The following is a 72,089-nucleotide window of genomic DNA, read 5'->3' as shown; positions in this document are numbered from 1 at the left end:
ACTGGCAACAATCCAGATCATGTTTCAGTCATCTGGCATTCAGGACCTTTAAATTTTATAGTGTAATACACTATTTGTTGACATGAGAAATAAGGCATGGTATTTAAAATATCATTCCTAGAAACCAGTAGTTATCCATGTCTTTACCCACAATAGGAGATTCATACATATTTATCCTTATCAGGGCTGCATTAGGCTTATATAAATTAAGTACTACATTAGAAATTCAAAAGAATTTGTAGATTTTTTGATGCTAAATAAACTTGTCAGTTTTATGTAGGGCAAAAAGAAAATTAAATTGGGAGTATAGGATTGGGAAAAAAATCTTATGAAAAGATGTTTTTGAAGACACTTATGTTTTGAAAATCATCTACCAAGACAAATAAAATCATTGCTCTAATGAATTAGCAAAGCAAGTGATACCATTGTTATGACCTATAGTGGTGAGCTGTAATCTATTTGTAAATATCCAGGATTATTTTAAACATGGTTCTTTTTCATTTATCTCTACTTTTGTGACACTAACAGTAGGCTATCTATTTAAAGCCTACTTGTCTACAGAGGCAGGGAACTATGGTTGTAAAATATAACATATATCATCAGATTAATTTTGCTGATTTTTTTTTGGGGGGGGTAATGATATGTAATAAGAGATGGAAAAAAGGGGAGGGAAGGATATATTTGGAAATGCAGATGATATTGAAAACATCAATAAATATATGTATATATATTTTAAAATCTACTATTAAGTGAATCTTTAACAATTTTTTTTATTAAACTGAACCTATTATCATAAATTCAAAACAAAAATTTAATGAAACAGAAATAACATCTCATTATATGAAATTAAATCAGGTATTACTCTTGGAATGCAATCCCAAATGGAAGTCCATCCTTCCGCATGCATCTCCAGAGGAATATAAGTCTCATTTCCAATTAACAAGATATGCCAGACACACAAATAATGTTTAAGACAGTAGATGTTAAATGCTAAATGAATGCTACTGATAATAACTGCTTATGCAATTTGGAGGAATATGGCCCAGAGTTAGTCAGGGAATGTTAGGAAGACAGAAAATGAACTGAGCCATGAAATGGATAGGATTTAGATACCTATTTAGAGCTTTTGGAAAATGACAACCTTTAGTAGTTTTGAGTGAACTTTATTTAAAAAGATATTTAAATTTTTAAATTTAAATTTAAAAAGATATTCAAATCTATTTATTTAATTATTTAAATTTAAAGATATTTAAATATTTAAAAAGATAACTTGGTATTTTTGCTAAGAGAATTATTTTATTGTTCCCTGGTTCTAAAAGTCTGAGTCTGACCCCTGTTACTATTTATGCCTTACTCATCCTTAAAACTAAACATGTTCTAATTTTAGTTATCTCTCTTGGATAGTAATGCAGTTGATGCTGTGGTTAGTTTTGTCTGAAAAAACTCTATATAGTAATTACATTTTATTATTCCTGTGAATCTATTCTCTCTCTCTCTCTACTTTGGCTAATAGGATAGGCAGTAATATGGAGCCTTGCTACCCATATTCTTCTTATTCCTTTATATTTCTATCTATAATAACAACTGTTATTGAGTGAGTGATTAAAAGAACGATCTTGGCATATGCTGTCTAAATCATTTTTTTTTTTTGACTGCAAACAAAGTATTCAAGGGAGGTAAAGGAAAAACAAAGATTGGAATATGATTATTTCAAGGTTTATGGTTTGGGATTTTTTTCTTAATATTTTATTTTTTCCAATTACATGTAAAAACACTTTTAAACACTGACTTTAAAAGTTTTTGAGTTTCAAATTCCCTCCCTCCTTCTCATCCTAAAAGGGCAAGCAATTGGATATAGATTATACTTGTGCACTCATGCAAAACATATTTTCATATTAGTTATGTTGTGAAAGAAAACAAATTAAAAAAAACCATAAAAATAAAAAATTGTATGCTTCAATCTATATTCAGTTATTTCTCTGTGTTATCCCTTCAAATTCTAGAATATTATATTCTTTGTAAGTAAATTTCATTTTTATGGAATTTTATGGAAGACTAAGATAATTGCATTTAACTATTCTGATTAAAGAAATAGATTCATCCTTCATCTTTTTTTTCTGGTTTTTTTTTTCCTTCTCTTTTCCTTCCTGCTACTCCATTTTAGTTATTTGCTTATTAGTATCTTTCCTAGGCTAAAATGAAAAGATATGGGAAACAAAACACAAACTAGTCAAATCTGCAGTTTAGTAACAATTATGAAATATGAAAAATGTTTCTTTTAGAATAAACAGAAGATGAAAACAATAAGTTAAAATTTGGTTTGGGGCTAAAATATATTACAATTTTTGCCTTGGGTTTAAAGCCGGCAGGGACCTCAGACATTATTTACTGCAACTTATTCTTTTTCCAGTAGAACAAAGCGAAATCTAGAAAAGTAAGTTGCTTTGCCCGAAATCAAAGGATCAGAGCACAGAAGTGAATCTAGGTTCTCTGACTCCAAATGGACCATTCTTTCCATTGAATCCCCCAATTTGTGATATAGATACAGGAACGCAAGACTATCTACAGGACATTAAAATCCAAAGTGAAAACTGTGTTTGGATATCTTGTGCCACATATACTAAATTTCAAATAAAACAGTTTTCAGATCAACTGGATTTGGCCTGTATTGACCAATCTCTGTCTAAAACAAAAGCTATCTGCTCCAAAGTGAAGAATTCATTCCAGTAACAAAGACAAATCTGCTAGCATTTAAAATATACAAATTTTAGGTGATTAGTATATTTCATAATTACAAGGGAGTATTCTGAAGAGGAAGAATCAGAAAATCTTTTAGGGACCTTCAAAATAATTTTAAGTGCCTTAATTTACAGATTAAGAAACAGTTGAAGAGTCAAAACCTTGCCCAAAATTCAGATTCAGAACTAAAATCTAAATTGGGAGATTAGCAGGATGAGGCAGGAAAAAACTCTTGGCTCTGGGGCCGGAAGACTGGGATTCAAATCAAGCTTCTGATATTTATTATCTATGTGGCCTTGAGCAAATTAATCTGAGGATCAGTTTCTTGCTGTGAAATAAGGACATTAAGAGAAGGTCTCTGAAGTCCCTTTCAATTTCAATGACTAAGAATTAGAGGTTGATGTCACACAGAGAGACATATATAGAGACAGAAACAGAGAAGACAGGCACAGAGACACACAGACACAGGCACAGGCACAGAGATAGAGATATAGAAACAGAGACAGATGCAGAGAAAGACGACACAGAGACAGAGAGAGATAGACACTCTCTCTCTTTGGTCAATCCGAGCCTTGTACTTGAAGCAAGCTCAGTCTGCTAATAGTGCCATCCCATGTAGAAGCAGAGCAAGCACGCTTTTAGAAATGTAACAACATGAACAGAGAGGGACCCTGCTGGCCAGCTCGGAGCAGGTGTAAGCATTCCGTGATTTCCTGAACCTCTTATGTGAGACTGTGGTTACAGACCAGTCCTCCTTGGAGGTGCCCCTCCCCCCATTAGTCTGTTCTGTGAGTATGTGGCTTCTCAGGCATAAAGACCAAATCTGCTTACAAAGTGGAATACAAAAAAGCATTGTACATGAAACAATCAGTATCTATTTCATAACATTTGATTTTTTAAAAGTATAAAATATATTATACATTACTTCTAAAACTGTCCTACTGGTATGGACTAACTTCTGAATTTCATTATTTTTTGTGCATTTTGCATGATTTTTCAATGATACTCTCTCATCACCTTCTAACCCTCATTATTTCTCCTCCTAATTAAAAACCAATGGAAAAACATTATTATAAGTTTGGTCAAGCAAAATGAATCTACAGTATTCACGTCCAAAAAATGCATCTCTCTGTCTCTGTCTCCAGCTGTCTTCTGAGATCACTTTGAGTTTATCACCTCTCAGTCATAAGGTGGATAACATACTTCATAAGTACTCTGGAGGAATTGGTCATTACTTTGAGTATTGTTCAAGAACTTGCAAGGTTGTTTTCCTTTTTGCAATGCTGTCCTCCTAGTTCTGCAAATTACATTAACTAGTTCCGCTAACTGCTAGGTTATATAACCCAAGATTCTTTAAAATCATCTTTTATTATTTCGTAAGGAAAAAAAGTATTGTTACATTAGTATGCTTTAGTTTCATTAGCAATTTCCCAATTAATGGTGTTAGAAATAATATTTGACACTGAAAATCAGATATAGAGGAAAATTTATTAAAGAAAAATCTTAAGGAATTGTCTTGATGTTTCCGGCCAAAAGCTAAGAGGGAGGCCCAAGCACAAAAATGGTCGAAATTTTGTACTTGCTAGTGTGGCGCAGCTCCTCCCTTCAGAGAACAGATTGATCCATTTCTTCCTGGTTACAGTCTTTCTGATGTGCCCACTACATGTTACCCTCCACTCCTTCCTCCCCCCATATACCCCATGTTCAAAAATGGCAGAAAACTCTTTGTAGGAGTGCTTGTTTAATATTCAGTTAGCCTATTAAACAGGACAGTAGTGATTTGGTTACATCCTGTCATTGACCCCAACTAGGTTATGCCGGATTGGCTATTATCTTAAGTCTGTGGTTTCTCCAAACCACAAGGCTCTTTCTGATTGGCTGAACCCACTTGTGCCTTCCTGGCTCCCCAATTCATTGTTTACTCAAGGCTCCTATTGATCACTTAATTGTTCTGTGGGATCTTAAAACTTTCTTAACCTCTCTCATCCTGAAAACCTCTTGGGCTGTGGTACCCACTATCCCACACTACCTCAAAGCTTGCAACACTGGAAAACCAAGTTTTCAGCTTTTTTCACAATGGGTTCTCCATTGTATTCTGGTTCTTTTTTTTTTTTTTTTCCCTTTTAATCCCCAGTTAAGGATCAGGAAGTTTATTTTGTTGTGACTATTCTCTCTTTGGCATTATTCTCTCTCTTAGTCTTCTTTCCCATTTCCACTTATTTCCTGATTGAATTTAATGTATTTTTATACAGGACACAGTATATATCTTCTCAAACCTTTTTTTGGTTAAAAGTATTGGTGAGGGACAGCTAGGTGGTGCAGTGGATAGAACACCAGCTCTGAAGTCAAAAGGATCTGAGTTCAGTTCTCAGACACTTGACACTTCCTGGCTGTGTGACCCTGAGCAAGTCCCTTAACCCCAATTACCTCTGGAAAAAAAAAAAAGAATATTGGTGAGCTTTACCGAAGAAATGAAATCTTTGAAAAACCATTACAGGGCAAACAGAAATCTGTATGAGATAGCAATGAATATTAGAACAAAATCAAAACATTGAAAAAATTAAAGATGTAAGATATGATATATAAAAATCCAATTCACCTGAAAAATATCAAAGATAATTTAATAACTGCTAGATTCCTAAAACCCCCCCACACAAAAAAGAATATCTGAGTGATATACTTAAAGAAATCATAAAGAAAACCACTTGTATCTATTAGAACCAAAGGGCAAAGATAAAAAGAATCTATTGATCAACTCTTGAAAAAATAAAAGTTCCTAGAATGTCACAGTCAAAATGTACAATTTTCACATTAAAAAAATAATGCAAATAACCAGAAAGGAGTTCAAGTACCAAATACTCAAAGTCAAGATCTTTAAGAGGTGAGATTTGGTAGCTGTGTAATAAATGAAAGGAGAGTTTGGAATACTGTATTCGTTTTTTTATGGATAATTTTCTTTTTTCTTTTTTTTCTTTTTGCTTTTATATTCGCTCTCTCTCTTTTTTTAAAATATATATTTTATTTTATTTTATAATAACTTTATATTGACAAAATTCATGCTAGGGTAATTTTTTACAACATTATCCCTTGCACTCACTTCTGTTCTGATTTTTCCCCTCCCTCCCTCCACCTCCTCCCCTAGATGGCAAGCAGTCCTTTATATGTTAGATATGTTGCAGTATATCCTAGATACAATATATGTTTGCAGAACTGAACAGTTCTCTTGTTGCACAGGGAGAACTGGATTCAGAAGGTTTCATGGATAATTTTCAATATTCACCTTGCAAAATCTTGTGCTCCAAATTTTTTCCCTTCCTTCCACCCATCTCCTCTCCTAGATGGCAAGTAATCCAATGTATGTTCTTCTATACATATTTCTATAATCATCATGCTGCACAAGAAAAATTAGATCAAAAAAGAAAAAAATAAGAAAACAAAATGCAAGCAAACAACAAAAAGAGTGAAAATGCTATGTTGTGATCCACATTCAGTTCCCACAGTGCCCTCTGGTTATAGATTGTTTTCTTCATCACAAGACCATTGGAACTGGTCTGAATCATCTCACTGTTGAAGGGAGCCACGTCTGTCAGAACTGATCATCATATAATCTTGTTGTTGCTGTGTATAATGATCTCTAGGTCCTGCTCACTTCACTTAGCATTGATGTAAACTGTGTCCCCTTTAATCTTTGAGGGAAGGGTAGTCCAGAGACTCAAATCCTCCAGGCCTCTGAGAGAGAACCCATCCTCCTGTTCATAGGGAAAACTCCCAGATAGTAATCTCCTAGTCAACTGGAAATCTTGGCCAGGGGCATGATCACCACCCTCTACTGAAAGGTCCTCCAGCTCCCAGCCAAAACAAATCAGATGTAACTGAAGGCCTGTCAATCCATCTCTGTTAATTCCTAATAAGGAATGCACTGAATTGCTTTTCAATGGCAACCCATCTTAGCCAAAGTCCTAACAGGATTTTGCCCACTGATGAAGATAGTTTCTCTTCTCAGCATAATAAACCCATTCTTGCCACAAATCTTAAGCATATATTCACTGGGGTTTGTGAAAAAGGTCTGCCACCGGCTAAAGGAGATCCCATTGCTATCTGAGGATCTCTTAACCCTCATTTCTCTCACCTCAACAGCATCACTTGATGTAAGTCTCTCCAGGCCTCTCTGAAATCACCCTGCTGATTGTTAATTAACAGAACAATAATATTCCATAACTAGAATACAAAACTCTAAAGGCAAAAGATAGGATCTCATAACCAAGAGCAACTTGCCCTGTATAGTTAAATGTATTCCCTAGGGGGGATAATGGATTTTGAATACAAAGGAAATTTTCCAAGAATTTCTGATGAAATAAATGATCCGATCTGAATAGAATATTTGATAAACAAATATATAAGCCAATAGCAAACATATGTAATTGTTTTGGTCATTTTTTGGGGTCCTATCAGTCCGTATATAAATGAGAAAAGCCTTTTCCATAAGGGCACAGGGATAAAGGAAAGATGCTCCTTATCACTAATACAATTTAACATAGTCCTATTACTACCAGCTATTCCAATGAGAAAGAGAAATTGAAAGCAAATGAAATACAAAATGACCAATTTTTGTAGATGATATGCTGTGTACACAGAGAATCCTAGTGTCAATTAAAATTAATTAAAATAATTGAAAAATTCAGCAAAGTTGTAGGATAAAATGTTTAATCCTTTATTACTCATGACTCCATTTAGGGTTTCCTTGCTTTAGATACTGGAGTTGTTTTGATGGGGTAGAGAGATTACAAAAAGATTGAATCCTCCCAATTATACTTTAGGCTTCTCCCCACATGATTCATCAAATGTTGGGGAAAGGGTGTTTGAATCCTAAAAGTATATTGGGGTTTTAGGCCAGTGTTGAGAGGTATCTTAAAATAATTTGTAGACTTAGACCATCTCCAAATCAAAAGACAAAGATTTTATTATTATGCCATTGACTAATGGGTCAAATTCCAAAGAGGAATTTTAGGGGAAAGAGGCGAGTGAAATTCCCTGTCAAAACTCACAATTAACCAGGGAGAAGATGCCATAAAATACGCAAAGTTGTGCTTCTAGTGAATCCACAAAAACTAGAATCAGAACATTTTTAACAATAACATCATAAAGACACCACTAAAAGATTTAAGAATTTTGATTAAAGCAATGACTGATGACATCTCCAGAGTACCTATTACAAAGCATTTTACCCACTTCCTTAGAGAGAGGTGATTATTCATGATATATAGACATACAAATTTTTGAACATGGTTACTGAACATGGATGTGTTTTACTTAACTATGCTTATTAAGGACAAGAGTCGCCTACCTCCCCTTCCACCACCAATTTATTTTTAACTGGGGGAGAGGGAGAAGGGGAAGTGGAGGGAGATTGTAGAGGAAAAATCCTTAGCAACATTTGCCCCCCCACCAAAAAAAAAACCCAAAACAATGGAATATACATATATATTTTAATGTTCAGAAGAGAACAGAAGTTTAGAAGGAAACAGATAAGTAAGATAATTTTGGAATTAATAAGTTAAATTAATTGTATATTTTCTTTCTTTTTTTTTAATAGCTTTTTATTTTAAAAATATATTCAGATAGTTTTCAACATTCACCCTTCTTGTTTCAAATTTTTCTTCCTCCCTTCACCTAAATAGCAAATCTACTTTTTCTTTTTAAATAAGCAATAAGTATGAAATTTAAATTTGTGATTTTGTGTACAGTCTTCTTTTTGTGCTATTTAAATTCATAATAAAAATAATTGTAAAAAACAAAAACCTCATTTCTTCTAAGGGGAACCTTTAGAGAACCTTGTGTGTTGGGAGATTATATTCAGAGGTTACAAAGCTACATATATGAACTTATATTTATGAATTAAATCCTATTTTGAAAAAATACAAAAGGAGTTCACTATTTAGATATAACATGAGTTAGCAGCAAGAATTATTTGCAAACTGACTCCTGTATAATTTATCTTTGGAATTTTGGACAATAGATTTACTCTGCCATCTCCAGAGAGGACTGTGGATCACAACACAGGATTTTCACCTTTGTTGTTGTTTGTTTGCTTTTTTTTCCCTTCATTTTTTCCCTTTTTGATACGATTTTTCTTGTGCAGCATGATAAATGTGGAAATATGTTTAGGATTGCTCATGTGTAACGTATAGTGGATTACTTACTTGCTGTCTAGGGAATGGGGGAGAAGGGAGGGAGAAAAATTTAGAACACAATGTTTACAAGTGTAAATGTTAAATTATCTTTGCATGTATTTTAAAAAAAGAATATATTATTAATTTAAAAAGTAAAAAAAAAATTTCCTTAAAAAAAAAAAAAACAGATTTGCTCTGAGGTAGACTTATAGTGCCTCATTTCTTTTTATTTATTTATTTATTTTAATTATAGCTTTTTATTTACAAGATATATGCATGGGTAATTTTTCAGTATTGACAATTGCAAAACCTTTTGTTCCAATTTTTCTTCTCCTTCTACTCACCTCACCCCGCCAAGATGGCAGGCAGACCAATACATGTTAAATATATTAAAGTGTATGTTAAATACAATATATGTATACATATTCATACAGTTATTTTGCTGCATAAGAAGAATCGGACTTTGAAATAATGTACACTTAACCTGTGAAAGAAATCAAAAATGTAGGTGGACAAAAATAGAGGGATTGGAAAGGCTATGAGGTGGTTCACTATAGTGCCTCATGTAAAAGGATCCCACTTACAAATCATCATTATTATTTATGAGCTGTGTGACATTGGACAAGTCTTTGGACTTCAGTTTCTTTATCTGTAAAATTGACTAATATTCTCCTTTTATACCTAGATGTGATCTTAGACATATTATTTTCTTTGTATGGGAATTTTCTCAGCTATAGAAATAAAGGTATAGGATAGGGAAGGTCTAAGGTCCTGTCCTATATCTAAATTTAATATGTGTAAAAAACAATTATAATCAGAAAGTTCTATTTGATCATTAACTATTATTATTAAATATAATTCTCTTTTAAGTGAATAGCCCTTTAAATTATTAGTAAGGCAATTAAATATTCTTCAGGTCCTTTTTACAATGTTAGAAATTAAGAAACACTGATTTAGCAACTATAAAAGCATTAAACATACTTTCCCCCTTTTGACATGGATTCTGTAAAATTCCACAAATAAATGACTAGACTCCAATATCAAAAACCCCTTTGCTGTTATTACTACAAGATTTCAGTTCCTGTACATTCTAAGAAAAATCACATTTTCATTTCCTATATTTTATTTATATTAGAAAGATACTTCAATATTAATTCAAATATTCCTCTGTTAAATGCAAAAATGTTAATGCAATATTAAGGATGAAATTTAAATCAAAGCAAGAAATATAATATGAAAGTTCCCATGGCAACTGTAACTACCCTCTTTGCTTCTGCATTGTAATAGGGTTATTCGGTACAGGTTCACATAAAATATTATTTGGCAATCATTTACTCAATAAATATAGGCTTTAACTTCATGAAATTAATAGAATGTTCAGAGATACTGTGTATTAAGGTGGTGCTGTCCACATGATCATACCATTTTTCAGATTTCTGCTTTTAAAAAAAAATCTTTTTGTATGAAAATTATGAATGTTCCTGAGATTCTGAAAAATGTCTCAGTTCTTGCTCAATTAAGTCAGATTTATCAAATTTTGAATTTCTAAAAAATTGGCTAGGTGATAAAGTAGATAGAATACTGGGCCTGGAATTGAGAAAACTTGGTTTTAAATTTGGCTTCAGATATTTTTAGTAAGTCCCTTAAATTCTCGTTGCCTCAACTTCCTCATCTATAAAATAGGGAGAATAAATAGTACCTGTCTTCCACAGAGATATTATCTATAAAGTGTGACTACTTTAAAGCACTATATAAATGCTAGATGTTATTTTTTTTTTATTTTAAATATTCATATGGGTGAGGCTATCAGGTATAAGGAAAGATAGCTGGTGATAAAGGAACTTTAGCAATTTTCTAAAAGTTATATACATTTGGGGTCATGAGATCACAGTATTTAAAAGTAGAAGTAACCTCTGTGCCAATTAAACTGGCTTAGCTCAGACACTATTACTAAAGCCTGTTCATGATCCCCACATTGTTGGTTCTTTCCACCTTGGGCCTTCCAAATAATTTTGTATTTATTTTATACATATTATAATATTGACATATCTCAGTAGATGTTTTCCTTCAATGAAAGTAAGCTTCCTGAAGGCAGGCTGTTTCTTTTTCATTTTTGTATTTCCAGTATCTGGCACACAGTGAGAACTTAATGTGCTTTGTTATTAATGAGTCACAGTATATATAAATCAAGTTAATGGTAGAGCTGATCTAGAACCCATGTATTCTGCTTCAAGGAATTGCAGCATTTTTGAAGTGAATCAAATTATTCCAACCTATACTTTATCAATTATTTCCTCTAAATCTTACAGTTAAATAGCAGCTCAGAGGATGTGTACTCCAGCCTGTACTTGACCAATTATTCCCTATAAAATACCCAATACAAGATCATTCAATTTCCTCTTGATAACTTGCAGTGATGGAGAAACCTATTACTCCTGAGGCAGCCTGTTCCTACTTTTGGACAGCTCCAATGTTTAAGAATCTGAGTGGCAGAGGACAGAGACCCAGGCCTGAAATCAGGAAGACTCATCTTTAATTCTATTTGCCTCACTTCCACATGTATAAAAGGATCTGAAGAAGGAAATGGCAAATTATTCTAGTATCTTTGCCAGCAAAACCCCAAATGGGGTTGAATGAGATAAAATGAGATCTTTCAAGACAGTTGTGAAAATAGAGTAAGGCTTCCATCTATTTCAAAGTTTGAGTAGGCCTGAAGGACTTTAAGTCAAGGGCATACTTAAAGTATCTCCTCCCTGCTATCTTAAGGACATACTTAAAGTCTCTTCCTGCTATCCCCTCCCTGTTAGCCCCCTAAGGGCATACTTAAGTCCCCTTCTTGTTATCCTCCCTATTTCAGCCAAATATGGGCAACTATGTACTTGTTGGTCAAGTTCAATTTCTTGGATAGTTGCCGCGTTTAGAATGTAAGATCCTCAGCCAATAAGTATGAGGGTCAGTGGTGGGAGGGGGAATTTGCGTTAGGGATAAAAGCGCCGACCCTACCCCCTACGGTGCCTCCTCCCTTCAATTGTCTGCTCCATTGGTGGGACTTCCCGTCTCGAGAACGTAAATAAACTTTGCTTTGCTTCTAGACATCTATCCAGTTGTTTTATTAATGGTTTCTGACCCACACAGGGTCATGAATAATCAGATACTACTGAAAAATGATCCCATGATAACTGTGTCATCTGTAAAACTTACCTCTCAGAGTTATTGTGAGGATAAAGTGAGATAATTTATCACAGTGCATGGTACATAAGTGCTATATAAATGTTAGCTGTTACATTGTCTTCCGGTCTGCACGAACCCTTTAGATCTCTTCAGTGGTGGTGGCCAAAATGTCAGAAAAGGGGACAAGTTTGATAACAAGTGAAAAGTTTTTTTTTTTTTTTCAGTTTACAAACAATGTTATGGTGGTATAAGAAATAACTCAATTGGATTTAGGAGGGATGAAATTGAAAGTCTTTAATTATACTACCGTAGAAGTGAATTTCCTATACAACAAGAAAGCTTAGGCTTAATATTTGCATATCAAAATGCAAGACCTTGCCCTGAAGCCCTATTCGCTGAGTATCAGAAGTCACAATCTATCAGGAGTGCTTAATCTCTCCCCTCTCCCCTATAAATGTGAGTCTTCACTTCTGATTACATCATTACTCCTTGCTTGGTGTTCATATTATTCCCCTGAGAAATCTCTACTACTGATCCCTTACCTCACATTTCTTCCAAATCTTCACCTTTAATTATATTTTACAATGTGTTCCTTCTTCTGAATCCCCCACCCCTGATTATATCTTCCTTTTATTAATTTGGTTTCCTTCTTCCCTATCCTAACCTCTATTTCTTGGGTTTCAATTTTTATTTTCCTAATTTAAGTTTCATTTCTCTGATTTTCTTAACTTTGTAGAAACTAACCGCACATCTCATTCTCACAGCAGGGAAAGCATTGCTTTTGGATTTGATAGACCTGCATAATGTTGAGAATATAGGAGACAGTACCACCAGTCAGAGCAAGTTCACTACTGGATTGGAATGTAGGATAGTCTGCTTGCTGTTAGAGAGTGGTCCTCCAAGCAGTGGGTGAAAATTGCAGAGACAGATTTAGGCTTAATGTAAGAGAAAACTTCCTAATTGTGGGGGTGGGGTGGGGGTGGTAGTAGTTCACCGGTTTCTACTGTGTCCACTCTTCATAACCCTATTTGGGGTTTTCTTGGCAAAAATACTGGAGTAGTTTTCCATTTCTTTCTCCAAGTTATTTTACAGATAAGGAAGTGAGGCAGCCAGGGTTAAGTGACTTACTTATGGTCACAAAGCCAGTGGGTGTCTGAGTCTTCCTGACTCTAGGCTTGGAGCTCTATTCTCGGGGCCACCCAGCTTCCCCAATCCCTTTCACCCAACCTCTCTCCACCCGCCCTAAGTTGTCCCAAGTAGGATGAGTAAAATGAGATCAAGAGGGGTTAAGTGACTTGCTTAGGGTCACACAGCTAACTTTCATTCAGGTCTTCTTGACTCCAGGCCCAGCACTTTATGCATCTCACTGCCTCCCTGTTTCATGGGTAGCCATGACCAAAGAATTCATGGCCTCGCCCCATTCCAAGCTATCAGAATCAGATACCGTTTTATTCAGATGCCTCTCTCCATCTCCGGGGCTTCTCCCCCCATGCCTCCCTCACCCTGTCAGAACCGGATTTTCAGTCCTGTTCCCGCTCTCAGCACTCTGACTCTGCCCCGTCTCAGTCTATCTCCTGAGTCTGAAGCCCCGTATATATAGGTATTTGAGAACTCACATTGTTTACTGGATTCTTGGAGATGATAGTCTCATTCGGCCCTGGGACCAAAGCATGAATCCATTTGGTCCCAGTAAATCTCTCCCTTTTAATAATTACTAAATACTCTATAATCTCTATCTTGCCTCAGTTTCTCCGGCATTACAGTTAGTGTTTCACAGTTCAGTAAAATATAGTTGTCATGAAACTCTGAGATACCACTACACACCTGTCAGATTGGCTAAGATGACTGGAAAAGATAATGACGAATGTTGGCGGGGATTCGGGGGCTTAGAAACTGAAGTACTAAGCTTTACTTACTTTTAAAATGCGGGAAAACTGGGACACTGATGCATTGTTGATGGAGTTGTGAACGAATCCAACCATTCTGGAGAGCAATCTGGAATTATGCCCAAAAAGTTATCAAACTGTACATACCCTTTGATCCAGCAGTGTTTCTACTGGGCTTATATCCCAAAGAGATCTTAAAGGAGTGAAATGCAAAAATATTTATAGTAGTCCTTTTTGTAATGGTGAGGAACTAGAAACTGAGTAGATGCCCATCAGTTGGAGAATGGCTAAATAAGTTATGGTATGAATGTTATGGAATATTATTGTTCTGTAAGAAACGACCAGCAGGATGATTTCAGAGAGGCCTGGAGAGACTTACAAAAACTGATGCTAAGTGAAATGAGCAGAACCAGGAGATCATTGTACATGGCAACAACAAGATTATGTGATGATCAATTCTGATGGATATGATTCTTTTCAACAATGAGATGATTCAGTCCAATTTTAATGATCTTGTGATGATGACAACCATCTGCACCCCGAGGAATGTGAGAACTGAATTTGGACATAGCAGTTTTACTCTTTTTGTTATTTACTTAAATTTTGTTTTCTTACTTATTTTCTTTCCTTTTTGATCTGATTTTTCTTATGTAGCAAGTATAAACATGTTTACATGTATTGGATTTAACATATATCTTAACATATATAACCCAGATTGCTTGCCACCTAGGGGAGGGGATGGGGGAAGGAGGGGAAAATTTGGAACACAAGGCTATGCAAGGGTCAATATTGAAAAATTATCCGTGCATATGTTTTGAAAATAAGAAGCTTTTAAAAAAAAGTTTTTAGTTTTGCAAAGAAAGGGAGTCAAATGGAAGTGGGACCTTTGATCCAATTAAAACCCCCCACCAATTCATCTTATTATCATCTAACAGATTTGGAATCACTCCTACCAACAGGCTTTGGAATTATTTATCCCTTCCCATCCCCCCAGGTAAGAGAACAAAAAAAACAAAAACAAATTTTTTTTAAATGAAGAGAGTCAGTATAGACCTCTGGGCTAAGTTACACCCTGAGCCCCTCCCAGGAGTGGGGGCAGATGTGGTCTATTCCCTTGACTTCCCTCAGCAAAATGTCCTAGGTCTTATCTCAGCTGGAATCTCCAATAAAGCTACTTAAGTTCACTATCTTGACTATCAGATGTTTGAGGAAGATAATGTACTGAGATTAATGAACCAAATAGTTTAGAAAGGAAGGCTGAGGTCCACCTAGGTCAAAGGAAAAGGAAAAATACATCACTTTGGGGAAGGTCATTTTCATGTACATGTAGCTCTATATCTGAGTGTAAAAGTGCAAAAGTTAAGTATTTGTTTATGATCTAAAATGGCTAATAGTACTGCTAAAGGACAAATGAACCTAAAACAAACAAAAAGAGCTAACCCCACCCCAAACCCTTTATTTTTAAAATTAAAAGAATTAATGAAAATCATTTTTACTCAGTAGAGAATATGATTTGCATGTTAAAATGTAGGTAGACATTATATTTGAGATATTACCCCTTCTACAAAGCATATTTCTTTTTTAAGTATTGATGTATAATTAATAAAATATTCATGACTTGTTGATAGCACAATGTGATTGGAAAACTAAATTTTAGGACTCACCCAGAAGCCTATTTATTTACAGATAAGAGTAAAACTGAAGGAGTCAATTAGGACAATTCACTATTTGGCTTTTATTAGGTTAAACTCAACAGAGCATACAAAACTTAATAAAATGGGAAATGGATCTATCCAAATTCATTAAAACAAAAATTTCAAATTGGCTACTTTCTAATATGTTCAATGTTTTGCTTAGCTTGCTTATTAATCTAAGTCAAGGAATAACATGACATTTATAATCCACTTCATCTTTCCAAGTTTCTTGACACCCTGGCAAGACTACAAATGGGCCACATTTCTTAGGTGTGCTATGACATCATCTTTCATCTTAAAGACAGACATAAGCAAGAGTGATTACTAACTCATGTAAAACTATAACTAGAAAGATCAATGCATGACCAGCATTCTTTCTGTACTAGCTCTCCCTCCCCCCAATAGAATGCTGCTGACAAGAAATGACTTAAATAATATAGTAGCTGCCTGGACATCATCTCACTGTAAGACATTCTCTTGGCACACGCAACTTGGTAATAGTTGGACTAAAAAAAGGATTGTTTCTTCCTCCCCCCAAAAGATGGCAAACTAGTTGGGTTAATAAGACTTCATGGCAAAAGGTCCTTTTTCAATTAATCAATTAGCATTTGCCAAGTATGTATGTGCCAGGCACTGTGCCAAGCTCGGGGTTAAAATCAAAAGTCAGAAACAGTCCCTGCTCCCACCATGTCATAGTCTAATGAGGAGACAACTGACAAACAGGCTATATACAGGATATTGTATAGATACATAACAATTTATACAAGATTAATAAGAACTAAGATTAAGAAGGACGGGAAGGACTTCTTGCAAAAAGGAGTGACTTTATTTAAATCTTGAAGAAAGCCAAGGACGCCAGAAGACTGAATTGAGGAGAGCTCTAGGTACAAAGAATGGCCACTGAAAATTCCAAGTGTTTACTAAGTACTAGCTAACAAGAGAATCTGATGAGCTCAGAAAGCTCAATGTTATGTTTTTTTCAGCCATAAAGTTCATTTTCTTTAAATTGAAGCTTAGTGCTTCAGTTTCTAAGGGATTTTCTGTCACGTTCCTTTTGGACATGTTGTTTACCTTGATGTCTTTTATCTGAATCACTATCAACTCACAATTAATGTGCTGTCTATATCGCATGGACAATGTAAGAAACAAACTATCTTAAAAGATTTTACATTCTTGCAAGAATGGGTGCCTAGATTAGTAGAAACACCTTTAAAACTCCAAAGGCAGCATTTTTATTTCCTATCCTGAAATCCAAATCCCTCCCCTGATATCCCATTTATTGGATGTTACGTGACATAAATCTCCACCCCTGGTAAAATAGCCAGTCTCTGCCCCAGAGGAGCTTCTATTCTTCTGGGGGGAAGGTAACCTCCCTTGGTTATTCTCTGATGTTCTTGTGGGTTTCAGTTTTCTAATTTAAGTTTCATTTCTCCAATTTGATCTTCATAATTGTGGAAAACAAACAAATGCCCATCCATTTCTCAGACAGTATTCAAAGATGATATTGAAACAGGTGGATGGTACAGGAAATTGTTTTGTTCTTTGTTCTCGAAGAGAACATGACATCAGGGAGGTGTTGCCATGACACACAAGTGAGCTAGATTTCAGTAAGGGAGGGCTAGGCAAGCTCACCTGCCTCACTTTCCTTCCAGAGTCAGCTGATCCTGTGGCCAAATAGAGATCAGGACACTGGGAGATGGTCCTGGATGCAATGGCAGACCGTGGCCTTTGTAAGCTAAAACCTTCAACAGGTCTCAGTTTGACTGAGGCTGCCCTTTAGTGATTAAGTCTAAGTAGCAATTGAAGCAAAGAATTTCCTTTTTCACCTAGTCAGAGAGTAAGCCTTGGAGAAGGGAAGTTCTGAGTTAAATTTAACCTCCACTGCTTATTAGTAGGATGATGACCTGGGCAAGTCATTTAGACTGTGCCTCAGTTTCTTCATCTCTGAAATTTGGACAATAATACAGGATCGTTAAAGGATAAAATAAGATATTTGTAAAGTGCTTTGCAAACCTTAAAGCAATATGTAAATGATAATTATTATTATCATTAATAACAATAAAGCAAAGCTCAGATAGTACTTTTTCTAAGAGACCTTTTAAAAAATTAATAGTATTTCCCCCCCCCAAATATATGCATATAGTTTTCAGCATTCACCTTTACAAAATCTTGGGTTCTGAATTTTTTCCCCTTTCTTTCCTTTTTCCTCCTCCCTGAAGTAGCAAGCAATTTTTAATAGGGTCAAAATGTACAATCCTATTAAACATATCTCCATATTCATCATGTTGCACCAAAAAATCAAAAGGGAAAAAAATATGAGAAAGGAAAAAAAAACAAGCAAAAAACAACAAAAAAGTGTGCTTTGATTCACATTCAGTCTCTATAGTTCTCTCTCTGGATGTGGCACTTTCTACTACAAGTTAAGAGATCTTTCTTGATCTCTCCCTTCATGGCTCTCTTCCTCTGAAAATCATTTTATGTGGACTTTGGTAACTTGTTATACTTGTTGTTCTAGCTCCCCTTCCCCCCAATAGAATGTAATCTTCTTGAAGGGAAGCACTTTCCCTTTTGTCTTTGTGCCATAGTGCCTTTAATTTAATTTTAATTGAAAATATTTTGTTCAGGGACCTACTGTACTTCTCATAGCATCACATTTTATAATTTCAGATTACTTTAACCACAATGCCACTGGCATTGTGAGTGGACTGATTTCTTTGGATCCAGTTTCTTCATTTGTACAATTAAGAAATACGGCTAGGTTATCTCTAAGGTCCCTTCTAGTGAAAAATCCTATGGCCTTTTGATATAAAGTAAAGCTTCTTAAACTGTGGGTAGGAGTTGCAAAAAAATTGTCAATAGTAAAAGGTTCCTGAATGCTCTATATCTGTAGTATCAAATAAAATAAAAAATTTTTACATAAAGAATTACATCTTGAAGACTATTTGATACTACGGGTATTCATATATTCATAGTATCAAATAGTCTTGGTGATTTCCCAATTGCTGTTGTGATTTTTCACTCTCTTTCCTATTTCACTCATTTAGATTACTGGAATTTTTGTCATGTCACAAGAAATTCCTAAAATTTCACTCAATTTGAAAGCTTAATTCCTTTCCTTGTCCATTTGTCTGGGTCTAACAGAACATCTAAGAGAATCTTAGGCTAATAATTCATAAAAACCTAATGTCATACTTCAGCAGCCACAAGTCTTTAATGCTAGTCTGATAATTCCTGAAGTTCAAAGTTGAAAAAAGGAACTAGCATCTCATTTTGTCAATTCATTCTATTCAATATTTAGTAGAACTGGTTTTCCTACAATAAATGCTTCCTATTTAGATCTTACTTTAGTTCAAGGCATAGATTTTTTCCAAAGAATAATTTAAAAGGAAATAAATACCAGAACATCCTGTTGTATATGTGTATATGTGTGTGTTGTGTGTGTATGTGTGTTTTAAAGATGCTTTTGAATCTAATATTTCAAATCAAGGTTACAAACGATTCAATGGAAATTAATATTTTTTTAACATGCAATTTTACAGTAATATACCAGATTCCAGTGCATATGAAGCAGCTGGTGCAAATAGATTAGTAACATAACCTTGAACTGATTTAAAAAAAAAAAGTAATACAGAAATGAAAAAAAAAAAAAAAACTCTTCATTTCAAAAGAGCAAATCAGTAATCCAACTGCAGCTTTAAAAAAATTCCTTTGGGGAATTCTATTTCTTTTTCATTAGGCAAATCTGATTGCAAATGAAAATTATCATCTTTTTAATATGAAATACCTTATATATGAGGCAAGAGCATTTGATCTATCTGACCCTCTACTTTTACTTATTAGCCACGTGACTTTGGGTAAATCCTTTTACCTTTCTGGGCCTCAATTTTCTCATCTGTAAAATGAGGAGGTCAGGCTCTAAGGTCTGATCAAATATTAAAAATCTAAATTAAACTAAATATGGTACAGTGGAAAGAACCCTGGATTTGGAAGAAGAGGCTTTGAATTCAATTCCATTTCTGATATTACCTGTTTTACCTTAGGTAATAATATGAATACTTATAGATGTTTATTATGTGCTAGGCACTGTGCTAAGGACTTTGCAATTGTCTTATTTGATCTTCACAAAAATCCTAGAAATTAGTTGCTATTATCATCCCTATTTTACAGATGAGGAAACTGAGGCAGAGATTAAATGACCTTTTCCAAGTCACACAGCTAGCTAGCATCTGTGAGAGTACTGGAGCATCTGTGGGAGTCAGTTCATCCTGGCTCCATGTCCTACACCCACCATTGTGCCATCCTTTTTGATTATTTTTCAGTATAATCTCAATATATAACTTGTTTGCATGTTGTCTTCTCACCATCCCCCCCTAATTAGAAGCTGGGACTGGAAAGAAGGTAGGGAAGCCAGGAGATGGAGGAAGGGAGCAATTCAGATTTAGAGGATGGTCAAGGAAATGCCTGGAGAGTAGAAATAGAATATCACCAATTTCGAGTATAATTATAAGAATAAGATGTAAGAAGACTGGAAAGGAGGGGAACGAAGGTTATGCAGAGTTCTGAATGCCAAACAAAAGATTTTATATCTGCTTCTGAAGGCGACAGGGAGCCACTGGGATTACTGAGTAAAGGATGAGGTTTTCAAACATGTACTTTTAAGATTATCACTTTGACAGGTGAGAGGAGAATAGACTGGAGTGGGAAAAGACTTGTGGGTAGGGAGACCAATCAGCAGGTTGTTGCAAAGGCTCAGATAAGTGGGGATGAGGGATCACCACTTGATGGTGTCAGTATAAGAAAAGGGGGCAATATGTGAGAGTTAAGTAAATTTGACAAGTCTTGGCAACAGATTGGACATGAGGGATGAGAGAGGAGCAGGGATGACATCAGGTTGGGTGCCTCAATGACTGGGAAGATGGTGATATGTTCAACAGCATGAGGAAATTAGGGAGAGTGAAAGGTTGGAAAAAAGATCAGAAATTTAGTTTTGTATATGTTATATCTGACTCTTCATGACCTCTTTTCTTGGAAAAGATATTGAGTAGCTAGCCATTTTATAATTCAGCTCCTTTTTCAAATGAATAGTGAAAAACAGGGTAAAGTGACTTAGGGTTACATAGCTTCTAATTGTTGAAGGACAGTTCTGAACTAAGGAATATGAGTTTTCCTGATTCCAAGCCTGGCACTCTATCCACTCATACTTGGTTGTCCTTTAAGAAATCTACTGTGTAATGGGCTGAGGCTTGAGTTGATGCACTGAGGTCCCAAGCACATGAAGCTAAATAGTAATTGGACCATACTCTATTAATATATAAGCTTGGAGAAAGAATGGCCCCGCTCACTCTTTGTGCAAGTCCTGATGTGTTGTATAGGAAATGACGATTTTGGTGGGTGGAGGCAGGGGAGTGGAAAAGGAAGGGGAAGGGGTATCTTTTGGGATTGCTATTGCGACGGTTTGCTCAGCTCAGATCTCTCTCTGTTAGCTGGCTTCCTGTTGCAGCTGCCCATATTGCTATAGCAATCTTTCTTGCCCATATTGCTATCGCAATCTTTATTCACCTCTTCACTTCAATAAATATTGAAGATTTTTCCCTTAACCTGAATTCCTGACTCCAACTGATTTTAAATACGCGGTCATTACACTACTGGATATTTGTTTTGAGATGTCTAATAGGCACTTGGAAATGTAATTCTGGGCATAATAAGCAGGGATTTGATGAATAGATTTGTGAATTATCAGCATAGAAATGATAATCGGATCCACAGAAGCTGATAAGAACACCAATTTAAATAGTTAATAGTCAAAAACATTTTTTAAGCAGGTACTCTGTGCCAGGTCTTGTACCAAGTATTGAGAAAAAGAGAGTTTCTATCCTCAATGACAAGTAGAGTATTGGCTGTTTATGGAATTGAAATCTAGAATAGCAACTGGTAGGAAATGGAAAGGTTGCTAGAATATAAAAAGAGATGTTGGGAGGAGGTTTTTGCTCTGCCCTCCTGCCCTCCAATCTGAAGAAAGAAAGAAGGAATAGAGAAAGATTGAGTACCAAAGCTAAAGCAGTTTCCATGATGATGAGGTTTTTGGTGATGAGCATCCATATTGGAGGAATTAAAACAAGCAATGAAATTGATACATATAAAAAAATTGATACATGAGTTCCCAAGCTCATTTTGTGTTTAAAAGCCCTGAGGCACAGCAAATATTTTCCTGTTTTACAGATGAGACAGAACTGTATCTAGAGATTAGATCTTCTTTACTCCCAGTTACTACCAACTATTCTTTCTGTTATGCCATATGGATAATCCTTTCTTGAATATCTTGTTTCGAAAGATTTCAGATTGTATCCGAGTAGCTAGTACTTGCTTCCCTGATGGTCTCTAAGAATTGTTGCTTTCAAAAGTTTCACTACTTACCACTCAATTAGGCTAAAAGATATCTACAGATATAGATACTACAAAAAAAGTATCTACAGATCTTATAAGACAAGTGATATGTGTGTGTGTGTGTATGTATGTATACACATAGCACATGTATACAAATATATATCAACACATGTATATATATGTATATATATAATATATATAAACACATGTATATATGTATATATAATATATATATATAAACACATGTATATATGTACACACAAATACATGATTTACAAAACACTTTATAAATCTTATTTTATCCTCACAACTTTTCTGGAAAAAATGCTAATTGTTATTATTCCCATTTTATAGATGAATAAACCAAAGTTTAAATGACTTGGTCACTGAAAGATATTGTCTAAAGCCAGATGTGAACTAACTCATTTTTTCTTTCATCATACTGACCTAAATGACAAATAACAACTCATCTCCCATGAACAATGAAATTTCCTCCAATTATTATTTATTTATATACAATGTTTTATATCTTCAAAGTGCACTATCGGGGTTAATTCATACATTTTATAGATATCTTGGACTATCTTCTGCATGATTTCATTAGTGCTATGCAGAAATAATGATGACTTTTATAATTTTATAGCCTGTTAACTTTAATGATGCTATTGTTTCAATTAGTTTCTTTACTGATACTCTGGAGTTTTCAAAGAAAACTATAATATTGTTTAAGAGGGATTTTTTTTTTGGCCAATGTTTGTAACTTTAATTTCTTTTACCCTTCAAGAACTGCAGCAAGAAACAAGCATATGGCTGGAGTAAAAGCAGCAACCCAGTTAAGCTCTCCCAACATTTCCTTCCAAACAATTTTAAAATAACTCCTCAAATAAAGTTTTGGAACAACAAAGTCAAAAAGAGATCAGAATGAGGCATTTTTACAGAATAAAAGAGCACAGTCAGCAGGAAGAGGTATATGACCCTAGGGTGGGCACCCACTCAGCAGCACCAGCAGTGGACCTTGGAGATAGCTGCAACAATGGCAGAAGATCACTGCACAGTACCAGCAAGTTGTAATGAAGGTCAACTGTGAAAGACTGGCTCCTCTGAACAATACAATGATGCTATCCATCTTCAGAGGGAAAACTGATAAACTCTGAGAGCAAAGTGAGGAAAATTTTTTTCACTTTTGTTGTTTTATGGCTAACATGGAAATATGTGCATGATTTATTACATGTATAATTGATATCATTTGCATGCCTTCTCAGTGGGTAGAGGAAATGTGAAAGGGAGAGAATTTGGAACTCAATATTTTTTTTTAAAAAGTACTAAACATAAACAATAAATTTATTAAAGGGGAAATAAAAGAAATCTCATCTTACTTCATCCTTGTGCTCATTTCAAGAATCTTGTATTTCATTTTTGTAGATACTGACTCTTGCTTTTAGATGCTTTTTGATCATATTAAAGAAGTGATTTTCCATGCTAATCCATTTTAGGTTAATGTATTGAGTGCTATATTTTGTCAAAGACTTTTTCTTACATGTACTGATACGAGTATGTGGTTTTAAAAAAGGGTTATGCTAGTTATTTACCTAATTGCGAACTATTCCTCTTATGTCATATTTACTGTGGGGAGAAAATAGGCATATGATTATAGCTTTCCTGATACCATGACAATATTTTATTTTTGCATGGATATTCCTTAGGGACATAATTTTTTAGTGATCATTCTCTGCTTTAATCCCTATTTGGTTTAGTAACAAATCCATTATTTCTCTCATAAAGTTTTTTTGTCTTCCTTCTAAATTATTGGGAATGATTTTCACAACCAGGATTAAATGATGTTTAAACATCTGACAGAATTAAGATAACCAAGCATATCACTTATTAAGCAAGGTTTGGGCAGGGCAGGCTTACCTTATGTTATTCAAATCACATTGTTTTCTTAAACCAGAGTTGGTTCTTTTCAATTAGTACAATTTTCAATTACAGAAAATTTTTGATTAAACATGTCTCATTTCCTCAATGAGTCACATAACAAACATTTATTATGATTTCAAGTCTTCAATAGGTGTATTGATACTAGTAGTTATACAACTGATGATAATTTGTAAGTGAACAGAAAAGTTCATCTTATCACTAATTCTTGAAGAATAAGACATAAATTTGTGGTACAATGCCACATAATAGTAGCTGCTTAATAAAACTGATTTATCTATCTAAACAATGCCTTTTATTCTAGATGGCAAAAATGGAAAAATCCTATGACATGTTCAAAGTCAAAAATATAACAATACAAATTCCAAAGGTAAAATAAAACCCTTAGGTCTAATCTTATTGCTAAGGGATAGTCCAAGTATGTTTCAAATCACAATTCCCTCCGTGTTTCTGATCCCATATGAACTACAACAAGTGGTTCAGTTATCCTAAAAAGAGCACCAGAGCTCAGGTTAATCTGATTAGTTTACAGTTTATGAAAAGGCCAGTAGAATATGCTCTTTTAGAATTAGGTCAATAGTTATATTGTTAACCTGTGAACAGCAGTAACAAGATAAAAAGTAAATATCACTTGGGGTACCTTTTATAACTATGGTTATAGTATATGTACTTAAAAAAGAAATTACACAGTATAGTAAGGACCTGAATCTACTTTCTATCTATCTGCTTTTACTTTACCTTTCTTTACTTACTTAAAATAGATATTTTAAGCACCTCTTTATCTGTATGGTATTCTAAGCAATTGCAAAGCAAGTAGGTAGCTGATTAATAACATTTGTTATATAACAATGTTATTTAAAGTATACATATACAAATGGTTTCATTTCAAAATTTTATAAATTTATACTTTTCTAAAAGAATACAGTAAATTGGGATTGCAACTGAGTTTAAGATTATGATTACTTAAACATCCAAAGATATGATACAAAATTATAAAATCTTTTATTTAAACTGAAATACATTTCTTTTGCATAGATTTTAATCAACATCAAAGCACTGATATTGTTATTTAGCCCATGATAACCTAAGAACATAAAATGTATTTCCTTGTACCTGAAATTCATGCTTAAGAAATACTGCAATTTATACAGAAAAATTGATGTTAACTTTTTAGTCTTTCAAATTCAGAAATGTTGATAGATATATCATCAAAGGGAAGACATTTTTAAATACCTCAACTCAACACCTGCATGTAGATTATTTCTGATATAGATTAACAAAAATGAATTCCACTTTCTCTAATACTAAATAAACGCTTTATTACATTGTTGCTTTTTAGATGACATGACACTATTGAAAACATTTGGTTGTTGCTTTCAGAATTATCAAGTCTGGAAAAAAATATTCTATGGTTTACCATTTGTTGCCATGACTTACAAAGATAGGGTCTATAGTCTATATCTACTTCTTCACAAGAAAGTTTTAAGGAAGATGATCTTTCTGTTGAATTTGAACTTTTTTGCATTATAGTTTGTGTTGTTGCAAAGACAACCAAGTGATATTCTTTTACAAGCTTCTCCATGAATTTTGAACATTTTTTCAGAGTAATTTCTTGTAAATGAAGGCTTTCTCCTCCATTGACCCGGTCTATCCAATAGAAGGCTGATAAACTATCTAAAATGAAAAGGCAGAGGGATGGGTGGCTACAAAACATAGTTTCCAATGAGTAAAGGGTGATAAGTAATTGATTACTGCTACTGCAATTTACGAGAAAAAATCTTCCAAGACAGTGTTTTATTATATCTTCTGTGCTTTGGGACAGTCTATGTTCAAGAATTGTAACTAGCCGAAGCATATCAAAGTGGTAATCTGTGTCAATAAATAAGACTTCGACTTCTAATCCACCTTCTGATTTTGGAAGGATACATCTTGCAGTCAGATGATAGAGCATTTCTGTTTTTCCTGTTCCTTCTGGACCATGGAATTCAAATATGTCACCTGTAAAAAATGAAGGAATGCTAATTGGAATATAGTAATCAGAGCTGTAGTTCTGAATGATGATGAAAAAATTCAGACAATGGTTAAAATATACTTTTTTGCTTCATTTTTTTTTAAAGAAGGCTTCTTGTACCATAAAAAAACACCTCACATTTTGTCAAAATTATAAGTGAAACTTATCAGCAAATATTAAAAAAGGTAATAAATAACAACCAAATGAGAACAAATCAGTTATCAATTATCCTCAAGCAGATTAAAAGCATTTTAGTTTATCCTTAGTCAATTTTATTTTAAAATTCTTTGCTGAAAACACCGTACAATTTATTTAAATGTTTTTGTGTTGATTCTTAATCTTGCTCTTTCTTCCTTGGCCTCCTGGAGTCTTTTCAAAGGTAAGCCTTCTTTGAAAAGCATGAGTTCAGATTAAATCAATACCTTCTTCAATTTAAGAGGTGAAGGCAACTATCTAGATTCAAGCTGTTTTGTACTGAAAAACTTATATGGCAAAACTGAATGGCTTGTCAGCTCTTCTTGCACAAATTATTTTATTTGCAGTACCAAACTGATCCAAATACAGACTAGTTCAGTAAAATCAAGAAAATTTGAAAGAAACAAGTGTATAGGGATACATAAAAAATAACTACAAAATTAAAATATTAAAATACACATCTACTAAACTACTCTTTTTTCTATTTCTTTGCATTTAAATAATTCACATATATTTAGTGTCTCTGGTCTGTGTTATTGTCCTTTTTATTGCTCTCTTATTAAAATGAAAATTACATGTTGTTCTCAGGTCTTAGACAAGCCAGATTGAAAAATGACAGCATGTACTCAAGACATATAACACATTATTAATTCCTAAAATATAAGACACCATCATATAAATGCAAGTTTTCAGAATCAACGCAACAAATATACATTTTTGAGACTGTTACTTTTTTGAATATTTATATCTCTGTTCCATTCTGCAAGCATAAAAAAATTAAGAATTGACAGAATTTCAATTTAGGTTACCATTTTGATAACTTCCTAGTTAATACTTTAAAAAAAATGAAGAAATTTTCACGCATAATAGCTAAACAAGTACTTCCTGAAAGGACCCCAAGCCTCTTTGCTAATTCCTCTAAAAGGTAAGAATTAGAGAGTTCATTCAACAAAGCTTTATTAAGCAGTTAGACTGTGCTAGGTACTGCCAAATACTATGAAAAATAAAGACAGAAACAAAAACAGCCCCTGCCCTCTGGAAGCTTATGTGCTATTACTTATTTAACTTCTAGGAAGGGGGAGGAAGTTACATTGAATATATTCAATACATTGAAATATAATGATGACAACTTTAACACGATAGTGATTAGTAGCTCCATTACTAAGATAGCCTTCAACTTTACAAAGTATTGGATTAAAAGAATAAAGAAAACCTGGGTTCTAATCTTGGCTGTATCACTTCTAGGTGATCATATCAAAGTCAATAAACTATGATCTTTACTTTCACATGGAAAGATGCTGGAGCTGACTAGATGGTTTCTAATGCTGTTTTATTATAGACTGGGAAGATACTAAAGGATTTATGTAAAAAAAATTTTTGGTCAAATGCAACTAATATCAAAACTACAAAAGTTTATTATTTTTTAAAAACAATTTTTGTTCATTTGAAGTGTCTACTGTTAAACATGGTTAGCTATTCCTCTATGTGGAAGTAAAAAAGCAAGCATTTTTTTAGTGCCTCTATGTTAGTGCCTCCATGTTTAGTGCCTAGCATTTTACAAATGTTATCTCATTTGATTCTCACAACAACCCTGGAAAGTAAACACTATCATTACTCCATTTTACAGCTGAAGAAATTGAGGCAGACAGAAGTTATTTCTGCATTATTTCTTATCAAGAGACTTCTTTTGACCAAACAGTCCAGAGTATAGTTCACTCAAACAACAATAAACACATAAGAAATTGCAGAATTAGAAGGCATATCACATGTGGGTGATGTTTTCATCCTGATTCACCTGAAACAAGTTTCCCCTCCCCATTTTTTCAATTATACAAACATAATAGAGATAAATAGTGTAAACCTGAAGTTTTTAAACAACTAAAATTGAAAGCTACAATATCATGGATTTTCATGAACAAGTCCAAGAGATCCTTGCGGGGGGGGGGGGGGGGGGGGGGGGGGGGGGGGGGGGGAAGTTGTAATGGGGATTGAGCATCCAAGGCAAATCCATTCACTCTGATGTCTACAAACTTCTCACATGATATGTATATTAAGATGAGGTGGATAACCACTAGGAACTGGTTAAAATTAAACATGAATGAAAAATTGGTTTATTATTGGCCTAAAATTTAATACTATATGCTCCCCCCCCCCCAAAAAAAAAACCCAGGTACTTATCTAAATAGTATATATAGTATGTATAAAATAATCTATGTTCCTTTATATTCATTCTCTGTAGTATTTTAAACTCATATATATTTTGTACCAACAACTATTTTTAATAATTGGGAAGCATGAAGAAACAGGAAAATGAAAAAGTTGTAAAAGTTTTAAAAAGCAAGACTTTTAAGACAAAACAAATATCCATAAGTTGAATCTGAAGAGTAAATCCCAACTACAGAAGAAATATAAATATGAAAAGAGCTATTTTCATATGCAGTTTACTTCATGAGACCCTGATACAGTATTTCTCACCACTCCCAAATGTACATAAATTATATGAGGAATGATTGACAAAGAGCTAATTTAGAAACATTTTTAGCAGAAAATGTGAACTAAAAGAATACCCTTCCAAACAGAGACTTATCTGAGTAAATTTGAGTATGAAAATTACTGTGAAAATCTTACAAGGTAAGATTACATCAAATATTATTCCCCGTTACACAAACATTTATTGATTACAAATAATTACATACTTGTAATTATATTTTTAAAATTCTCAAGTGTTTTAAGTGTATATTTGTATTAAATTTAACATATCTTTATTATGAATTTATTAATCACTAACATCATAATGGAAGCTAATAAGAACACATTATTACACATTTATCTTAAACACTTAAATGTCTTAAACACTTCATGTTTAAAACATTTAAGTAATTTCAAAGTATACTTTAAAAATTTTTTTTACAGATAACATGTTCTTATATCAATCATATTTTTAAACCACTCTCTCCCTCCCAAAGAACCATCACTAATAATAAACAATGACAAAGAGAAAAGTTTAGCAAAACTGACCAACATGGAAAAAGTCTGACATTATCTATAATATTCCCTTACCAGAGCCTTTTTCTATAAAGAAGATAGGGAGGTATCTCTCATATATACATATATGAGGGGATGCCCACATTTGATCATTATGATTTCATGATATTTGGGTTTTAAAAAAATAAACTTTTATTGGTATCTTTTGTTTGTACATTGTCTAAATTTTTTCTTGACAGTTCTTTTACACTCCCTTTCTAGAAAGTCATTTTATGTAACAATGTTTTTTAAAAAAAGAGAAAGGAAAAAAAAATCAGCAAAATCTATTAATACATTGGAAAAGTTTTAAAATATAGAAAATGTTCCATATTCATGCACTTTCTACCTGGGCAAAGGAGTTAGGGGAGGCACTTTCACATGTTATTTGGGACAATGCTATTTCTTTGTAATTCTGCAGCATTCATTTTCAATTAAACTGTAGTTAATGTTCTTTGCACTTAAAGTGTCAGATATTCTGTAAATTGTCTTCTGGGATCCACTTTATTCTATATTAGTTTATATAAATTTTCTATGCTTCTCTGTATTCATTGTATTTGTCATTTCTTATGGCACATTAATATTTCATTAAAACCATATACCATCATTTGTAGGCATCTACTTCATTTCCTGTTCTTTGTTACCTCAAAAGTTCAGTGTTCAGTGCCCAGTTTCAATTGTTGCTGTTCTTTCTTTTTATGTCAGTACTATTACTATATATATATATATATATATATATATACACATACATATACATATACACACACACACTATTTTTCCTGTTCTGCTAATTTCATTTTGATAAAGTACATATACAATAAATCTTTCAATACATCTTTAGTTGGAGGTAGTACAAATTACGTGTGGTCTTGAGACTACATGATTTCAGCCCCCTCTCACTTGATGTAATCACAGAAAATGAGTTAATGTTTTAAAAGGTGTTATCATCCTGCTGTCTTTTCCCAGAAATATGAACATCTTTCCCCATTGAATTGAAATAATAATTAAAACTGGCCAAACTCCTAAAGACCTTTAAATAGCTAAGCTTAGAATAAGATGATGATGTGGTCTGAGAGTGAAGCAGTTTCAGATTGGAATACATTTGTTAAAAGTGACTATTGTATTCTAAGGATATGAACAGACAATTTTCAGATGAAGAAATTAAAATCATTTCTAGTCATATGAAAAGGTGCTCCAAATCACTATTGATAAGAGAAATGCAAATTAAGACAACTCTGAGGTACCACTACATGTCTAAGTAAAGGGACAGGTCAATTCTCTGAGACCCTCTGCAGCTGTGGATCATAACATCTGAAGGAGTAGCAAAGCGGCCTTTACTTATGCAGATGTTCCTTGTGGATTGGGAATAAATAAATTGGAGGCAGAGGGAAGAGGAAAGAGGTCAGAGAACAGCAACTGCCTCTCAGTCTCCTTGTATCATCATCATCCTCTCACATGAAGAGATCTATTCTACAGGTCTGAGTTAGACCTCCAGCAGCCACTGCCAGGTGATTCCCATATCACCAAAAATACACACCTGTCAGATTGGCCAAAATGACAGGAAAGGACAATAATGAATGTTGGAGGGGATGTGGAAAAACTGGGACACTGATACATTGTTAGTGGAGTTGTAAACAGATCTAGCCATTCTGGAGAGCAATATGCAACTATTCTCAAATGGCTATCAAACTGTGCATCCCTTTGATCCAGCAGTGTTACTACTTGGTTTATATCCCAAAGAGATCTTAAAAAAAGGGGAAAGGGACCCACATGTGCAAAAATATTTGTGGCAGCCCTTTTTTTAGTGGCAAGAAACTGAAAACTGAGTGGATGCCCATCATTTGGAGAATGGCTGAATAAGTTGTAGTATATGAAGGTTAGGGAATATTATTGTTCTGTAAGGATGATTTCAGAGAGGGCTAGAGAGACTTACATGAACTAATGCTAAGTGAAGTAAGGAGAACCAAGAGATCATTGTACATGGCAACATCAATATATACGATGATCAATTCAGATGGATGTGGCCCTTTTCAACAGTGAAGTGATTCAGGCCAGTTCTAATGATCTTGTGATGATGAGAGTCATCTACACCCAGAGAGAGGACTGTGGTGACTGAGTGTGGCTCATAACATAGCTTTCTCACTCTTTGTTGTTTGCTTGCCTTTTGTTTTCTTTCTCATTTTTTTTTTTTCCTTTTTGATTTGATTTTTCTTGTCAGCAAGATAAGGAGAGAAGAGGTGGGGAAAACTGGAACACAGGGTTTTGCAAGGGTTAATGTTTTTTTTTTTTTTTAATAACTTTTTATTGATAGAACACATGCCAGGGTAATTTTTTACAGCATTATCCCTTGCATTCACTTCTGTTCCGATTTTTCCCCTCCCTCCCTCCACCCCTTCCCCCAGATGGCAAGAGTCCTTTACATGTTGAATGGGTTGCAGTATATCCTAGATACAATATATGTGTGCAGAACCGAACAGTTTTCTTGTTGCACAGGGAGAATTGAATTCAGAAGGTATAAATAACCCGGGAAGAAAAACAAAAATGCAAGCAGTTTATATTCATTTCCCAGTGTTCTTTCTCTGGGTGTAGCTGCTTCTGTTCATCTTTGATCAATTAAGGCTCTCTTTATCGAAGAGATCCACTTCCATCAGAATACATCCTCAAACAGTATCGTTGTTGAGGTATATAATGATCTCCTGGTTCTGCTCATTTCCCTCAGCATCAGTTCATGTAAGTCTCGCCAGTCCTCTCTGTATTCATCCTGCTGGTCATTCCTTACAGAACAATAATATTCCATAACATTCATATACCACAATTTACTCAACCATTCTCCAATTGATGAACATCCTTTCATTTTCCAGCTTCTAGCCACTACAAACAGGGCTGCCACAAACATTTTGGCACATACAGGTCCCTTTCCTTTCTTTAGTATCTCTTTGGGGTATAAGCCCAGTAGAAACACTGCTGGATCAAAGGGTATGCACAGTTTGATAACTTTTTGAGCATAGTTCCAAATTGCTCTCCAGAATGGCTGGATGTGTTCACAATTCCACCAACAATGTATCAGTGTCCCTGTTTTCCCACATCCCCTCCAACATTCCCCATTATCTTTCCCTGTCATTCTAGCCAATCTGACAGGTGTGTAGTGGTATCTCAGAGTTGTCTTAATTTGCATTTCTCTGATTAATAATGATTTGGAGCATATTTTCATATGTCTATAAATAGTTTCAATTTCTTTATCTGAAAATTGTCTGTTCATATCCTTTGACCATTTATCAATTGGAGAATTGCAAGGGTTAATGTTAAAAAATTATCCATACATATCTTTTGAAAATTAAAAAGCTTTATTTTTTTTTTTTAAAAAGTGATCATTGTGCTTAAACAAAAGCTGAGTTAGGAGTTTCTTTCTTCCCCTTCCATTATAAATAAATGGCTCTTTAAGTCTTTGTACATAGTCAGACAGCTAGTAATTAATTATTCAAGCCAGGAGTAAAAAATAGATTTTTCTAAATTTCAAGTTTAATGTTCTTTCTTCTACACCATATTCTTTCTCAGTTCATAGTAGGAAGGTATTGTGAACATGCTATCTTACTACCTCCCTAGTAAAACTTTATGGTTTAGATTATAAATTATCCTTTCAATGTCTAGGACTCATGGGAAAAACTGTCCTTACTAGGCCATTCACATATATAGGTAACACATGAATTGAGAGTTTTAAAAAATGAGGAGAGTCTACATACCTCCTTTTTTGGATTTTCAAAACTGCTAACCATTATCTTCAACATAATATTTTCAAAAATTTTTTGCAACTATAGTACTTCTTTTCAATTAAATTAACTTGCCTAGTATTCATATAAAATTAAGGCTAGGCTCTATGGAGGATACATAAAGGTATGGGTTCATGACCTGAAGCATTTTATTAATCTAGCTGAGGAGATAATCCTGATATACATAAAAAAAGATCAAAGTATAAAAAAGAACACAACAGTTTTCAATAAACAGCTATACTGAATGTAATCAAATCCCAAGTGCAAAGTCCTAGGAATGCAAAAATAAAAATGAGGGATTTTCTCTACTTTCCACAGAGAGGTGGGTCGGGGATGGCTTCACCGAAAAAGAACTTAAGCTGAGCATTGAAGGAAGGTGAGGATTCTGAAAGGCAGAAAATGAGGAGGGTATACATTTCAGGTAGGACTGATGACTTACACAAAGATAAGGTATGGTATGATGAATTCAGGAGGATTTTCCTGGAACACAGAATGCATGTAGAAGAATATTATCAAATAAACCTGGAGAAGTAAATTTTAAGCAAAACATGGAGAGTAGCTGGACCTTGAAAGACTAGCATAATTTGGATGGAGTGAGTGGCTATAGAGGAAAACAATCTGGGCAGGTGGTACCACAAAAATACTAAGGTGGAAATGAATATGCTATTTGCAAAATGAAGGAGACTAATTTCTTATCCAAAACATAAGATAAAATGTTGCAATTTTAATATCTTATCATAATCCATTAGCTTGTATGTCCAATTTTACTAAAAACAGAATCAATTATATTTCCTCATAGCAATAAAACCACAAAACTGGCCCTGTCCTTATGGGCATACTGTTTTCCTTTATAGATTATAAACTCAGGGGCAACTCTGTGATGCTATAGATAAAACAGTGCCTCCAGAGTCAGGAGGTCTTGAGTTCACATCCAACCTGAGCTGCTAGCTATGTGTCAAGGACATATATCACCAGAAAAGGAAGACGATTTGATTATGTAGTGAGAAAAAGATGAAAAGATGGACAACCTGACTGCTACAATGGTATTTTTGAGATGCTAAAAGAAGAAGAGGAAAGAATCTAGCATACAGCATACTGACTATGTTCTAAATGGAAGTCTGCAGACAGAGAAGAAGCAGGAGTTGCAATATGTATGGATGAGAGAAACGCACACAAATGAGAGCACCACTCCAACTAAATAAAAACCCTCCCTCATCAAGGAAACATTTATATTAAAAAAGTCAGATCTTAAGTGCAAATAAAATTAAACATCACGATGATGAAATTAATGACTGATTTTTGCTGTTTAGCTTTAATATTTATAACATCTCACATCTTTCAGTTCAATTTAAAAAATACAGAAATGTAAGAGAAATAATTATCAAGATTATAATCCTTTGAATAACAATATATCAAATCAAAATAATTCCTTGTAAGAGTTTCGAGAAAATTAAAAAGATAAAATATTTATATACAGAACAAAACATAAAGAATCAGAATGTTAACATTTCCATATGAAAAGCATTATTAGAAAATGTCTGCTCTTAATTTTTAAAAAAATCACATTTCTTATATTTAGATAATCCATTACTTCATATACTTATACACATATTTTGCTTTAAATGGGGAACTTTTAAAGAAATTTATTATTTTTCTAAGTTCAAAAAAATCACATTTTTGTGATTTGGTCTTGGTAAAATCTATTATCTATTGATCAGATATCTTTGTAGTTCAAACACCTATTTTGGCATCTAAAGTTACCTACAATAGGATACCAGTTTACCTTTTTTTTTTTTTGTAGTAAATTTATTTATTTTTAATACACATTGCTTAATGGATCATGTTGGAAGAAAACAGAGTAAAAGGGAAAAACCATGGGAGAGATATAAAAAAGAAGTGAACAGAGCATGTGTTGATTTATACTCAGTCTCCTAGATGCAGATGGCATTTTCTGTCCCAAGTCTATTGGGATTGCTTTGGATCACTAAACCACTGAGAAGAAATAAGTCTTTCATAGATGATAATTGCATATTCTTGCTGTTATTGTGTACAATGTATTCCTGATTCTGCTTGTTTTACTCAGCTTTAGATCATGTAAATCTTTCCAGGCTTTTCTAAAAATCAGCTTGTTCATCATTTTTGAAAAAACAATAATCTATTAACTTCATACATCACAATTTGTTCAACCATTTCCCAAGTAATGGGCATCCATTCTTTTTCCAATCCTTTGTCACCATAAAAAGAGCAGCTACAAACATTTTTGCACATGTGGGTCCTTTTTCCTCCTTTATGATTTCCCTGGTATACAGACCCTGAAGTGACACTGGTAAATTAAAGGGTATGCACAGTTTTCTAGCCCTTTTGGGAAACTAATAGTTCCAAATTGCTCTCCAGAATGGTTGGATAAGTTCACAACTCCATTAACAATGCATTATGGTTCCAGTTTTCCCACATCCTTTCCAATGTTTATCATCTTTTCCTGTCATCTTAGCCAGTCTGAGAGGTGTAAGGTAATAGTTCAGAATTGACTTAATTTGCATTTCTCTAATCAATAGTGATTTAGAGCATTTTTTCATATAACTATAAATGGCTTTAATTTTGTCATCTGAAAATTGTGTTCATATCCTTGGATCATTTATCAATTGAGGAATGACTTTGTAATCTCATACATTTCGCACAGTTCTTCATATATTTTAGAAATGAGACTTTTATCAGAAACATTGGCTGTAAAGATTTTTCCCCAACTTTGTACTTCCTTTTTAATTTTGTTTCTGTTGGTTTTGTTTGTGCAAAACCTTTTTAATTTAATGTAATCAATGTTGTCCATTTTGACTTTCATTAACATAATACTTTTCAATAGTTATGCATGAATAGAGCTAGCTTAAATCTTATTTCCTCTCCTTACATAGAAATCATCACTCTTTTGAACTCCTAAAGTTGTGTCAGTCATTTGGCATTTATTAAACACAGCCTTGTGATATCATTTATCATATCTATCTATATCATATATATGTATATATATATATTTCCAATTATTAAAATCTGATTTTATTTGTGTGAGAAGTGTTTTGTAGTTTTGTTCATATAGTGCTTGGGTTTGTCTTGGTAGGTAGACCCTCAAGTATTTTATTTTGTCTCCAGTAATTTTAAATGGATTTTTTTATTGAAGTTTTTTGTTTTCAAAACATAGGCAAAGGATAATTTTTCAACACTGACCCTTGAAAAACCTTATGTTTCAATTTTTTCCCCATTTCCCCATCCCCTAGATGGCATGTAATCCAATATGTGTTAAACATGGTAAAAATATATGTTAAATCCAATATAGGCAAACATATTTATACAATCATCTTGCTGCACAAGAAAAATCAGATCAAAAAATTTTTTTAAAAATGAGAAAAAATTAAATTCAACCAAACCACAACAAAAAGAGTGAAAATGCTATGTTGTGATCCACCATCAGTTCCCACAGTCCTCTCTCTGGGTGTAGATGGCTCTCATCATCACAAGATCATTAGAACTGGATTGAATCATCTCATTGTTGAAAAGAGCCACATCCATTAGAATGGATCTTCGTATAATCTTATTGTTGTTGTGTACAACAATCTCCTGGTTTTCCTTACTTAGCATCAGTTCCCGTAAGTCTCTCCAGATCTCTCTGAATTTATCCTCCTGATTGTTCTCATAGAAGAATAATATTACATAACATTCACATTCCATAACTTATTCAGCCATTCTCCAACTGATAGGCATTCAGTTGGAATTTCTTTTTCTATCTCTTGCTAATGGGCTTTGCCAGTAATATATAGAAATTCTGGTGATTTGTGTGAGTTTACTTGAAACCCTGCAACTTTGCTAAAGCTGTGAATTGTTTTTAGTAGGTTTTTTTAGATGATTTTTTAGGATTCTCTAAGTATATCATCGTATCATCTGCAAAGAGTGATAGTTTTATTTCCTCATTGCCTATTCTAATTCCTTTAATGTCTGTTTCTTTTTTTGTTGCTAAAGCCAACATTTCTAGTTGTTGAATAATAGTGGCGATAATGGGCATCCTTGTTTCACCCAGTTTACTTTTCTATTTTTTTAAATTACATCTGTCCATGACATCTGCACTTCAGCCAAAACTAGACTACGGATCATCCTTTTTCTCCAATACTTTTACTTGCCCTCCTCCCCTGTATACCTCCTTTAAAATTTAATTAAAGTGCTAGTTCTTTGAAGAAGCCTTTCCTTATATCCTCTCTAAATATGTTGTGACATTTCCTCTCTCATTGTCTCTCACCTCAACACAGGTTTACTGACTAGATTTCTTTCTTAAGAACCAAGCCTTAAACCAAAGCCACTCTGAATCTCATTGATTGGCCAGCAAAAGGTCCCAGGCCAAGCCCTAATGGATCAGAGTTTGGGTCCAGATACAGTGAATGGAAATCTGTTTTGGCCAGAAACCCTGGGAGTATTCCCCTCCCAGATTTATTTATGTATATATATTTTTTTCTGACCAGGTAAAAGAGGCCATTTTTTGCCTCAATTGCTACCTATCCTTAATCAGTGAATGGGTGTAGCCTCAGCCAAAAACCTCAGCTTAAAAAAGGTCAAATTCTCCCACTACACCCAGAGCCCTCTCCATCGTCCTGATCTACATCTTTCCACTGGCCCCAGATGGCTCTGGAGGGAAAGTGAGGCAGGTGACTGCACAGCTCTTCCTCACTTCAATCCAATTCACTTGTGTGTCATAGCATCACCTCCCTGATGTCATGGTCCTCTTTGAGAATGAGGGATAAACAACAATAAGAACCCTAAAATAACAGATCTTATAAAGTACTTGGTTTGCTGCTCTCTTATATACTCACTTATATGGCATTTTGTATTATACTTGACTACACGTTATACTCCCTTATTAGACTATAATGCTTCATGATTGTAGAAGCATCTTATCCAAACTTGGCATTTATTTCCTAGCACAATGCCCTGCTATTTCATAATTCTTCTCAAAGGTAAGAGTTATTGACATTTCCTTACTAGCATCTGGACAATATTTCTTCCTTTTCTCCAAGTAACTACTAGCAACTATTTAAACAAATGATTTTCATTTATTCAATATGATTCAGATGCTATTTATTCATGTGTAATATGCTTATCACACTGAGACTGTCAAATTGGGAGAGGTCATGAACCCCCCTTTAGAATGTTTTTAAATGCATAAAATAAGTGGAAGCATAAAGCTAGCCAACACTTACCAACTGGCTTGATCTTAAAATAGGGATAGAATTTTAACAGGCGGAGAGTATGTTTTAAATTCCTGTTGATTTTTTTTCCCCACACTAGTATGTATAAAGGTATATACATTATTTATAATTAGCACCAAATCAATAGCATAAAAACCAACTATGTTTTTATTCATACTGTTTCTGTACTTTTTGAATATACCCTGATGCACAAGGAGCTAGTAAAGCATGCCTTAAAAAAATATTAATATGGAATTAACTTTCTAGATAATTAAACTCTGTCCCCCTTAAAAATTACCTTTGAGAAATAAAGGGGTTTAGACCAGCTCGCTTCCAGGATTCCTTTTAGTTCTAAATTCGACAGAGAAAGATAATGATAAATGTTGGAGAGGGATATGAAAAAGCTGGGACACCAAAATATTATTGGTGGAATTGTGAACTGCTTCTGGAGGGTAATATGGAACTATGCCCAAAGGGCTATCAAACTGCAAACCTTTTGATCCAGCAATGACCCTACTGGATCTGTATCCCAAAGAAATCATTAAAAAAAGAAAAAGTACCCACATGTGCAAAAATGTTTGTAGCATCCCTTTTTGTAGAGGCTAGAAACTGGAAACCTGAGTGGATGCAGATCATTTGGGGAATGGCTGAATAAGTTATGGGACATATAAATGTTATAGAATATTATTGTCCTATAATAAACAATCAGCAGGCTGATTTTAGGAAAGTCTGGAGAGATTTAGATGACCTAAAACAAAGCGAAGTGAATAGAACCAAAAGAACATTGTACACAGCAACAAGACTGTGTCATGATAATCAACTGTGATGGACTTGGCTCTTTTCAATAATGAGGTGATTCAGGCCAATTTCAAAATACTTGTGATGAAGAGAGCCATCTGCATCCAGAGAGAGGACCATGGGGACTGAATGTGGATCATAACACAGGATTTTCACCTTTTGCTGTTGTTGTTTTCTTGCTTTTTTTCTTTCTCATTTTCCCCCTTTGATTGAATTTTTCTTGTGCAGTTATGACTTATATGGAAATGTTTAGAAAGAATTGCATGTTTGACTTATATTGCATTGTTTGCTGTCTAGGGAAGGGGAAGTAGGGAAGAAGAAAAATTTGGAGCATAGGGTTTTGCAAGAGTAAATGTTGAATATTATCTTTGCATGTATTTTGAAAAATAAAAAACAATCACCAAAATATAAATAAATTCTGTGATAGAAATCTTCCTAAAATGCATTACACAATTTGTTTCCTCATTAAGATAGAATCTCATCTTTTCTTGATGATCTAGGATATTGTATTGAAATATTATATGTTAATTTTCTCAATGTCTGGTGAACTCCACAAAATTGTTTTCCAATACATTAAATAGTCCCAAAATGCTGTACTTTTGGGGCTTGTTTCCACTTTTTTTTGATCATTTCTTTCACTAAGAAGAGGTTTCAATTGTTTCATTAGATCATCTGGGAAGTCAGCTATTCAAGTCTGTTAGAATAATCTCTAAAACAAGAATAATTTGAGTTCCTACTTATTAAGTAGGAACTCAACACCAGTAAACTGGCCACTTGGTAATGAATTCTTTGGTTATGACAATCTATGAAACAAGCAAATAAACTCCATGTGGAAATTTTTACTAGCTTTCCTCTAAGGTAAATGCATTACTTTGGTTCATACATCATTATGGCTAAGAATATGACATACAGTCAAGTATAATACAAAATACTTTGTAAGCAAAATGTAAGCACAGTGGTATAAGAGATGACTGGATAGAATCAGTTTCATGAAAGAGACAGTATTTGAATTGAATTTTTATGCAGGAATTCAAAAGGAAGGCAGTCTAGATCTTGATTTTTCCTACAAATACATAAAATTCCCAAATAAAAGACTCCTAGATACTGTATGTATTTTATCTTATCTATTCACACAGTTTGATTTGTGATGGAGCAGAGACATTTGGATCCAGAGAGAGGACTACGGGGACAAATTCTGAGGGCAAATAAGTCTTTTAAACTAAATTAATACAAATATGCAACCTAAGCAAAGGTATTTCTTACAAAGTTTTCCTGGAATAGGAAATAGTAAATGGTAATGTTTCCTCCATTAGATCACAGTTTATTTACAAATGATGAGTTACCGAGATATTTTACCTCCCCCATTCCAAAGGAAAAGTTGGTTTGGGGAAGGGGTGATATTAGTAAATTATATGTATATGTATATGATATAGTAAAGTATATGACATTTATTAAATGTCAAAGTAGCAATTTATCAAAATACAAATCAAATATCAAATACAATCAAAATTATTAAATGAAAAGTATGCCCCAGAAAAAAATAAAATTAACATTATCTATCCACAAAAACTGGAAAAACAGATTACTAAACTATAATAAAAAGTCAGGCAAAAAATACTAATTTAAATGTATTCTATGTTTGATACACTGTAGTAAGTGCTAAATTGGGCTAAGTATTGGTTATAATAAAGAATTTAGCCTATTATCATTATCTTAGTCTTTCCTTTTTATCTTCCAACCTGCTACTTGCTAGATATTTATGTGCTTTAAAATTTATAACTTTTGACATCTTCATAAATGAAAGTACAAAAATAACATAAGGGATACATTTTCAAAAATATCTACCTCCCCCCACAATTTAAAAATTATTGTTTTTTTACCATGGATAGGAGAGCCTTCATCAGCAAACAAAAATGGTTCTATATCTTTCAGGGAACTTCTACCTTCAAGTCGAGCAAGTAGCTTTCAAAAAAAAAGTGAGAAAAAAAGCTCATTAGCTATAAATAATGACCATTAAATAACTACATTTATGAGTACTGAATGACTGTTAGCAATCCCTTTTTTACACTTTGGACTGGGACAAAATGCTATAGATACTAAAAGTATAAAACAAGGTAAAATGGTAAGGTAATTTAGGAGATTGTTTGTCATGCCAAAACATTAATAATAAAAACTGACCACCAGGAGGGAGAAAAAGATTATGAACTTCTACATTTCAGACAATTAAGAGGAATCTAACCATTAGTTTGGCCATGAAGCAGATGCATATTTAAAGGTGTGAAACATTTTATAACTCTAATAAAGTTTTATTATGAGGTCTCATTATGGAACAGAGTAAAGTTGAAAAGTTTCTGAGTATAAATCTGGTGATGGATTCTCTTATCTCTTTTTTCCAGGACCAGCCTGGCCAAGCCTGGGAGACTCCCTATCCAGAAGATTAGGCACAATGTGATTATTTTTTTTTTAAGGATAGAGGAAACCCAACAATTCTACTGTAGGGGTTGCAATTTGTATTATAAAAGTAAGGACTCACCAGTAAAATCACAGATAGGTGAACCATTTAAGAAAATTAGATAATTTAATATTCTGTAGGTGACTGTATACATACACAGAGTATTAAAGGAGATTTTAAAAATCACATTAGTATTTATTAACCTAAATGAGTACTCTACTTCAAAGTACTTAGCTTGAGAGGTTATATACTTGTTACAATAATTCTTCTATCATTCAAAACATTTTTAGAAACCTCTTTAAAAATTATCTTCAGAAAACAAATTCATCAATCTCATCATTATTGTATAGTAACATGGAGTGCAGTAACAAGGGATTTATGTGGCAAAAAAAAAAAACAAACCAAAAAACCAAAAAAAAAAAAACAAAATCAACCTTATTCTCCTATGCCCAAAGGGGCTATAAAACTCTACTTATCCATCCCTTGATCTAATAGTGTTCTTTACTGGGTCTGTATCCCAAAGAGATTATAAAAAAAGGAAAAGACTCAACATGTATAAAAATATTCAAAGAAGGTCTTTTTGTAGTGACAAGGAACTGGAAATTACAGTGGATGCCCATCAAATGGGGAATGGCTGAATAAGTTATGGTAAAGGAATAAGATGAATTGTTATTGTTCTATAAGAACTGATGAGCAGGCTGATTTCAGAAAAGCTTGAAAATCTATGTGAATTGATGCTGAGCGAAGTAAGCAGAACCAGAACATTGTATATAATTGATGATCAATTAAGATAGACTTAGCTCTTCTCAGTAATACAGTGATTTAAGACAATTCCAATAGAATTTGAGATGGAAAATGCTATCTACATCCAGAAAGAGAACTGTGAAGATGTAGTATGGATCAAAGCATTCTATTTTCACCTGTTTTTGTTGTTTGCTTTTTTCTTTCTCCTGTTTTTTTCCCTTTTATTCTGATTTTTCTTTCTTTTTTCTTTTCTTTTTCTTTCTTTCTTTCTTTCTTTCTTTTTTTTTTTAAATACAGTAAAGGAGGCTTTGTCTTGAGGTGTCACATTTAAAGGGCTCTCCTAGTATACAGAGATTCTCCTTAGCAGTAGGCCCTTCTTCCTTCTTCCATGTTACTTTTGCTATACTATTTTTTTTCCCACATGTACAATTGTTCTAAAAGGTTCTAACATGCTGGAAAACCCTCAGGTATGGTCCTGGCAACAAACTAAAACTATAAAAAATACTTCTAAAAGATGAGGCAACAATTTTACATTGGTAAATGAATGAATCTTATGTATAGATAAACTGAGTTGGTAGCCTAGATACCCTGATAAAAGAAGCTGCAAGAAAGGAAGGATCACAGAGCTTTAGATTTTCTCTTAGACCAAGAGATGTTATACACCTGACCTGGGAACAGTTAAGTTCCCATCTGAACAGCCATCTGAAGATCTATAAGTTCAGGATGCTAAAGGATAACACCTTCCTTGAGGTGAAAGTATCCTAGTACTATAAGATTTGTTTTTCTATGTGAAAATAAGCTTATTTTCTTTTATTTTGCTCCAAACTTTCCAAGAAGTATTTCATCTGCTGGTCCAGGAACTCCCTAATCAGCAAGTACAGGTTCTCTCAATCTGTTTCAAGCCTAGAAGTGTTTTGTGGTCAGATTAGTTTAGAAAAATTCTGAAACAGGTTAAAGTTAACCTGTAGCATAGAAAAATTTTATTCCCTCTTCCCCCTATGTTGATTCCTTTTGCTCGGTATCCTCTCCTCCCTTGTGACTTGCCTCTTAGCTGGAATCCTTATATCTAGAAACTTGGACAATATCACTGTAGAAATGTATACTCTCCTGAATGATCAGGACTTTCCTAACAGGACTTCAGAAATGAGAAACCAATCAGAGAGGATGGGGTGGAGGTGAGGGGACTTCTTTTCTCTCCCTCCAAAAAAAAACAAAACAAAAAATGAACTGCTACTTATTCTCAGCTGAGCTAAGAGGTGCTCTGGATGGAGCATGGGTCTTCATCTAAATCACCTCCCTCCCTCCCTCTCTTTTTCTCTTTCTCTCTCCACCCCCCCCCCCCCTTTCCCTGCCTACCTTCCTTCCTTCCTTCTTTTTTGTTTTGATTAAAGCCTTTTCTTTTCAAAACATATGCTTGGGTAATTTTCAACATTCACCCCTGCAAAATCTTGTGTTATAAATTTTTCTCTCCCTTTCCCCAACTCTCTCACCTAGATGGCAAGTATTTCAATTTATGTTATTATGTTACACAAGAAAAATCAGATCACAAAAGGAAAAAATGAGAAAGAAAACAAAATGCAAGCAAACAACAACAAAAAGAATAAAAATACTATGTTGTGATTCACATTCAGTTCCCAAAGTACTCTCTTTGGGTGCAGATGGATCTCTCAGTCACAAGACCATTGAAACTGGCCTATGATTCCTTCTTTCTGCCATGGCCTTTAGCCTATCATGTCCAAAGTTCCTCTCCAGTATTCACAGCTGTAACTCTTTCTGTTAGATCCCCTCAGTCCAGCTTGGAAAGCTCTGGTTTATCAGGGTAGTGAGGAATTCACCAAACAGTCCTAGTGTAAGGGGATTGTCTTAATATCTTCCCCTTTTTAATTTCTGTTTCTTGACCTCCTGGTTTTCTCCAGTTAAATCGATTGGCCTTTTAGTTTTTAGGCCAAATAAAAGGATCCATTATTTTCAGATCTGTCTGGCTAAAGAAATTCTTTAAATCTCAGCAATGAAATTTGAGAATATTTTTTGCACAAAATAGACAATAAATAAATGTCTATAAAAGTAAATAATTTATTACAGTAGAAATTTTTTTTAATGAAATACAATATCACAGTTAATAGGAACTTAGCCTTTACTATAGGCAATTTTTGCTACCAGGGATAAAAATAAATTTAAGGCATTCATTTATCAAATATTAATAATTTAGAATATCACCCCATATATACCTCCCTCAGGTTTGTTTAGATATTCAAATTGGATATATAAAGCACTTTACAACTCTTAAAGTTCTCTATAAATATTATTTATTTAGTAGTAATAATTGATAGTAATATTATTACTATTAATCAGTCAACAAAGATTTATTAATCAGTTACTACATGTCACTGTGTTAAGTGTTGGGGGAACAAAGACAAAATTGAAACATTCCTTGCCCTCAAGGATCTTACATTCTAAAAGACATGACACCACATATGTCTAAATATATAGAGAATATATACAAAATGAATACAAGACAGTTTGGGGGGGGGGGAAGAGAACACTGGCAGCTAGGTGTAGGAGTATGGAATAGATTAGGAAAGCAAGCCAACAAGTATTCATTAAGTACTAGTGCTAGGAACTATGTTAAACTCTGGGAATACAAATATAATACTAAAAAGACAGTCCTTCTCCTCAAGCAGCTGACATTCTAAACAGAACAGAGCTGAAAAATAGGGGTAAGGGGTAAGATATGGCATGGGAAAAGAGAAAGAAGGGCAAGAGGAAGAAGATGGTAAAGTCCAGAAAATCAAGAATGGAGCCAAGAGTTATAGCTGGCCTGGACACTTCCTCAGACTAGATATGTGATCTTAATTGAGTCATTTAATTTCTATATGCCTCAAGAAACTCCTTTGAGTTACAGAAACTTAATCTGTGAGCTACTTTAGTGAAATGAGTTCTCAAAATACTTACTATGGAACTTGTGTTAACATACCTGCTTATAAGGGAAACAATGATAAAACATTATACAGTTGCCCCCTGTGAACTGTATTGTATTGTATTGTACTGTAAGAGGGATAAGACATAAAGAAATACAATATCAGGTAGGGCATGATAAGAGCAAAGGAGAAATCCAGTCAAAGAGCTCTAGGAAAATTTATTTGGGGAGAGGAATTTTTTTTTTAAGCTGGAAGAGGATGAGGAGAGATGAGGGAGAGCAGCACCTAAGTGAGTTTTTCAGCAAGAGACAGACTGTGAAAGGCACAAAACAAAATGTGTTTCAGGCAGGTGTAGAACAGTTTGTGCAAATGTATGAAGTTAGGAGATAGAATAATGATTTTCAGGAAATATATATACATATATATATTATATAACATGAAGGGAAATAATATGAAGTAAAATTTGAAAAGTAGGTTGGAGACAAATTATATCAGGATATAAATGCCAAGAGAAGGGGGAAAGGTTTAATATAAGAATCAATAGAGAGTCATAGAAGATTTTGGGCGTAAGGCTGACATGGTCAGACTTATGCCTCAAGAAGATAATTTTGGCAGCTGTGAGAAAGATGGCCTGGAAAGGGAAGAAATGAGAAGGACCTGAACTAAACAGTATGAAGAAAGAAAGGCTATGAGAGAAATTGTGAAAATCAAATTGCTAATTTGTAGAGTTTTAAGGAAAGGAAAGAGTTAAAGTTGATTTTAAAAATTTCTCTTGGGTTTCTAGGATGAACTAAAGAAAACAGAATTTGCGAAGTGAAGATGAGTGATGGGGGTTGGAAGGGAAGATGAATTCAATTTTAGAGTTTGAGTCTCAGCAAGACATTTAGGTGGAAATGTCCTATGGGCAACTAGAGATGTAGGACTGGAGATGAGGGCTAGATAAACAGATTTGTGATTAATCTGCAAAAAGGTGCATCAAACTCAAGCAAATCGGTAGGTTCACCAAAGGAGAGATTGAAGGGAGAGGAAGATCCATAATAGATCATCTAGGAATACCCAAATTGGGTATGAGAAGAGGACAATGAACCACTAACAGAGAATAAGGAGCACACAGGAAAACTATGAGCAAGCAATATCACAAAAACCAAGGAAGGAGCTATCCAGAAAGATGGTGTGGGAGTATGATATATAGTGACAAATACCACAGATGATCAAGGAGGATTAGTACTGAGAAAAGGTTATAATATTTGGAAATTAAAAAGTCAGATGTAAATGTCATTAGAGAGATGGCAAATTAAAATTTTTGAATTTTTACCTCATACCTAGAAAAGTGGCAGAGTAAGAGTTAGTATCAGAAAGATTTTTATAAAGATGGGCCAACTAATACACTATGGATGGAGCTGTGAACTATCATTTTGGAAAACAATTTATAATTATGAAAAGAATGTAAATAAAATATTCATACTCTTTGAGATAGAGATTCCACTGCTAGGAATATACCCCAAGGATAGCAGTGACAAAGAGAAAGACTCCATTATACTTAAAAAGTAGCACATTTTCAATGGGGAAGAACTAGAAACAAATTAGGGAATGACTAAACAAATTGTGATGCATGAATGTAAAGGGATATTACTGAGCTATGAGGCAATTAGTTTTGTCTGATCAAGCATATTTGTTAAAAGCTCTTCCTTTTTAACAGATAGGAAGGTAAGGAGGTAAAGAAAAGAACAACCATATATACATAATCAAAAGTGAATGTTGTGAAATACTAAACCACAAGCATGCTTTGAAAGAAAAGACAGAGACACTCTCAACTTATCCCTTTGCAGAGTCAGGTAAGGAGATAGGAAGAAAAGAAAATACATTTGTGTTAATTTGCATAAGTAAAAAAAGTTTAAACAAATTAATAAGGGGCACCTAGACGGTACAGTATTGGCTATAGCACTGGTCCCATAGCCAGGAAGTCCTGAATTCAAATTCGGCCTCAGACACATAATATTTACTGTGTGATCTTGGGCAAGTGACTCAACCCTAATTGCCTCACCAAAAAAAAAAATTAATTAATTAATTTAATTTAAAAATTACAATAAGCAAGGTTGGATGGATTTAAAGAAGAAATATGAGAGGGGATCAATCTCTTCTTTTCAGAGGAGGGTAATTATGGGTGTGAAATAATGTTTATAAATATCAATACTTATTTGAAGTATTGGTTAGTTTTCTGAACTAATTTTCTCTTTTTTATTCTTTTTATGAAGGTTAACTTTCTGGGAAAAGGGTTGAAAAATGACAACTAGATGATAAAACAATATCAATAAAAACAGTTAAAAAATAAGCGAATAAATAACTTGTTCCAGCACCCATTCTAATTGAACTCTTTCAAAAGATACAAGAATGAGCTGAACTGTAAGTCACAGCTCAGATAATGCATTAAGATTTTCAAAGTTCTTTATATAGTTACCTCATATTTGTTCCTTGAAATGATCCTGTGAAGAAAAGTGGGAATTATGATTCCCACTTTATAGATAAGAAAACTGAGGTTTGCTGTGCATAGTTACAGCATTATGGTAATGATGATCAAGATTTAGTATTCTGATTAAGACAATCATCTAAGCCAATTGCAAAAAACCCATGATAAAAAATGCTATTCTTCTCTAGAGACAGTACTGATGAACTCTGAATATAGATTGCTATATACTTCTGTTACTTTATTTTTAATATTTTACTTAAATACTTAACAAAGTAAATAAAATAACTTAAAGACTGATGTTTAGAGAGATTAATGGACTTTCTAGATTCATCTAGTTGTAATGTGTATGAAAGAAGATTCAAACCTAGACTATCCCCAAAACAATAAACAAACATATAGTTAAAATTTGCATCACATTAATGAAAGGACATTTTAAAATTGAAGAATGATCTTATAGGAGTTATGTATGGAAATGACCAAAGGGAAGTTGCTACTTTTATAAAAGTTGAGAAAGTCTCATGAAATAATTGAAGAGAAGGCAGAAAAGAAAAAAAAAAGTATGTAACTGGTAGAATTAGAAAAAATAGACATTATTAAGACTGAGGTACTGGATGTTGGAAATGGGATAACTGAAGATATTTGGTAAATGGGATAAGGGGAAAGATCATAGCTTAGGGATTTTGTTATAGAAAGAAGTTCAAGTTCTCTGAGCCTTTTAATAGGGGAAGGCTAAGTGGAGTGGCAATAAATTAGGAAGTAAATGTAGGCAATGGTTAATGAGAGCTGACTAACTTTTGGCTGCTCTAATAATAGTTCCCTACCTTTTAAGGCATGATCTATACATCTGAATTTAGGTTTCCTTTGCTGCTTTAAAGAATATTTGCCTTCAGGGTACTGAATTAGGACCATCTGTTCAAAACAGCTTTTGTCTAAATAAGATGGAAAAGTCAATCAATACTCTCTGACTACTCTGCTAAACTACATTGTTTCTATGCATATACTCTGAGGACAGTTCATGGAACATTTAATATTTTTAAATGTTCATATCATACCCTAGAAAAGGAAAAAATAAAAGTAACATATGTATCAGTTTATAAAACTGAGATAACTTAAAGCTGCAAAATTTTCTAATAGAAATTTTCATTGGTATTTCAAAAAAACGCAACACTTTTTTTTTTTAGTTTGAAAAATCCCTTTTAAAAAATCAACTTCTAATAAAATGGATTCATTTAAAAGACCCAAATAGAAAATTGTTACACTATACTGGATTACTTGCCATGTAGGGAGAAAGTGGAGGGAAGGGAAAAAAATTTGGAACACAAAGTTTTGCAAAGGTCAATGTTGAAAAATTATCCATGCATATGTTTTGAAAATAAAAAGCTTTAATAATAAAAAAAGATGAAAAGATAGAAAATTGTTAAACATTTTATATATAGTTAGTAATTTGCAAGCTACTAGAGGAAGGAAAAAATAATATGAAGCTTTCCATAAAGCTAGTTTCTAGGTAGTAAAAAAAAGAAGTAATTATCAACAGTGAATTTTAATAATCAGAAGTATAATATTTTCTGAGAGCAATATCTGAGCTGACAATTAAAAATAAATTGTATTCATTAGTTTTTTCTGACTTATCCCTTCAGGTTTATACAAGGTATATATATTTTTAAAAAAACTATGTACATTACTCCTATAATGTATTGGGCACAGTTAACTGCTAAATATTAAAGACACAAGAGCACCTAAAAAAAGTGAGATATGAACCATAGCCACTACAGGTCCTTGGACAAGTCATATTGTCTCTGGGTTTCAGTTTTCTCTTCTGTGAAATAAGGAGTTGGACCAGATCTTAGAGTGTTTCTTTCTTTCTTTCTTTCTTTCTTTACTTGCTTATTTATTCATCCATTTATATATTTATTTATTTATTTATTTTTATTATAGTTTTTTATTTACAAAGCATATGCATGGGTAATTTTTCCAACATTGACTCTTGCACAACCTTTTGTTCCAATTTTTCCCTTGCTTCTCCCCATCCCTCCTCCAGATGATAGGTAGACCAATACATCCATGTTAAATATGTTCAAGTATATGTTAAATAGAATATATGTGTACATATCCATACAGTTATTTTGCTGCACAAGAAGAATCGGACTTTGAAATAGTGTACAATTAACCCGTGAAGGAAATCAAAAATGCAGGCAGATAAAAATAGAGGGATTGGGAATTCTATGTAGTGGTTCACACTCATTTCCCAGAGTTCTTTCGCTGGGTGTAACTGGCTCTATTCATTACTGCTCCATTGGAACTGATTTGGTTCATCTCATTGTTGAAGAGGGCCAAGTCCATCAGAATTGATCATCATACAGTATTGTTGTTGAAGTGTATAATGATCTCCTGGCCCTGCTCATTTCACTCAGCATCAGTTCATGTAAGTCTCTCCAGGCCTCTCAGAAATCCTCCCTTTGGTCATTTCTTACAGAACAATAATATTCCATAACATTCATATACCACAATTTATTCAGCCATTCTCCAACTGATGGGCATCCACTCAATTTCTAGTTTCTGGCCACTACAAAAAGGGCTGCCACAAACATTTTTGCACACATGGGTCCCTTTCCCTCTTTTAAGATTTCTTTGGGATATAAGCCCAGTAGAAACACTGCTGGATCAAAGGGTATGCACATTTTGATAACTTTTTGAGCATAGTTCCAAATTGCTCTCCAGAATGGCTGGATGTATTCACAATTTCACCAACAATGCATCAGTGTCCCGGTTTTCCCACATCCCTTCCAACATTCAGTATTATCTTTTCCTGTCACTCTAGCCAATCTGACAGGTGTGTAGTGGTATCTCAGAATTGTCTTAATTTGCATTTCTCTGATTAATAATTGTGGTGTTCTCTTCTTTAAAATATAATGGTTCTCTGGGAGCAGGTTTCTTGGGGAGGTTTTCTGGAGGCAGCCTTGGTTTCAGTTCCGAGTAATAGTCACTTCAAATGCAGCCAGGAGTTAAAATCCAATCTTTTATTGTCTCTTCCAAAATAGCCCGGTTAGTTTTCCTTGGTTCCAAGAGCTCTTGTTGCTTATCTGCCAACTGCAGCCTCTCTCTGAATCTTGGTTCTCCTCTTCCGAATCCTTCATTCTGCCTGACTGCAGTCTCTAACTTGTCAATCTCCCGAACTAAACTCACTTGAGCTTTCTTAGGTTCCGAGAGCTCTCGTTGCTAGTCTTTTGCCTCTGCCAGCTTCTGCTTCTAGCTCAACTCTGACTCCTGGCAATCTTCCAAACTGACTGACTGACTGAAGCTGTAAGAGCTTCTTATATATGATCTCTTAAAGATGTGAACCCAAAGGTTGACTCCTCCTCTCAGAGAGTGGGATTGTGGGTTTCTGACTTGTGAATCTCCCGAACTTGTGAACTCCAATGTGTGAGCTAATGTGTGAATTCTCAAAGGTGTGAGCTCTAATGTGTGAATTCTCCCAAAGGTGTAAATCCTAAGCACACAAGCATTGTTTCCATCAACTCTAATGAGTTAACACCTTGTTTCAAGTTCTGGCCCATAACAAATAATGACTTGGAGCATGTTTTCATATGGCTAGAAATAGTTTCAATTTCTTCGTCTGAGAATTGTCTGTTCATATCCTTTGACCATTTATCAATTGGAGAATGGCTTGATTTCTTATAAATTTGAGTCAATTCTCTATATATTTTAGAAATGAGTTTGAATGTAAAAATGTTTTCCCAGTTTATTGTTTCCCTTCTAATCTTGTCTGCATTAGTTTTGTTTGTACAAAAGCTTTTCAATTTGATATAATCAAAATTTTCTATTTTGTGATCAATAATGATCTCTAATTCTTCTTTGGTCACAAATTCCTTCCTCCTCCACAACTCTGAGAGATAAACCATCCTATGTTCTTCTAATTTATTTATAATCTCATTCTTTATGCCTAGATCATGAGCCCATTTTGACCTTATCTTGGTGTACAATGTTTAGTGTGGGTCAATGACTAGTTTCTGCCATACTAATTTCCAATTTTCCCAGTAGTTTTTGTCAAACAGTGAATTCTTATAGCAAAAGTTGGGATCTTGGAGTTTGTCAAACACTAGATTGCTATAGTTATTGACTATTTTGTCCTGTGAACCTAACTTATTCCACTGATCAACTAGTCTATTTCTTAGCCAATACCAAATGGTTTTGGTGACTGCTGCTTTATAATATAATTTTAGATCTGGTATAGCTAGGCAACCTTCATTTGATTTTTTTTCATTAGTTCCCTTGAAAGTCTTGACCTTTTGTTCTTCCAGATGAATTTTGTTGTTATTATTTCTGATCCTAGAGTATTTCTAAAACTCAACTGTAAAATGCTGTTTCTAGAACTATAACATCAAAAATAATAGAAGTGTGCAGTAACAGGGTTTTTTTGGTGTGTACCTCAATCATATATATGAAGATTAGCAAAGAAAAATGATATAGAAAAGTTTTATTTTTTTCCTTTCTTTAAAATGCTAAGTGAAACAAAAGAAGACAAACAATAATTTGATCTTATAACAAGAGTGCACCATTGATTTATTAATCTTAACTTTCAGCCTTTTTTTCTGCTTGATTGCCTAGATTTAAAGCCTATGTGTGGTTAACTTAACCCCAGTAACAAAAGTCAACCTTTTTTCTTAGGAAAAAAAAGACAATTATTCAATTAATTAAGCATTCATGAATTGTCTAATATCATCCTGTCAAAGATATTCTACTATCATTGAAGAGAATTGGCACAGATAATTCAAGTGTCACTTAACTAACCTTATGTACTTATTTAAATATATTTATATGCTTTATGTATATATTGTGCTAAACATTGCGGATACAAGTTTAAAATCTGGTAGGAATAGTAAAAACTAGTACATTAAATAATATGTAAGGTAGGCTAAATAGAGAATTTTAAACATGTTAGAATAAGTACATAGAAGATTCAAGCTGAGAAATAAGTGACTAAAGGAAGAATAGTTAACTTCTGACTGTGGGGCTAGGGGAAGGAAAAAGCCTATTCGTGGTGGTTTCATGGCAGAAGTAACACTTGAATTCAGCCATTCAGCCATTTTAAAAAAACTGTTGAAGCTATAATATAACCTAATTCTAGGCAAGAAGGTTAAGGTTGTGGTAGTTTAGAAGTAGAGAAAAGAAAAGAAAAGCTTATGGTCTACTACATCTATGGTCCTATGTCCTAAGTCCTAGGAATTGGGAATTTGCATAAGACACTATTTTTGATCCTAAAAATGCTTGAGGATATGCCAGTGGTGGGCAATTTACCTGAGACAATCAATAATTTTGGTATGGTTCCATTTTGAGACAGCAATGTTCAAATATATGTATTTCTACTAACTAAAACTATAGTGACTCAGAATGCTTGGTTTTAACCAGATTTAACTAAATTGAATTGGTTTCCCTACTTTTGTTAGTAAATCCTCAAGCAAATGTACACTGGATTTTGTACCATATATGCATTCCCTTGTTCTTTTTTGTTATTAATTCTGTAATTTTAAAGAAGGTATAGGACTCCAAGAAAATGTGCAAAAATTTTAACTCTTCAAAAATTGTAACTTATACAATTTTTTTAAAAAGTGTAATTTATTTACTATTAGAGACATTACAATAGCTATGGATGTGGGGAAAGTGAAGCATCTCAAGAATGATTAAAATGAAACTATCAGTCATATTAGAACAAAGAGAGGTTCACTAAAAGGAAAATTTAATTAAAAATGAAAAAAAAAAATCAAGAATTGACAACTACACAGGAAAATCAGTATAATTAATTCTTGAAAACAAGCAAACACTTTCAGAGGAAAATGACAGCTGCAGAAATTGTACTGGTTTCTCTATGGTATGGCAGAGATGCTTGTGCAGAAACTGAATCGCTACCTTGTGGCAGAAGGGGGTTGGTTACTGATTTAAAGCCAAATATCTTGGAAAATGAAATCAACTGGGCCTTAGAAAGTATTGCTAAAACAAGGCTAGTGGAAGTGACTGAACCCCAGTCAAGTTATTTAAAATTCTAAAAGATGATGCTGTTAAAGAATTCCATTCTACAAACTAGACAGTTTGGAAAACTCAACAGTGACTGCTAGATTGGAAAAGATCAGTTCATGTCCTGAAGCTAAAGAGCAATATTTAGGGATGATCAAATTAGTGAACTGCACTCATTTCATAAGTCAGCAGGGTTATGTTTAAGATTCAGCAAGTCAGTCTTCAGCAATAAGTAAACTGAGAATTACAGGAAAATACTGGTTTTCAAAGAGGCAGAGGAAGTAGCGACCAAATTGCCATCATTTGCTGTATAGTGGAGAAAGCAGGGGAGTTCCAGAAAAACATCTATTTCTATTTCATCAACTATACTAAAGCCTTTGAATATATGGATCACAAAAAAAAAATATGGCTAAATCCCCCAAAAGGAACCTGTATGTGGGTCAAGAAGCAACACTCAAACTCAAATATGGAATAACCAACTGGTAAAGGTTGGAAAAGAAAAGTATGGCAAAGTTTTATATTGTTACCTTAACTTATATGCAGAGTATATCTTGCAAAATGGTGAGCTGGATATCAAAAGGCAGAATTAAGACTGCTGGGAGAAACAGTCACAATCTCAATATGTAGATGATACCACAATTAAGAAGCCTCTTGAAGAAAGTGAAAGAGAGTATAAAAGGTGGTCTGAAGCTTAACATAAAAAACAAAAAAACAAAACAAAACAAAAAAAACTAAGATCTTAACAACTAGTCCCATCATGGCAAATAAATCAGAGAGAGAAAAAATGGAAGGAATGTCAGATTTTATATTCTTGGGCTCAAAGATCTTTGCAGACAGCATTAAATTAAATGGAATTAAAAGATGCTTGCTCCTTGGAAAAAAGCTATAGCAAATCTGGACAGCATAAAAAGCAGAGATGTTACTTTGCTAACACAGGTTCATACAGTCAAACTAAGAAATGTAGAAATATATGGCTGTGAAAGTTAAACTAGAAGGAAAGGAGTGCTGCAGAATACTTTCAAACTGTCTTGCTGAAGAAGATTTTTGAGAGTCCTTTGAATAATAAGATCAAATGAGTTAAGAGTTAAAGAAATTAACTCAGGCTATTCATTGGAAGGTCAAATAATCAAACTGAAGCTTAAATACTTTCCCATGGGAAGGTAGAACTAATTAGAAAAAGACCCTGAGGCAGGGGAAAAACAGAACTTAATACATGTTGACATTTTCAGAAGATATCTTTTAAAATGACAAACTTTCATATATGTGAAATGTATTATTCTAACTATTTACTAATTTTTTTTTTTTTTTTTTTTTTGCAAAAGACTTATTTCAAGAGAAGTAAGGTAGCTAAGTGGTACAGTGGATAGAAAGCTGGGCCTAAAGTCAGGTAGACTTAAATTCAAATCTGGTCTCAAGATACCTTAATTGATGTTGGGCAAGTCATTTAAGTCATCTGCCTTAGTTTCCTCATATGTAAAATGGGAATAATAACAGCAATAATAATAGCAACTACTATTATGTCATTAATGATCTTCATTAAGAAGATCAACAAAGTGCTTTGCAAATCTTAAAGTACTATAAGTCAAAGTTATGATCGTTATTATTATAGTATAGTATAGACTAAGAGAACATCACATTTGAAGTTGCAGGATCAATATTAGCATCTTAGATTTTTCAAATGACTGTGTGATATTGCACCATATGCACTTTCTCTGAACCTCAGTTTTCTGATCTATAAAAGTAAGGGACTGATCTTTATAACAGTCTCCAAACTCTTTTGATCATTTATCTCTATCAGTGAAAAATTTTTGAACATTACATGTTCCCAATAATTGTTTATTTGCTTATTTATAAATTATATACATGTATTACTATATTGAATATATCATAAAACTTACATGAAAAAAATAAATGTTTAAAAGTTGAGATAGAGTTGAAATAAAATTTAATTTCAGGATCAACAGGGAGTCACTGGCATTTATTGAGTAGGGGAGTGCCATAACACTTTAGGAAAATCACTTTTGATAACAGTGTAGAAAATAGATTAGAGAGGGGATAACATAGAATGAGGAAACTGGAGGAAACGATTGCAATATTCTGTAAGTGGTGAGGAAAATCTGAACTAGAGGGGTGCTTGTGTGATTAGAGAAGTAGAATGAGAGATGTGGAAGAAAAAAATGATAAGATTTGGCAATTGTCTGGATATATAGATTGAGAGATAATGATGAATTGAAGAGATTAAAGTTACAGATCTTGGTTATTGGGCTGCAATTCACCAATGTCTGTCTTTGAATGTAGAGCCAACCCTCCAAAATGCATCCATCTGGTGTAGGCATCTAGGGTGAAGAGATGGTTATGCTTAGCTGGGAGAATAGTCAAGAATCTTCCCAATGGAAACTGAGGTATCAGACTGAAGTTAGGTCCTAACTTCCCTCAAGAATTTATCCCTAAATAATAAAGTGGAAGGTATGATTTTGGTGGAGACAAGTCTTATCAATCACCTATTTAGGGGAGGGTCAACAAGCTAACCAACCACACAAACCCTGAGGTTAGGTCACAGCTTACATTCTGAACAATAATGGCCTAGATAACCTTTAGGGTTCCTTACTGATCTAGGTAATAAATGCCAATGTGCTATCTTTACTATGAATGTGTCAAATATTACTTATTACCTCCTGATAGGGTTTAAAACAAGTAATAAATAACTTCTTTGCTATTCTTTATCACTCAGACTGAAAAGAGAATTAAAAATATGGAAAAAGTTATTTAAAAGTAAATTTGTAAATTTTGTTAATTTTTAGCTCATTAAAATTTAAAATCCATAAAACACTACTATGCAATAGAAATTGAGAGGTATGAGAACGGGGAGGTGAAATTTTTACGGGGATCAGGTTTCTTGGGGCCTTCTGAGAGCAGCCTTAGTTTCAGTTCAAAGTAATAATCACTTCAAATGCAGCCAGCTGTTAAAAGTTCAGATCCTTTATTGTCTCCTTTAAAATAACCCGGCTAGCTTTCTTAGAGGCCTATCTCTCTCCTTGGTTTTGAGAGCTCTTGCCACTAGTCCTTTGTCTCTGTCATCTTCAGCCTCTAGCTTTCTCTGAGTCTCCAGCCAGCACAAAGGTAGAAGTTGGAATGAATTTGACTCTGCCTCCAAGAGAATGGGGCTTGTGGACTTCTGACTTGTGAATCTCCTGAAGTCAATCCTAGTTGAGGCTCCTAGCTTATATATGCTCTCTAAAGATGTGAACTCTAATGTGTGAACTAATGTGTGAACTCTCTTAAAGGTGTGAATTAAGTACATAAGCATTGTCTCTATCAATTCCAGTGATTTGGCACTTTGTTTCAAGCTCTGGCCCATAACAGGGAGGGACTTCAGAGAAGGAAACACCTGAGCATGAACTTGAAAAGAGATGAATTTCAACAAGCAGATATTGAAGAAGTCTACTTCAGGGTTTAAATAGTATCTAATGAGGTTGGAATTCCAAGTAAAATTTATAAAGATATTTCAGTAATGAAATCTTTTTAAATTTCTGATATCCTCTAGTCTTCAAGTAGGATTTCTCAAAATAAACTGAATCAAGTTTAATAGTAATTTTAATGAGTAAATTTAAGGAGACAAAGAAATCTGACCCTTTTTCCAATTTCTATGCCTGTATGTTTTGGTATAGAAAAATTCATTTTGCCAAAGTCTCTAAATATTTGGCATATTTAATTCAGCATTTATTAAACATCTAATATGTGCTAAATATTATGATTATGGAGGAAGGCTGTAAAAATGAAAAACAGTAAAGACCCTGCTTTCAAGGAGCTTAAAATCTAATAGGGGAAAAACACATATATAAACAGAATAAACATATAAACAGAAATGTAAACTTCTTAAGAGCAAAGTCTGTTTTTTTCTTTGTATCTCTAGTATGCAGCATAGGGCTTAGCACATAGTAAGCACTTAATAAAAGCTTATTGATTGATTGAAATAACTATGTTAGGATATTTATACATAGTAGAGATCAGAGAAGAATGAGATTGGGGAGAAAGTAAACATTACCTTAAGCACCAGAGAAGGCAGTGCTTGAGCCTGACCTTGGAGGAAGATGATTTTAACAAGTAGAAATATGCTTCTATTCAGGCTTAAAAGACAAGTTGTGCAAATATACAGAAACAGGAAGGGACAAGCAGAGATCAGGGGATGACTGGGCCATCAAGTGTACACAGGAGAAATGTATGAAATAAGGGTGAAAAAGCAAGGTAGAACAAGTAGAGTAAAAGTCAAGATAAGAAATTTGTATTTTATCTTATAGACAATAGGGAATAACACAATCAGACATGTGCATTACATTATTTTGGCAGGTCTATGAAGGATGACGTTGACTAGAGGTAAAAGATCAATCAAGAAACTATTCTAATAGTGCAGATGAAGTGATGATGGCTTGAATTAGAGTAATGGAAGTGAGAATAAAAAGTAGGGAGCAGACATGAGAGATATTTCAAAAATAATTGACAAGATTTGACATGTAATTAGAGACTGAGAGAAAAAGAATGTTTAGAACCTGTATGACTAGGAGGATTATGGTACCATCCACAGAAATAAAAAAATTGGGAAGGACAAATGCAGTTTCAGATGCGTTGCATTTAAGGTACCATTGGACATCCTAAGCTAGCAAACGGAACTATATAAGTTAGGCTCAAGAGAAAAATAATAAGTAGAGCTCAAGTTATCATCTCCTTCAGAGAGTAAAGATGTTGTAGTCAATTAAAATTTCCAAGGGAAAGAGTATAAAAAGACTAAGGATAAGCCCGAAGCTGCCCATAATCAGTGGGACTAGGAAGAGAAAAAATTAGATGAGTTTTCAAGGAGGTTATCAAAAAAGAACCAGCACAAAGCAGTGCCAACAATACCCCTGGAAAAAGATGGTATCAAAAAGGGGTTGTTAGTGTCAAATACTGAAGAAAGGTCAAGATAGATGAGTAAAAAACCCCCAGAATTTGGCAATTTGAGTCATTAATGATCTTGCAAAGAATGGTTAGCTGGGAAATCAGATAGATGAGGCTTAAGGATGGTGTAAATAAAGAGAAAGCAGACACAATTTATATAGTTTACTTCTTCTAGAAATGTGGCTGAAAAGGAAGAGATAGATGGTAACAACAGTTTAAGGGACCATCAGCATCAAAAGGATATTTTTTGGGAGGATTTCGACTAGAAGAGTCACTTATCTATTGAGATGGGAAAAAAGAAAGAAGATAGTTAAGGATAAAGAAAGATTTAAGAAAATGGAGAAACATAGCTGAGAAAACACAAAGAATATAGCTTTAGTGTTATCAGTAAAAAATTTTTTTTGATTAAAGCTATTTATTTTCAAAATATATGCATAGATAATTTTCAACATTCACCCTTGCAAAACCTTGTGTTCCAAAGTTTTTTTTCCTTCCTTTCCCTCCATTCTCTCCTTTAGTTGGCAAATAACCCAATATATGTTAAACATGTGCAATTCTTCTCTCTATATATTTCCACAATTATCATTCTGCATAAGATAAATCAAATCAAAAAGGAAAAAATGAGAAAGGGAAAAAAAAGCAAGCAAACAACAATAAAAAACACAAAAATACTTTTTTGGGATACAGGCCCAGTAAAGACACTGATGAATCAAAGGGTATTTGCACAGTCTGATAGCTCTTGGGCATAGTTCAAAATTGTTTTCCAGAATGGCTGGATCTATTCACAATTTCACCAACAATGTATTAGTGTCCCAGTTTTCCCACATTCTTTTCCAACATTCATCATTATCTTTTCCTTTCATTTTAGCCAATCTGAGAAGTATGTAGTGGTACCTCAGAATTGTCTCAATTTGCATTTCTCTGATCAATAATGATTTGGAACATTTTTTCATATGACTTATCAGTAAAATTTGTAAGGCAAAAAAGAAGGGGCAAAGAAGAAAAGAAAATAAAACTGAAGTGAACTGAAAGTAGTTGTTTTAAGGAGGGCAGTGATAAAAGAAAGAGAATATAATTATGAGGACCCAGATGACAGAATAAATTTAAAGCAAATTCAATTAGCTCAATTTCATGAGTGGCAAATGGTGAGGAAAACGTGCTTAGTTACACTTTTGCCAAGTTCTAACTCAATCTTTAATTAAGTACAGCTATGCTTAGCTTACAAAAGGGTTCTGTTCCAAAAGTTTGTGTGCAAGTGAATTGTTTGGAACTCTAAAAGCATTATCTCCTTGAAAAAAATGTTACACTGGACAATTCTTTCCTATGTCAACCCACAAAATTCAATTTAATCCAACATCTATTAGAAATTTAGTACTGGCCTCATGACCCTGGATAGTTCACTTAATAGTTCAATGCTCTAGGAAATTAAGAGTATAAATTTTAGAGAAGGTGCTAGTAATAAGGGGAACTGGGAAAGGCTTCTTAGAGGTGAGATTTTATCTAATATTTCTGAGACTAGTTGTTGGATTTGTGAGTAGATGGAGAGAATTAAGATTTAAGAAGACTGGAAATATAGTAAGGGGTCTAAGTTATATTTGATCCTGGAGGTAATAAAGAGCCACTGGAGGAGGAGAGGAAAAAAGAGGGAGAGGGAGGGAAGAAGGAAAGGAAAAAGACAGAGAGAACGTCCCCTATGACTTACTGTCTGGGGTACACTACTCTTTTCAGTCACTTAGGCTGGGCAACCTAGGGGTCATGGGAATGACTCCTTACTCTCCCTTCTTCCCTTACTCAATTTTTTGCCAAGGCCTGTTGGTTCTACCTTCACCCTGTTTATTATGTATGCCTCCTCTCTCCTGACACCCTAGTCCAGACCCTGTTCACCTCTCTCCTGGATTTCCAGTTGCTCCCTGCCTCGGGATCTTTCATTCCTCCAATACACTCTCTGCTCACTATCAAAGTGATCTTGCTAAAGTGCAGGTCTGATCATGTTACTCCCTTATTCAATAAACACTAGCGGCTCACTATTGCCTCTAGGAATAAAAATATAATCCTCTGGCTTTGAAAACCCTTCATAACCTGGCCCCTTCCCACCTTTTCAGTCTTCTATACCTCATTCCCCTCCATGTACCATGCAATCCAGTGACAGTGGCCTCCTTGCCATTCCTCAAATAAGACACACTAGAAATTTCCCATCTCCTTCAAAATTGAACTCAAATTTTACCTTTTACAAAAGGATTCTCAAAAATTATCTTCCATTTATATTGCATGCAGTTTGTATGTACACAATTATTTGCATGCTGTGATCCCTATTCAGAATGTAAACTTTATTAGGGTAAGCAATGGGTTTTTATCTTTTTTTGAATTCCCAATGCTTATAACAGTACCTGACTGTGACTGGCATTCTTGCTATTTTTCAAAGAAGACAAATCATTTCCTGTTTCTGGGTATTTTCCACTGGGTGTACCTCTTGCTTGGAACACTCTTCCTGTTCACTTTCTCCTAGTTTTCCTGGCTTCCTTCAAATATCAGGCAAAGTTCCACCTACTTTAAGAAGTTTTTCCCACTTCTTTATAATGATATCAGTTAACATTTATACAGTGTCAGGAACTGTGTTAAGAGCTAGGGAGGGCTACAATAACAAACAAGCAAAACAGCCTTAAAAAGTTTATATTCCAATACAATTCTCTGTAAAAAGAAATTAGACTTGGAAAGATGAAATAAAAATGGTAGATCTACTTCCAGGCATGGAAGGGGAAAGCCTGCGACTTGCTAAAATAAGGTAAAATTTCAGCAATTCATATTAATCATATTAATCATCTGTTCCAACACCTCCAATGGCTCCTATTACCTATCAAATAACCTCTAACTTCCTTCAACTCTCTCCTTCATTGAATAAAATCTCTCCACTTACACACTACTTAGGTCACCACTCAAGGTTACTTAAAAAGTCTGAGTCTTACCTACCTCAAGTCTTATTTCCAACTACATGAGCCCAGTGGCTCATAGTTTACTGTCCATTCTCTCTATAAACTTGGCATTTTCAGATTTTGTGTATGTGCTTATGTCATCTCCTCATCCCTAACCTGGAATTTTGGCCTCCACACTATTCCCCTTTTCAAAGTTTAGCTCGTTGTTAATCCCTCCATAAATTCAATTCAAAAAACATTTTATGAAATGCCTGTTTTGTACAAGGTGTTGTGCTAGACACTCAGAATATAAAGAAAAAAAAAAACTAAACAGCCCTCATGTTCAAGGAATTGAAGGGAGAAGTGGACACAAGACACAAAAGATACAAAAATAAGCAAATGTATTGTCATATAAAGTAATTTCACTCATTCTAATCATAGGAAATAATATGCAAAGGCACAAAAGCAGGATGAAACATCATGTTAGCAGGCCTGTTTGACTAGAATTGACATAGTGCATTGCAAATATAATGAAACACAAATGGTAATGCTGATGGAAGCCAAATTAGGAAGGCTTTTAAACAGTAAGAGGAGAATCTGGATTTTATTCTAGAGGCAACAGGGAAGCTATTAACTCTTACCCATCTCCTCCTTCCATTTTCCTTTGTACTTAATGCTTAAGTGAACTAAACTCTCTGAAACTGGAAACCTCAAAGTTAGACATGTTTTCCCCTTACTTCACACCTTTTATAAATGATAGAAAATAGTATATGGGAAAGGTCTGGTGCAAGACCCCGCTTCCCTCCTTCCCCCGCCCCCTTCCCAAAGAACTAATCAGACTCATCATCAGGTACAAAGAGAAAGCATTTATTTAATCCCAGCAGGGAGAGGCCCAGACACACCTAAGAGCCATCCCAACTCCCACTGTGTGCTCTTGGAACCTGGCCAGCTTCCGGCTTGTCCAGGGTTTAAAAGCAAAAGACTTGAGCTCTTTCATTGGATAGACTAAAAGGAAGAACGCAACCATCCTTGACAACCAATGATCACCAATGCTGGCTGCCTCCCACAGGCCATGTCACTTCTTGCAACTTCTTGTATCTCAGGGTTTAAAGTTCATTCTTTCAGAGATCAAATGACCTCGCCAAAGTCCCAGTTCTGGGAACAGGGATCATGTGACAATACTGAGAAATACTTCATCCAATCAGTCCCATTCAGTAGAAACTGAGAGTAAGGGAAGAATTAAGGAGTATGCCAAAAATTATGATTTGTGTGATCACAAAAGGTTCAATAAACAGTAAATATTTGAATGTAACTCTTTGAGGGCAGGGGCAGTATCATATTCCCCCTCCATCCCATCCAATCAAAATCTTCCCCTTCAAGTATAAGATCAGGAACTTGTTTTTTCCATGAAACTTTTCTTGATTACTCTCGGCATGGGCAATCTTTCCTTTACATTTCATCTGTTTTTTTCCCCCCCAAAACCTGTCTTATGCTCTTGTCACATAATAACTTTTATTCTAATTGTGTCAATCTTACTAATCAACTACTACACTGAAGGCTCTCTAGGGACAGTGACATCACCTTTCAAATTTGTAGTTCTAGCATATGGATAGAGGAATGTATTTGGATTTAAGAGCTGTGTTCAAAACCTGACTCAAATATTTACGTGACATTGGCCAAGTCTCAGGTTCTGAGACTACATTTCTTATCTGCACAATCACATCTCTGATTTCTTGCGATTTTAATTTATGATTCTGTGAAATGTTTGTGAACTAGCTTTATCTTCCTCACAGCATCTGGCAGTGCCCTTGCACTCAGCAAACCCTCAATGGATATTTGCTCAGTACATTAATACTAAAATCTCCTTTTCCTCTATAGCTTTCCCTGTCTCTTCCCTTACCTCTCAATTCCATTCCCCACTCCTTCCCAATTTCCATCTATTTGCATCCAGGATGCCCCGGGGGATGGGGGGGGGCAAATCTTAGTGGTAGCAGGATGGCACCAAAAGCTTCTGAAAGGGAGGTGACTTCCCCTATTTCACCTCACCTCAAGTAGCTTCTTCACAAGGAAGAAGATGACAGTATAGCAAGAGATTTCAAGTCTCTGTGGATGAAAGAGGAAAGACAGGGGCAGAAAAGCGAGAAGACAGGGAGAGAAAAGAGGAGCCAGAGGAAAGATGAGGCGGGGGGGAGAGAGTATAAGGACAAATAAAAGGAGTAGGAGGAAGAGAGAGGAGAACGAAAGGGGTTAGACCGGAGCAAAGGGGAAAGGGCGGGGCAGGAGTGGGGGAGGAAAGGAGGCGGAGGGAGGGAGGGAGCAGCAGCCCCTCCCACTCGGAAGCTCCCCTAGGAGGGGTTATAATTCCCGCCTCCGCCCCCAGCAGGTCCCTCCCAAGATGCCCCGCGGCGGGGATGTGACCGAAGCGACTCTGATTCAAAGCTCTAGGGGGATCGCGTGTAGCTCTGGATTTTAACTTTCCTTCACCACCGTTAAAAAGAAAAAAACAAAACAAAACACTCCAGGGCTCACCTCGGTCCCTGACTCCGCCTTCCGGAAGTCGCCGCTCATCGCCCCAGCGGCTCTAGAGACCAAAGAGTCAACTTTCGCTCCTTCCGCGCCATTTATAGATTCCCGGGTGGGTGAGCCCCGGGGAAGCGCAGCAGCCCTTCGGCGAGCATGCGCGTTGCGTTGAGCGATGCCCTGGAGGAGGGGTCCTGCGCACGCGCGTTTTCGAATTACTGGTCCTCTCTGCCCCAGCGCTGGCCTCGCTGGCTCCTGGCCCCTCCTACCCCTATTCTGACATCTGGACTCTGCTCCCCTGCTGCAATTTTAGTCGGTCTCCTGGGTAGATGAACTGAAACAGACTGTGATACTGTTTCTTTTTTCTCGTCCTCAGTATCAGCTAATAATTGTTGAATAAGACGAGGAGCTTTATGAAATGTTTACCATTTAACATACACTCCATAAATAAAATAGGTCTTTTTTTCTCCATTCTTAATAAATGCAATTGTATGTGTATGTTTAATGGTTACTTTAAAAAAAATAAGAATATATATATACACACACACACACACACACACATATATGTATATATATAAAGTTTCCTTCGCAAAATATCCCCAATGTGCAATGACCTTAGCACACCTTTCACTTCCAGAGTGACATAGAACATTGGAGTTTTTAGAGGGAAAAAAAAGGTGGCTAATTATTAGAGAAGTACCTGCCTGGCAAAAATGGACTTTTAAAACTCATTTGCAAACACTTGTACCTAGTCTAAAAGAAAAAAAATTCGAGTTTGAGGTTTTTCCACTTCCCTTTCCCCCAGTCAACCTGCCCTATTTATTTTCATTCATTCACTACATATTTGTTAAAGATCTACTATGTGTTGAACTGATGCTACTTGAAGCGATTAGAGCCAGGAGAACATTGTACACAATAAGAGCGACATTTTGCAATGATCATCTATTACCGACTTAGTTCTTCTTAGCAATACAATGAATTAAGACTCATGGAAAATGCCATGTACATCTAGAAAAAGAACTATGGAATCTGAATTTTACTCTTGGTTTTTCCCTTTTGAGCTGAGTCTTTTTTCACAACATGACTTATACCGAAATAGGCTTACATTAGTTGTACATAATCTAAATCAAGATTGTTGCTGTCTTGGGGAGGAGTAGAGGAAGAGAGAAAAGAAGCTCAAAATCTTATAATAAGGGTATGTTGAAAACTATATTGATAGATACCATTAAGTGGGGGAAAAAAGGAACCACCATATATGATACATTTGTCTTATCCTTTGTTCAATTGTTGAAGGGTTTTGCCCTCAGTTTATTTATAGCTTTTGACTGAAGACTATCCCTCTTAAGATACTTTTGCACTCTTGGCTTCTATAACAACTATCTGTTTTTTTCCAAATTTCCGTTGTTGCATTATCCTCCTTAGACTCACTAAATGTCCTATCATACTTTTCAACTACCTCCAAAAATCTTAGATGTTTTGCTCTCTTTACACTGGTAAACTATAATTGGTAATTCCATCAGCTCTTAGGGGTCTAATTGTCATCTCTCATAGTGATTCCTAAATCTAAATATCTTTAGCCCTATATTGACTTCTCCTCAACTCCAGTTCTGTATCATCCACTGTTTGGTAAACATCTCTACCATAACCCAAAGACCTCTGAACTCTTATTCACCTTCCAAAACATCACTATTTTTTTTTTTTGAGTGAATGAAAATTACTTATTGAGCAAAAACTAGGGCAACAAATTAATTTTTTTCCTTAAAAACTTAAGAAAGCTTAAGGGGAAAAAAAAACCAAGCACCTTCATAACAATATAGGATAGGAAAAAAGGGGACTGCGCATGAAACTATAAATCTGTTATATATAGCTTGCTTTTCCTTTTAAATATATAACATAGTTATCATGTAACTTTCTTTTCCTCTCCTCTTTCCCCAAGACGGCAACCAATAAACACAAATGTGTGTGTATGTGTGTGTGTGTGTGTGTTGTGTATAAGAAGGGAACCATGAAAAAACAGACAAACAAAGCTGCTTCCTCAGGTAGCTCTGACAAAGACAGCTCAGCTGAGAGTTCAGCCCCTGAAGAAGGTGAAGTATCTGACTCCGACAGTAACAGTTCCTCCTCCAGCTCAGATTCAGATTCTTCTTCTGAGGATGAGGAATTCCATGATGGATATGGAGAAGACCTCATGGGAAATGAAGACGATAGGGCCCGTTTACAACAAATGACAGAGAAGGAGAGGGAACAGGAACTGTTTAACAGGATAGAAAAGAGAGAGGTGCTGAAGAGAAGGTTTGAAATTAAGAAGAAATTAAAAACGGCCAAGAAGAAAGAAAAGAAAGAAAAAAAGAAAAAACAAGAAGAAGAACAAGAGAAGAAAAAACTTACACAAATTCAAGAGTCCCAGGTCATGTCCCATAATAAGGAGCGGCATTCCAAGCAGGATGAAAAACTAGACAAAAAATCTCAGGCCATGGAAGAACTGAAAGCAGAGAGAGAAAAACGGAAGAATAGAACAGCTGAGCTGCTTGCCAAAAAACAACCATTAAAAACGAGTGAAGTTTACTCTGACGATGAAGAGGAAGAGGAGGGCGATAAGTCCAGTAAGAAGACAGATCGTTCATCTAGGACGACATCATCTGATGAAGAGGAGGAAAAGGAAGAGGTTCCTCCAAAATCACAGCCAGTTTCTCTGCCTGAAGAGTGGAATCGAGTGTGGTTATCTCGGCACAAGCTGGGGAATAAAGACAAAAGATAAATGTGGCCAAGATAATTTGTCCTGGCCTCTTTTCACAAAATCCAAGTAAATGGCTAAAGATCGTCATTATGAATTGTTCACCTATAGGAAGTTATATATATGCACACACACATATATATGTACATACATATATATGTAAACCCGTACTATACATAGTGCTATTTATTAGTTCTTTCTCTGGATAAGATAGTATCATTCTTCAAAAGTCCTTTGTCTTTAGGTATTTATAATAGTCAAAATGACATTGTCCATGGGGCAGTAAAATGGTGAAGTAGATAGAGTATTAGCCCTGGAATCAGGAGGATCTGAATTCAAGTATGGCTTTAGACATTTAACACTTTCTAGCTGTGTGATTCTGGGCAAGTCACAACTCCAATTGCCTCAAAAAAAGTCTTAGTTATTTAAAGTTGTTCTAAAAACAATATTGCTATTACTGTATATAATATTTTCTTGGTTCTGCTCATTTTGCTCTTCATTATTTTATGTAAATCTTCAAGTTGCCTATATCCTTTCATTCTCATTTTTATTGAGGGCACTGCTGTCTTTTTGGCCACCCAAATTTGTAACCTTGAAATAATCTTTGTTTTTTTCTTTTCATTAATCTTCTATATCCTTCCTATCCTAGACAAAGTCTTATAAAACCTACCTCCACTTCTCTCTACTCACAAAACTATTTCCCTACTTCACTCTCATTATCTCTCATCTGCACTTTTGCACTATACTCATACCAGGTTTCCCAGTATTCTCTTTCCCTTCTCCAATTCATCTTAAACTGTTGCCCAAAAGTATTGAAAACATTCTCCCAAATAAAGTTCCCCTCCCATTATCTTGAATTTTAAAAATATATATATTTCCTATGTCAACTTTTTTGAAAATCTGAGTAGAAAGTAAGCTCCTGAAGGGTTTGGCCTCTCCTCTTTGTCTTTGTAACCCCAGGGCCTAGCATTATATCAGACACATAAGAAAAGATTGTATTCTTTGGTTGATTGATTAATGTAAGGACAATTCTAACTGTCCTTCAAGCCAAGTTTGGATAAGGACTTCTTGCTTATATCCTAGAATTGCTTGTTTAGATGCTGTTTAGATTTGATGCCTTCTGAGATTCTTTCCAGCTCTTGAGATTCTGTGATTCTGAACCAATGAATTTTAAAAAGCATGATTTCCTTTTCTTTTCTTTTTTTATTATTATAACTTTTTATTGACAGAACATATGCATGGGTAATATTTTACATTATCCCTTGCACTCACTTCTGTTCCGACTTTTCCCTTCCCTCCCTTCACTCTCTTCCTTAGATGGCAGGCAGTCTTATACATGTTAAATATGTTATAGTATATCCTAGATACAATATATGTGTGTAGAACTGAACAGTTCTCTTGTTGCACAAGAAGAATTGGATTCAGAAAGAAAAATAACCTGGGAAGAAAAACAAAAATGCAAGTAGTCCACATTCATTTCCCAGTGCTCCTTCTCTGGGTGTAGCTGATTCTGTCCATATCATTGATCAATTAGAACTGAATTAGATCTTCTCATTGCCAAAGATATCTACTTCCATCAGAATACATCCTCATACAGTATTGTTGAAGTGTATAATGTTGTCCTGGTTCTGCTCATTTCACTTAGCATCAGTTCATGTAAGTCTTTCCAAGCCTCTTCTGTATTCATCCTGCTGGTCATTTCTTACAGAACAATAATATTCCATAACATTCATATACCACAATTTACCCGATCATTCTCCAATTGATGGACATCCATTCATTTTCCCGTTTCTAGCCACTACAAAAAGGGCTGCCACAAATATTTTGGCACATGCAGGTCTCTTTCCCTTCTTTAGTATCTCTTTGGGATATAAGCCCAGTAGTAACACTGCTGATCAAAGAGTATGTACAGTTTGATAAGTTTTGAGGCATAATTCCAGATTGCTCTTCAGAATGGTTGGATTCGTTCACAACTCCCCCAACAATGCATCAGTGTCCCAGTTTTCCCGCATTCCCTCCAACATTAATTATTATTTTTTCCTGTCATCTTAGCCAATCTGACAGGTGTGTAGTGGTATCTCAGAGTTGTCTTAATTTGCATTTCTCTGATCAATAGTGATTTGGAACATTCTTTCATATAAGTTGAAATAGTTTCATTTTCATCATCTGAAAATTGTCTGTTCATATCCCTTTGACCATTTATCAATTGGAGAATGCCTTGATTTCTTATAGAGTCTTATTGACTCTATAAGTCAATCAACTAATTGGCTTATAGAGTCAATTCTCTATATATTTTGGAAATGAGGCCTTTATCAGAACTTTTAACTGTAAAAATATTTTCCCCATTTGTTGCTTCCCTTCTAATCTTGTTTGCATTAGTTTTGTTGGTGCAAAGGCTTTTTAATTTGATATAATCAAAATTTTTTATTTTGTGATCAATAATGATCTCTAGTTCTTCTTTGATCACAAATTCCTTCCTTCTCCACAAGTCTGAGAAGTAAACTATCTTATGTTCCTCTAATTTATTTACAATCTAGTTCTTTATGCCTAAATCGTGGACCCATTTCGATCTTATCTTGGTGTACGGTGTTAAATGTGGGTCCATGCCTAATTTCTGCCATACTAATTTCCAGTTTTCCCAGCAGTTTTTGTCAAATAATGAATTCAGTTTTTGTCAAATAATGAATTCTTATCCTAAAAGTTGGGATCTTTAGGTTTCTCAAACACTAGATTGCTATAGTTATTGACTATTTTATCCTGTGAGCCTAACCTATTCCACTGATCAATTAATCTATTTCTTAGCCAATACCAAATGGTATTGCTAATTATTCCTCCAATTTCCTCTTCATTAGTGGAGAGTTCTCTCTTTTCATTTTTAAGACTAACAATTTGATTTTCCTCTTTCCTTTTTAAATCAGATTTACTAAGAGTTTATCTAGTTTGTTGTTTTTTTCATAGAACCAAGTCTTAATTTTGTTAATTAATTCAATAGTTTTTTTAACTTTCAATTTTATTAATCTCTCCTTTTATTTTTAGAATTTCAAGTTTAGTGTTTGATTGGGGGTTTTTAATTTGTTCCTTTTCTAGCATTTTTAGTTGCAAGTCCAATTCATTGACTTTCTCTTTCTCTATTTTATGTAAGTAGACCTCTAGAAATATGAAATTTCCCTTATTACCACTTTGGCTGCATCCCTCACATTTTGGTATGATGTCTCATTATTGTCATTTTCTTGGGTGAAGTTACTAATTATGCCTATGATTTGCTGTTTCACCCAATCATTCTTTAGTATGAGATTATTTAGTTTCCAATTATTTTTTGGTCTATTTTTCCCTGGCTTTTTAGTGAATGTAATTTTTATTCCATCATGATCTGAAAAGGATACATTTACTATTTCTGCCTTTCTGCATTTGAATTTGAGGTCTTTATGTCCTAATATATGTTCTATTTCTTTAAATGAGTGGGATGACTTGTCCAGGCCCTGTTGCCAAATTTCCCTTTCCTTTTCCCATTTTTCTTCTAGCTCTTTTGTGAGAGCCTTTTAAATTTCTTCTATGAGAGTCTTGTGTGTTGAGGACCAGATCATATTCCTCTTTGGGGATTCATCTGGAGACAGTCTGTTTTTAGTCTCCTCAGGGTTTAAAATCTGCTCTCTATCATATAGAAGCTATCAAGAGTTAAAGTGTGCTTTAATTTTTTGCTCATTTTGTCAAAGAAGAATCAAAGAAAACATACTAACAAAAAAAGCAAATGCAGTCCGCTTTTTTGGGGAAGAGGAGGAAGACTGGATGGTATTACCAAGCTTTGTCTACAGACTGCGGGAGGGCAGCAGTGAGGCACTAGCAGGACAACAATGGCTGCATTGCATCTGTGCTCTGAGACTTTGAGAGTGTGGTGAGTCACTCTGGGTGGGTGTGGCCGAGAGACCCTAGCTTTTCAGGGTTAGTCTTTACCCCCTGTGTTTGTAGCTTGTCTGCTGATCTGCTGACTTGCTGCCAGGGCAAAGTAGCCACACTGTGGTAAAGTTCTACCTGCAGAAATGGCTAAGATTATACCCCTCCCCCTCAGGTCTGCTCAGTGTGAGCTGCCTTCTGTACTCTCACTGCCCTGCTCTCGCTGCCTACCTTCAGTCTGCACCTGATCTAACCATCCCCACCAGTGAGCAAAAACAGACCTTTTCTGGTGAATTACAAAGATATCTTCTGTTGGTAATATATTCATGGGTTTTTTCAGTTAATCTCTAATTCCAAGGCCTTGCCATGAAATAAAATATTCTGAAAGCAAAAAGGAGCTTAGCTAGATGTGTGTGTCCTCTCCTCCATCTTGGCTGGAAGTCCAAAAGTATGCTTTTCTAAAAAAAAAAAAAATTGTATTGCAAAAGGATTAATTCCTTGTTTTCTTGTTAATTCTGCTCTAAATTCACCTTTGTGCTTTGGAATAAAGTAATAATTTCTCATTTCTGTTTCCTTTCCACATATCACATCTCTTTAATCCCTCACTCCCCAAATGCTTTCACTGAACAAAAAAGAAGTTTAAATATTTACTTTGTTAATGTGTATGCATTAGACATCATCAATAAGAGGAAGGGAAGATAGGATAATAAAAGCTTAAGGCCTCAGATTATGGTGTGAGGAAAAAGACCAAAACAGCACAAATACCATCCCATTGGAGAGCAAATGGCTGCGCATATGTTGACAAATCTATCAATCATCCAATAAACATTTATAACCATTACTATTGTTAGTCCTCACTATGTGATATGTGCACCAGGGATACACAGACAAATAAAAGACAAATCTGGCTTTTAAAGAGCTCACATTCTACTAGAGAAGACAATGTGTATTATGTGTAACCTGAGTATCTTTGTTAGATAGATCATATTTTTTAGTATTTGGCAGTCTGCACAGGGACCTAGCCCCCTCATTCCTCAAATACTTTATTGTTGGTTAGTAACCTAGAATTGTAATGACATAATATGAATAAAGATAAGAGTAGGCCCTATACTCTTATTGTCTAGATTCTTTATATTTTAACACTTGGTTATATACAGTTTAAAAATTTATTATGAAATATGTGACTGTAAAGTAATGTTTTGAGAAATACATGTATTAGTTTTGTTTTTGAGAAACTATATACATATTCATAATATATACAAAATATATATGTATTCATTTGTAGAGTCATGAAATCCTAGAGTTAGAAGGCACTTTAAAATTATTTAATCAAAGCCATATCTAGAGCACTAACCCTTATACATCACTCACAAGTGATCATTCAGTCCTAGCTTAAAGATCTTCTGTGATCAGAAACTCACTCGTTCTGGACCCCCAGGAGGGTGTGAGAGTACTGCAAGGGTTCCTGGAATCCATATGCAAGTCATTTTGTCATTAGGAATTTCCTCAATCTATAGATA

The 72,089-nt window shown here is 34.5% G+C and overlaps 1 protein-coding gene across 1 annotated transcript; it reads right to left on the bottom strand.

The window, feature by feature from the left end:
• Nucleotides 1-24,957: 24,957 nt before the first annotated feature.
• Nucleotides 24,958-64,242, bottom strand: XRCC2 (X-ray repair cross complementing 2). Its single transcript, XM_051963188.1, has 3 exons — nt 63,954-64,242; nt 40,874-40,955; nt 24,958-25,977 (listed from the first exon to the last, which is right to left on the bottom strand). Exons 1-3 carry the CDS (start codon nt 63,990-63,992, stop codon nt 25,253-25,255), a joined length of 846 nt encoding a protein of 281 aa, XP_051819148.1. The 5' UTR covers nt 63,993-64,242; the 3' UTR covers nt 24,958-25,252.
• Between the last annotated feature and the right edge of the window lie 7,847 nt (nt 64,243-72,089).

This window comes from Antechinus flavipes, chromosome 5, assembly GCF_016432865.1.
Source record: "Antechinus flavipes isolate AdamAnt ecotype Samford, QLD, Australia chromosome 5, AdamAnt_v2, whole genome shotgun sequence".
Classification (NCBI taxonomy): Eukaryota; Metazoa; Chordata; class Mammalia; order Dasyuromorphia; family Dasyuridae; genus Antechinus; species Antechinus flavipes.
Note: the sequence above shows the minus strand (reverse complement) of the source record. Positions and strands in the feature narration are given on the sequence as shown.

Coding starts and splice junctions, on each gene's coding strand:
- XRCC2 (XM_051963188.1), bottom strand. CDS start 63,992: ATGAGCGGCGACTTCCGGAAGGCGGAGTCAGGGACCGAG. Junction 40,956..63,953: donor AGGCGGAGTCAGGGACCGAG/GTGAGCCCTGGA, acceptor TTTTTTTGAAAG/CTACTTGCTCGACTTGAAGG. Junction 25,978..40,873: donor TGAAGGCTCTCCTATCCATG/GTAAAAAAACAA, acceptor CATTTTTTACAG/GTGACATATTTGAATTCCAT.